The sequence below is a fragment of the Saccopteryx bilineata genome, chromosome 8 (genome assembly GCF_036850765.1).
Source record: "Saccopteryx bilineata isolate mSacBil1 chromosome 8, mSacBil1_pri_phased_curated, whole genome shotgun sequence".
Classification (NCBI taxonomy): domain Eukaryota; kingdom Metazoa; phylum Chordata; class Mammalia; order Chiroptera; family Emballonuridae; genus Saccopteryx; species Saccopteryx bilineata.
Genome location: NC_089497.1, coordinates 73,756,750 through 73,828,838, shown reverse-complemented (window position 1 = coordinate 73,828,838; position 72,089 = coordinate 73,756,750). Strand labels below are relative to the sequence as shown.

At 36.7% G+C, this 72,089-nt stretch overlaps 1 pseudogene; it reads right to left on the bottom strand.

The window, feature by feature from the left end:
- Nucleotides 1-14,503: 14,503 nt before the first annotated feature.
- LOC136311708 (sorbitol dehydrogenase-like) lies at nucleotides 14,504-24,092 on the bottom strand (annotated as a pseudogene).
- Nucleotides 24,093-72,089: the final 47,997 nt, after the last annotated feature.

The following is a 72,089-nucleotide window of genomic DNA, read 5'->3' as shown; positions in this document are numbered from 1 at the left end:
TGGAAAAATATTTCTTGTTCTTGGATAGGAAGAATAAATATAATTAAAATGGCCATATTACCCAAAGCAATATATAAATTTAATGCAATTCCCATCAAAATTCCTATGACATTTTTTAAAGAAATCGAACAAAAAGTCATCAGATTTATATGGAACTATAAAAAAACCCAAATAGCCAAAACAATCCTAAGGAAAAAGAATGAAGCTGGGGGCATTACAATACCTGACTTTAAACTATATTATAGAGCCACGATAATCAAAACAGCATGGTATTGGCAGAAAAATAGACACTCAGACCAATGGAACAGAATAGAAAGCCCAGAAATAAAACCACATATATATATGGTCAAATAATCTTTGATAAAGGGGCCAACAACACAAAATGGAGAAAAGAAAGCCTCTTCAACAAATGGTGTTGAGAAAACTGGAAAGCCACATGCAAAAGAATGAAACTGGACTACAGCCTGTCCCCGTGTACTAAAATTAATTCAAAATGGATCAAAGACCTAAATATAAGACCTGAAACAATAAAGTACATAGAAGAAGACATAGGTACTAAACTCATGGACCTGGGTTTTAAAGAACATTTTATGAACTTGACTCCAATGGCAAGAGAAGTGAAGGCAAAGATAAATGAATGGGACTACATCAGAATATAAAGTTTTTGCTCAGCAAGAGAAACTGATATCAAAATAAACAGACAGCCAACTAAATGGGAAATGATATTTTCAAACGACAGCTCAGATAAGTGCCTAATATCCAAAATTTACAAAGAACTCATAAAACTCAACAACAAACAAACAAACAATCCAATAAAAAAATGGGAAGAGGACATGAACAGACACTTCTCCCAGGAAGAAATACAAATGGCCAACAGATATATGAAAAGATGCTCAGCTTCATTAGTTATTAGAGAAATGCAAATCAAAACTGCAATGAGATACCACCTCACCCCTGTTAGATTAGCTATTATCAACAAGATGGGTAATAACAAATGTTGGAGAGGCTGCGGAGAAAAGGGAACTCTCATCCACTGTTGGTGGGACTGTAAAGTAGTACAAATACTATGGAGGAAAGTATGGTGGTTCCTCAAAAAACTGCAAATAGAACTACCTTATGACCCAGCAATCCCTCTACTGGGTATATACCCCCAAACCTCAGAAACATTGATACGTAAAGACACATGTAGCCCCATGTTCATTGCAGCACTGTTCACAGTGGCCAAGACATGGAAACAACCAAAAAGCCCTTCAATAGAAGACTGGATAAAGATGTGGCACATATACACTATGGAATACTACTCAGCCATAAGAAATGATGACATCAGATCATTTACAGCAAAATGGTGGGATCTTGATAACATTATACGGAGTGAAATAAGTAAATCAGAAAAAAACAAGAATTACATGATTCCATACATTGGTGGAACATAAAAACGAGACTAAGAGACATGGACAAGAGTGTGGTGGTTACCAGGAGTGGGGGGAGGGAGGACATAGGAGGGAGGGAGGGAGAGATTAGGGGGAGGGGGAGTGGCACAGAGAACTAGATAGAGGGTGATGGAGGACAATCTGACTATGGGCAAGGGGTATGCAACATAATTTAATGACAAGATAACCTAGACATGTTTTCTTTGAATATATGTACCCTGATTTATTAATGTCATCCCATTAATATTAATAAAAATTTATTAAAAAAATGATTTGTGCAAAGGTATCTGCTAATTCAAACTGAATTACCCAGGGCAGGCAGCAAGGATGCCCCTTTGCTTCGTACCCCACGTGGTTTCCCCCTTCTACTTGCTTAATTGCTTAAAGTAGAGTGCAATGAAGGAAACCACTGGCGGTACATTTCTTAAGAGCCACAGCTAGCTCAATAAATAAAGGTGATTTAAATAATAAAATGTTAATTCACATGTCAAAGATCTCTTTGTACACAACATTTCTTGTGTAGATCTTTCCATCATTTTTAAGCTCGCCTTGCAGAGGACCATCAATTATTTTTAATTTTACGTTTGTTCTTTCATGAACTCTTTTTTTCTTTTATTTGTTCATTTTAGAGAGGAGAGGGAGAGACAGAGAGAGAGAAGGGGAGAGGAGCTGGAAGCATCAACTCTCATATGTGCCTTGACCAGGGAAGCCCCGGGTTTCGAACCGGCAAGCTCAGCATTTCCAGGTCGACGCTTTATCCACTGCGCCACCACAGGTCAGGCTCATGAACTCTTGAACAGGCAACATAAAGTTGACCATGTCCAAATGCAGGCTCAGGTAAAAAAATGCCAACACACTTAAGCGTTTGGCCCTGAGACTTATTGATGGTCATAGCAAAGGCAAGTTTTACAGGAAATTGTCTACGTCTCAATTGAAACGGCAACCCTGTTTGAGATGGAGCCAAATCAATTCTTGGAATGACATGTATTTCACCTTTAGAGGAGCCAGTCAAAGACTTAGCTATTATGACATTATTTTTCAATTGGAGAACCTCTAGTCTTGTACCATTGCAAAGACCCCTTCTGGTGTTAAGATTTCTTAATAGAATAATAATTGCTCCAATCTTTAACCTCAATTTGTGAGGTGGCATGCCAGAAGGCGGGATTATTTGAATGCCGTGGCAACTTCACCCCATTGGCTAGTACAGTTATGCAAGCAACCAATAAGCTATCGGTGACAAACAGACACTTAAGCCGCATATATATAAGATATACAAAGAACTCATAAAATTCAACAACAAACGAACAAACAATCCAATAAAAAAAGGGAAAGGACATGAACAGACATTTCTCCCAGGAAGAAATACAACTGGCCAATAAATATATGAAAAGATGCTCATCTTCAGTAGCTATTAGAGAAATGCAAATCAAAACTACAATGAGATACCACCTCACCCCTCTTAGATTAGCTATTATCAACAAGATAGGTAATAACAAGTGTTGGAGAAGCTGTAGAGAAAAAGGAACCCTCATCCACTGTTGGTGGGAATGTAAGTAGTACAACCATTATGGAAGAAAGTATAGTGGTTCCTCAAAAAATTAAAAATAGAACTACCGTATGACCCAGCAATCCTTCTACTGGAAATATACCTCCATAACTCAAAAACACTAGTATGTAAAGACACATGCAGCCCCATGTTCATTGCATCATTGTTCACAGTGGCCAAGACATGGAAACAACCAAAAAGCCCTTCAAGAAATGATTGGATAAAGAAGATGTGATATATATATATTATAGAATACTACTTCGCCATAGGAAATTATGACATTGGATCATTTACAACAACATGGATGGACCTTGATAACATTATACTGAGTGAAATAAGTAAATCAGAAAAAACTAAGAACTATATGGTTCCGTACACAGGTGGGACATAAAAATAAGACTCAGAGACAGGGACAAGGGTGTGGTGGTTAGGGGGGGAGGGGAAGGGAGAGGTAGTGGGAGAGGAAGGGAACAAAGAAAACCAGATAGAGGTGACGGAAGACTATATGTCTTTGGGTGATGAGTATGCAACATAGTCAAATGTCAAAATAACCTGGAGATGTTTTCTCTAAACCTATGTACCCTGATTTATTAATGTCAGCCCATTATAATTAATTTTAAAAAAAGTAAAGCAACAAGCTGATGCTTCTTTCTCTCTCTTTCTCCCTCTCTCTGTCTCTCTCTCGCCTCTCAAATAAAAATTTTTAAGAACCCTTATAGCTCAATAATAAGAACTCAAAAAGAATAAATCCCAAAACTTCAATATAATTATAGGGAAAATATCAGATAAACCTTAATTGGGACCTCCTGACTCTTCAAAGTTGTCAAGGTCATCAAAAACAAGGAAAATCTGAGAAACTGCAAAAGCCAAATGTAGACATAACAACAAAATGTAAAGTGGTGTCATAGATGGTATCCTGGAACAGGAAAAGGATATTAAATAAAAATTAAGGAAATAGTAATCAAGTGTGAACTTTAGTTAATAATAATGTATTAATATCTTTTCATTAGCTATAACAAACGTATAATACTATTTATTGTAAGATGTTAAAAACAGAGAAAACTAACTGGGTGTGAAGTGTATTGGAAATTCCTTGTACTTATCTTTACAATTTTTCTGTATATCTAGAACTATTCTATAATGGAAAGGTTGTTTTTTAAAAGTTTGTATGGGAAAACAAAAATAATCAAGAAAACACACACACACACACATATCTATGAAGAGACTAGTCTTACCTAACATCAAAACATACTACAGGCCCTGGCTGGTTGGCTCAGTGGTAGAGCGTCGGCCTGGCGTGCAGGGGTCCGGGGTTCGATTCCCAGCCAGGGCACAAAAAAGAAGCGCCCATCTGCTTCTCCACCCCTCCCCCTCTCCTTACTCTCTGTCTCTCTCTTCCCCTCCCACAGCGAGGCTCCATTGGAGGAAAGATGGCCCCGGCGCTAGGGATGGCTCCTTGGCCTCTGCCCCAGGCGCTAGAGTGGCTCTGGTCGCGACAGAGCGACGCCCAGGAGGGGCAGAGCATCACCCCCTGGTGGGCAGAGCGTCGCCCCCTGGTGGGCGTGCCGGGTGGATCCCGGTCGGTCACATGCGGGAGTCTGTCTGACTGTCTCTTCCCGTTTCCAGCTACAGAAAATTACAAAAAAAAAAAAAACCACACACACACACACAAAAAAAAAAACCATACTACAGAGCCTTGATAATTAAAATAATGTAGTACTGGTGCGTAAGTAGACTAACAAAGCAACAGAATTGAATAAAAAGCCCAGAACTGGGTCCAAATACATGTAGAAATTTAGTATATGTTATAAATATCATCTGAAATCACTGCAGCAAGATTTAATAAATAGTACTAGGTCAACTGTATAAACATTTGGAAAAAAATAAAATTACACACAGACCTTATACCGTATACTAGTATTATATAAACCCCATGGATTATGAATTATAAATATTTTAATAAAATTTTTATTTTTTAACTATGGTTGACATACAATGTTTAATTATTTTTAGGTGTACAACATAGTAATTAGACATTTATATTCTTTTTTTATAAATTTTTATTAATGTTAATGGGATGACATTAATAATTCAGGGTACATATATTAAAAGAAAACATGTCTAGATTATCTTGTCATTAAATTATGTTGCTTATCGCTCGCCCAGAGTCAGATTGTCTTCCGTCACCCTCTATCTAGTTTTTTCTGTGCCCCTCCCTCTCCCCCTAAATCTCTCCCTCCCTCCCTCCTGCGTCCTCCCTCCCCCCACCCCTGGTAACCACCACACTCTTGTCCATGTCTCTTAGTCTCGTTTTTATGTTCCACCAATGTATGGAATCATGTAGTTCTTGTTTTTTTCTGATTTACTTATTTCACTCCGTATAATGTTATCAAGATCCCACCATTTTGCTATAAATGATCTAATGTCATCATTTCTTATGGCTGAGTAGTATTCCATAGTGTATATGTGCCACATCTTCTTTATCCAATCTTCTATTGAAGGGCTTTTTGGTTGTTTCCATGTCTTGGCCACTGTGAACAGTGCTGCAATGAACATGGGGCTACATGTGTCTTTACATATAAATGATTCTGAGGTTTTGGGGTATATACCCAGTAGAGGGATTGCTGGGTCATAAGGTAGTTCTATTTGCAGTTTTTTGAGGAATCACCATACTTTCCTCCATAGTGTTTGTACTACTTTACATTCCCACCAAAAGTGTATGAGGGTTCCTTTTTCTCCACAGCCTCTCCAACATTTGTTATTACCTGTCTTGTTGATAATAGCTAATCTAACAGGGGTGAGGTGGTATCTCATTGTAGTTTTGATTTGCATTTCTCTAATAACTAATGAAGCTGAGCATCTTTTCATATATCAGTTGGCCATTTGTATTTCTTCCTGGGAGAAATGTCTGTTCATGTCCTCTTCCCATTTTTTTATTGGATTGTTTCTTTGTTTGTTGTTGAGTTTTATGAGTTCTTTGTAAATTTTGGATATTAGGCCCTTATCTGAGCTGTTGTTTGAAAATATCATTTCCCATTTAGTTGGCTGTCTGTTTATTTTGATATCAGTTTCTCTTGCTGAGCAAAAACTTTTAATTCTTATGTAGTCCCATTCATTTATCTTTGCCTTCACTTCTCTTGCCATTGGAGTCAAGTTCATAAAATGTTCTTTAAAACCCAGATCCATGAGTTTAGTACCTATGTCTTCTTATATGTACTTTATTGTTTCAGATCTCATATTTAGGTCTTTGATCCATTTTGAATTAATTTTAGTACACGGGGACAGGCTGTAGTCCAGTTTCATTCTTTTGCATGTGGCTTTCCAGTTTTCCCAACACCATTTGTTGAAGAGGCTTTCTTTTCTCCATTTTGTGTTGTTGGCCCCTTTATTAAAGATTATTTGACCATATATATGTGGTTTTATTTCTGGGCTTTCTATTCTGTTCCATTGGTCTGAGTGTCTATTTTTCTGCCAATACCATGCAGTTTTGATTATTGTGGCCCTATAATATAGTTTAAAGTCAGGTATTGTAATGCCCCCAGCTTCATTCTTTTTCCTTAGGATTGTTTTGGCTATTCGGGGTTTTTTATAGTTCCATATAAATCTGATGATTTTTTGTTCCATTTCTTTAAAAAATGTCATAGGAATTTTGATGGGAATTGCATTAAATTTATATATTACTTTGGGTAATATGGCCATTTTAATTATATTTATTCTTCCTATCCAAGAACAAGGAATATTTTTCCATCTCATTATTTCTTTTTCTATTTCTTTTAGCAATGCCTTGTAGTTTTCTTTATATAGGTCCTTGACATTCTTTGTTATGTTTATTCCTAGGTATTTTTTTGTTGTTGTTGCAATCGTGAGGGGATTATTTTTTTGAGTTCGTTCTCTAATATTTCATTGTTGGCATATAGAAAGGCTATGGACTTCTGTATGTTAATTTTGTATCCTGCGACCTTACTGTATTGGTTTATTGTTTCTAGTAATCTTTTTGTGGAGTCCTTCCGGTTTTCGATGTATAGGATCATATCATCAGCAAAAAGTGATACCTTTACTTATTCTTTTCCGATACGGATGTATTTTATTTCTTTCTCTTGTCTGATTGCTCAGCCAGAACTTCTAGCACCACGTTAAATAAGAGTGGAGAGAGTGGACACCCCTGTCGTGTTCCTGATTTAAGGTGGAAAGTCCTCAGTTTTACGCCATTTAATATGATGTTGGCTGATGGTTTATCATATATGGCCTTTATTATGTTGAGATATTTTCCTTCTATACCCATTTTGTTGAGAGTCTTAAACATAAAATTGTGTGGTATTTTATCAAAAGCCTTTTCTGCGTCTATTGATAAGATCATGTGGTTTTTGTTCTTTGTTTTGTTGATATGGTGTATTACGTTAACCGTTTTACGTATGTTGAACCATCCTTGAGATTCTGGGATGAATCCCACTTGATCATGATGTATTATTTTTTTAATATGTTGTTGTATTCGATTTGCCAGTATTTTGTTTAGTATTTTAGTATCTGTATTCATTAGAGATATTGGTCTGTAGTTTTCTTTCTTTGTGCCATCCTTGCCAGGTTTTGGTATGAGGGTTATGTTGGCCTCATAAAATGTGTTTGGAAGTATTGCTTCTTCTTCAATTTTTTGGAAGACTTTGAGTAGAATAGGAACCAAGTCTTCTTTGAATGTTTGATAGAATTCACTAGTATAACCATCTGGACCTGGACTTTTATTTTTGGGGAGGTTTTTAATAGTTTTTTCTATTTCCTCCCTGCTGATTGGTCTGTTTAGGCTTTCTGCTTCTTCATGACTCAGTTTAGGAAGGTTGTATTGTTCTAGGAATTTATCCATTTCTTCTAGATTATTGTATTTGGAGGCATATAGTTTTTCATAGTATTCTACAATAATTCTTTGTATATCTATGATGTCTGTGGTGATCTCTCCTCTTTCATTTTGGATTTTATTTATTTGAATCCTGTGTCTTTTTTCCTTGGTGAGTCTTGCCAAGGGTTTGTCAATTTTGTTGATCTTTTCAAAGAACCAGCTCCTTGTTTTATTGATTTTTTCTATAGTTTTTCTGTTCTCTATTTCGTTTATTTCTGCTCTGATTTTTATTATCTCCTTTCTTCAGCTGGTTTTGGGTTGTCTTTGTTCTTCTTTTTCTAGTTCCTTAAGGTGTAAAGTTAAGTGGTTTACTTCGGCTCTCTCTTGTTTGTTCATATAGGCCTGAAGTGATATGAACTTTCCTCTTATTACTGCTTTTGCTGCATCCCAGAGATTCTGATATGTCGTATTTTCATTTTCATTTGTCTGTATATATCTTTTGATCTCTGCGCTTATTTCTTCTTTGACCCATTCATTTTTTAGAAGTATGTTGTTTAGTTTCCACAATTTTGTGGGTTTTCCCCCCTCTTTTTTGCAGTTGAATTCTAGTTTCAAGGCTTTATGATCAGAGAATATGCTTGGCACAATTTCAATTTTTTTAAATTTGCTGATATTGTCTTTGTGGCCCAACATATGGTCAATTCTTGAGAATGTTCCTTGTACACTAGAGAATAATGTATACTCTGTCGCTTTGGGATGAAATGTCCTGTAGATGTGTATCATATCCAGTTGTTCTAGTATTTCATTTAAGGCCACTATATCTTTATTGATTCTCTGTTTGGATGATCGATCTAGAGCCGTCAGCGGTGTATTGGGGTCTCCAAGTATGATTGTATATTTGTCAGTTTTTGTTTTAAGGTCAATAAGTAGCTGTCTTATATATTTTGGTGCTCCTTAGTTTGGTGCATATATATTAAGGATTGTTATGTCTTCTTGATTCAGTGTCCCCTTAGCCATTATGAAATGACCATTTTTGTCTCTGAGTACTTTTTCTGTCTTGTAGTCAGCATTATTAGATATGAGTATTGCTACACCTGCTTTTTTTGGGTGTTGTTTGCTTGGAGTATTGTTTTTCAGCCTTTCACTTTGAATTTTTTTTTTCCTTGTTGCTTAGGTGAGTTTCTTGTAGGCAGCATATAGTTGGATTTTCTTTTTTAATCCATTCTGCTACTCTGTGTCTTTTTATTGGTAAGTTTAATCCATTTACATTTAGTGTAATTATTGACACTTGTGGGTTCCCTATTGCCATTTTATAAATTGCTTTCTGTTAGTTTTGTATCTTGTTTGATTCTTCTCTTTTGTTTTTCTATTGTTTGTTTTTGTTTGTGTGTATTCCATACTTCTTTCCTCTGTTGCTACCTTTTTTAAGTCAAGTGTTTTTGTGGTGGTTTTTTCAAGGGTGGTTATCATTAAGTAATGAAAAGGGTACCTTCCATATTCATTGTAGTACCCTTTCTTGTGAGTATTTCTGCGCTTCATCGTCCTTTGCTACTGTTAATCTTCATCCTTTCTCCCCCCTTTTTTTTTCTTTTGTTGTCACAGTTTAAGTTTGGTTTTATTGTTTTCTTGGTGGAGCTGTTACTTGTGGTTATGTTTTCTTTTGTTCTTTGAATCTGGTTGGAAAACCCCCTTTAGTATTTCCTGGAGTGGGGGCTTTCTGTTGATAAATTCTTTCATCTTTTCTGTATTTGTGAATATTTTTATATCTCCTTCGTACTTGAAGGATAGCTTTGATGGGAATAGTATTCTTGGCTGAAAGTTCCTCTCTTTCAGGGCTTTAAATATTAGGGTCCACTCTCTTCTAGCTTGTAGAGTTTCTGCTGAGAAATCTGATGATAATCTAATAGGCCTTCCTTTATATGTTGTATTCTTCTTTTCCCTGGCTGCCTTGAGAATTTTTTCTTTGTCATTGGTTTGTGTCATCTTCATTATGATGTGCCTTTGAGTGGGTTTGTTGTGGTTAAGAACACTCGGTGTTCTGTTTGCTTCTTGAATTTGAGGCTTTAGTTCTTTCCACAGGCTTGGGAAGTTCTCATCTATTATTTGTTTGAGTATATTCTCCATTCCATTTTCTTTCTCTTCTCCCTCTGATATACCTATTATTCTTATGTTATTCTTTCTGATGGAGTCAGACAATTCATGTAGAGCTTTCTCATTTTTTATTATTTTTGAGTCTTTCTTCTTCTCTCTGTTGTGCCTCAAGTTGCTTGTCTTCTATTTCACTGATCCTGTCTTCTATCTGGGCTGTTCTTTAGCTAAGCTTATTACCTCGTTTTTCAGCTCTTTAATTGAGTTTTTCATTTCTGTTTGATTTGTTTTTATAGTTTCAATTTCCTTGGTAATATATTCTTTGTGATCGTTGAGTTGTTTTCTGATTTCCCTAAATTGCCTTTCTGTGTTTTCTTGTATATCTCTGAGTATTTTTAAGATTTCTATTTTAAATTCTCTGTCATTTAGCTCCAAGTCTTCCAATATGTTAAATCTTTTCTCCATAGATTTTTCCACATCTATTTGTGTTACTTCTCTGTCTTTTGTATCCATAATGTTCGATTTCCTTTTTCTTATTGGCATCTGAAGGTGGTCTTGATGATAGTGTTAATTAGAATTAATAAAAAATAAAAAGGAAAAGAAAAGAAAAAAGGAAAACACTCCACACAAAAAAAGTAATAATTTATTATTTCCCCCTTTTTTCTTTCTTCTCTTCCCCTCCTCTCACCTTCTTAGGGAAATATCATGATGACCTGTGAATTATATTATGCTAAATGGAACAAAAACTGCCTATAATGGAGGGCCTGATTTGGGGTGAAGAGTTCAAGGGGCAAAAAAGGGAATAGGGACCTACTAAATACAAAAAACAAAAAACAAAAAAAAGGGAGAAAATCTTAGACAAGCATAAAATGATTTGCTTTTAAGTGATGGTCGACTAAGAGATATAATGAGAGGGATGAGAGGGAAACAGAAAAAAGGAGAGAAAAAACAATAATTAAAGAAGAAAAAATAAAAATAAAAATAAAAAGTAAAAATCTGTTGTATTAAGTGGAGCGAAGACTAAATACAATGGAGACTTTGTTTTGGGAGGAATGCTACTGAGTTAAAAAGCAATGTAAAAAGTGCCCAAAATGCCACAAAAACAAACAAATAAAGGAAAACCAAGAACAAAAGCAGAAGAAGAAAAAAAAGAACAACAACAACAACAAAAAATAACCCACAAAAACTTGAGTCCCAAATTAAATAATTTGTTCGTGATTGAGGCTTAAATGGGAGGAAAAGTAAAAGGAGAAAAGAAGAAATGAATAGAAAGGAAAAAATAAGAGTAAGAGAGAAACAAAGGAAGAAAAAAAGGAAAGGAAAAAAAAAAACAAAAGGGGAGAGAGTGAGAGTTAAGGGTTTTGGAGTATAACCCTAAAGGAGAGTTAGGATGAAGAAAAGAAATAAAATGTAACACTCATGGGTAGTGTAGTTCAAGAAAAGGGTAGCATAAGGTGGGCAGAGAGTAAAAGGACTGAGGTGGAAGAAATAGAAATAATAATAAAGGCAATAAGATAGAAGAAAGAAACAACAACAACAAAGAATTAGTGGAACAAGTTATAAAGTCTGTGGATTTTTCTTGATTTTGAGAGGTTAACTTTTTCCTTTTTTCTTTTCTCTCCCTCTTCCTGGTCGGTGACTCTGTACCCCAGTTTCTGCCCCTGTGTCACTCTTAGGTAGGAATTTGCAGTTGTTGGGATTCTATGGCAATGTCATATAATTGGCTTTAGTCTCGCTGGTAGTCAAGGCTTGTTGGCGTTTGCAGAGTCCAACAATGAGAGAGTTTGCTTTCCTGGAGTCTCTTTCCTAGTCTCCCCTTCCTGAATTAGCAGCCTGGTGATCCAGCTATAAGGCTGCCACTGCTTCTGCCTGGGAAGTAAGAGGCTCAAAGAGCTGGGAAATCCCCACTCTATCCTCACTCAGCGCAAGGCTCTGGGTAAGGCTCTGGCAGTCAGAGCCTCCAGCATAATCAGGTGGGGCTGGGAGTCAATTGTTGTCAAGGTGACTGTTCAGCGCCTATCATTCAGTTGGACCACTCAACCCAGGCTTTCCACACTTGGTAGCCTGTTTTGGCTGAGAAGAAGAAGCACTGGTCGCTGTTTGCTTTATGGATCTTAATATCTGCCAAGTCCCTCTTGTTAGGTATATCCCTGAATATGAAGGCTCTGTCAATCAGAAGTTGCCCCCGCACCTTTAGCGAAAGGCACTGAAAAATATCACGCCTCTTGTCTTGGATCGCTTAACTGGGAGAGATCTTATCAATTAGAGCCCCGTGGGTGCATAGATTTCTTGGGTTAAGCTAATTTCAGTGATTGGATCCGCAGCTGTGCTCCAGAAAGTATTTCAGGCTGCCTGCGCGCCCCTCCCCCCAACGCTTGATTGTTAGCTTGAATGGCTGGGTGAGGTGCCCCGCCCACTGAGAGAATCTCCTGACTAGGAAAGACAGCCTTGGCGCCCCTCCCGGACCGCAGCTCAGGCGCGCGCGCGCGGTTTCTCAGGGTATGCTGGGGCGGCCGCCAGTGCCCAGGCTGCCATCCCCGAGTGTGGGCGGGCAGCTGCACGTGTGGGTTGACTCACCACAGGTGTACTCCCTCCTCAGCAACAGTCCTTTTGCTTTCAGTGTGTGTGTGGAACTCCGGAATGCTCCGAGGATAAATTTTTCTGTTTCTAGTTGATAAATTTGTTGAGATTTTGGGGAGATCTGTCGGACGCGCTGCTCACGGCGCCATTTCCGTGACGTCACTTCCTGACATTTATATTCTTATGGAGTGATTATACCACTAAATATAGTACCCATCTGACACCATGCATAATTATGACAATATTCTTTTTTTTTTTTAATTTTATTTATTCATTTTCAGAGAGGAGAGAGAGAGGGAGAGAGAGAAACAGAGAGAGAGAAGGGAGGAGGAGCTGGAAGCATCAACTCCCATATGTGCCTTGACCAGACAAGCCCAGGGTTTTGAACCGGCGACCTCAGCATTTCCAGGTCGACGCTTTATCCACTGCGCCACCACAGGTCAGGTGACAATATTCTTTACTATATTCCTCATGCTTTACATCTCCATGTCTATTTTGTACTTCCTAATCTCTTCCCTTTTTTCACTCATCCTCCAATCTGGCCACCATCAAAATGTTCTCTGTATCTATGAGTTTGTTTCTGCTTTATTTGTCCATTTATTTTGTTTTTTAGATTCCCCATGTAAATAAAACCACATGGTATTTGTCTTTCTCAGTCTGACTTAATTCACTTAGCATAATAAAAGCATGAGTGAATTTCTTCTTCAAATCTCATTGTTCAGAAAGTCCTTCTAACTATGACTCAAAATCCAGTGACAATTTAAAAAACTGATAAATTTGATTAAAATGTTTATTTTTATTATTTCCTTACTTACTTATTTTCAGGTACTTGTTTTATGGCAGAATTTATTACCCAAAGCAGTTTGAGAAATTCCAAGCATTTTTTAAAAGCCTCTCTCTACACCCAGTCTAAGTGAGGGTTAAAGGCTGCAGCCCAAGTTACATCACAGCTACTGTATCCTTACCCTTGACTAATAATCTTACAGTCACAAATGGACATAATGTGATTGGACCCAACTCTTCCACAGTAATTAAAATAATGTCACAATTTTAGAGATATCATTCAGACAGAAAGATACCAACAGTCCTAATGGCTCTGTGAAGGGGAAAAGTTTTCTGTTTATAGTTACCAGAATTACCTGTAATTGTATCATAATCATGTGTAAGTTTGAGCCCAGAAGGGGATGCTATTCCTGCGGTGTACTGGCCAAACCCTCCTAATCAAAATCATGAATTAAGGTCTTCCATGAAGACTCCTGGTGACTGTCCTTAGGTAGATGTCTCCTGGTTGCCTAATGACAAAGAAGCCTGCAATGGCTGCCCCTGAGTAGCAGAAAGAAGGTTGGGGATGAGGAGTGTTAACAAGGTAGTTATTTGCCTTGCAAAGTAAATTATACAGAATTCCCAGGGCTTGAAAAAAGGCAGTCTTCCAGCAGTTTGCAGAAGTTCCCTATTTCTAAATTTGGTGAATGCAAGCTGGTTTGACCTCGTGTGAGATTTTGGTTTTATTTGTTTGACTGGCTTTATAATTACCCTAGTCCCAGGAAGGTCAGTTCCTTACTCTCTTTTTGTCATCAAATCAAATAGCACCTATGGCTAAAAACACTGTTCTCCAAACTAAACTGCTGACAGTTCCTCATCCCAGACTTTGAGCTGCAGATTTTCATGAAAATCAGCTTCTGGGTCAGTTAAGTAGTGATAAAACTGTTTCTTCATTAACTCAGCCCCCATCCCCCACCTGGCCACAGTCACCATGGAACCAGGAACTCAGGGACATATTTCTTCTTTTACTCAACTCAGGCAGTCCAGGAAAAAGGGGAGTTCCCAGAACCTGCCTGCTCCACTTGCTGAACTTTGCTCAGCATAAACAAGCCATTCTGGCTCCAAGTTCCCCCAAACTATTTCTACTTTTGTTTTTAACGCACACCAACTCCTCTGTATAAAGCTCTCTGCTTAAAATAAATTATTTTAATTATTCTTACTATTTAAAGAAAAAACAAAACTGCTTAAAGCCCACCCTTGCCCAGCCATTTAGCCCAGAGATGCTGAAAGGGTGTGAATGAGGGCAGAGTCCAATGAAAAAAAGGGATTCTGATTATTGGAGTCACACTTGATCATGACTTTCAACCACAGTCCCTTTTTGGATGTTTCAAAGACCTCCAGAACTTTCTCTAGAGAAAACCTATGGGTCATTAAGGACTTTACATTCACAGACTTGGACGTAAGCATTGAGATCATCATCAGCCGTGTTGCAGTATGGAAACATACCCTTGATATCCACTTTCTGGGTGCACTAGGGATGCACTGGTCATCTGAGAACCCAGTCCCAGAAGTGCCAGGGTCCCACCAGAACAAGTAGCGTAGATGCTCCCCTGGATGGCTATCTCCGCCCCAGTGTACTCCATGGTGACTTCTGGCTTGTGTCCCAAAAGACCATCCACTTTACTCATGACTTCTTAAGGGCTCTCCTTGGACAAAGTCAGCCTCAACTTTATTAGCTTAAGACAATCAAGAGACAGATCAGTCACCACCCCTTGAACCTCACCCATTGCCTTGACCACCCCCAAAATGACCAATTCAATTGGCCCAGGTCCACATACAAAGATGTTGTTCCCACCTGACCTATGGTGGCCTTGTGGATAAAATGTCAACTTGGAATTCTGAGGTCGCCGGTTTGAAACCCTGGACTTGCCGGGTCAAGGCACATATGTGAAGCAACTACTACTAGTTCATGCTTCCTGCTCCCCCATTCCAATTTCAATTTCTCTTTCTCTCTTGAAAGAAAGAAAGAAAGAAAGAAAGAAAGAAAGAAAGAAAGAAAGAAAGAAAGAAAGAAAGAAAGAAAGAAAGAAAGAAAGAATCCAGATCTCCAGCAGGCATGGATCCCCATAAACGTTGGGTCAATCAAGGGCCCCTTCTTTGAAGGTGACATTGTCAGGAAGCTTGTAGCAGAAGTTGGCATTGTGCTTAGAGAACCTGTAGAAGTTCCCATCATTGGTGGGGAAGGGAGGGGTACAGAAGATGGGTGATGACAGGTTGTACAGCCTGTCTTAAACAATTTATCAGTTTCTTGGCTAGCACCAGGCTCTGTGGCAATGCAGTCATCTGGTTTTAGGTGACTTACCAATGATCCTACCTTTATGACTGTTCCTAAAGTTTTATGGCCTAGGAATCCCAAATTTGACTGGGCTGCCAGTAGTGGCCTTCTGAGCCAAAGATTCCAATGAAATGCATCCTCAGTAGCACCTCATTTGGGCCTGACTGAGGAATAGGAGGATAGTTCTCCAGAAGATTCCCAGGTCTGTGCACCACTAGAGAGCGATTCTTGGGCTTGACCAGCACTATGGCACTCTTCCTCCCCAGGTTGAAGCTGAAGTTTGCAGGACCCCTGGAGGTTGTGGTTGAGTAAACTTTTCTAAATTGAGTAAAATTTTTTTAATGAGCTTTTTTTTTTCATGACAAGAAACACCATTAACAATATCAAAAAACACCTGACAAATGGAATGAAAACATTTTCAAAATATTACAAGAGGGATAGATATCCCTAATCTAAAAATGAAATTTTTTAAATTAAGAAAAATATCCAAAACATGCAAGAACCTTTATAGCTTAAAAATAAGAAGGGAGACAACCTAATTTTAGAAAACACTTGAATAGCACTAAACCGAAAAAGATATACAAAGGACAAATAAGCACAGAGCCAGAAGATTTATATCATTAATCTCTAGGGAAATGTACATTGAATAAAATGGCTCCTATACAGAAGACCAACAATTTCAAGCCATGGCAAGAATGTGGAGCAAATGGAAATCTCAGACGTTATTGGTAAAAATACAAAATGACGCAGACCATTTGGAATATAGCTTAACAGTACCTATAAAGTTAAACACACTTATTATATAATCCAGCAATCTCATTCCTAAGTATTACCTAAGACAAATGAAAAACTATGGCCACACAAAGACCTATATGAAAATGTCTATTAAAACTTTTTCATAATAGCCAAAAACTAGAAACAACAAAAATGTCTATCAATTGGTAAATGGATAAACAAATTGTGATACATTCATACAATAGAATACTACTTACCAATAAAAAGGAAAAATCATGAATACATATAATATGTATAAATTTCAAAAGCATTATGTTTATTGAAAGAAGCCAGACACATAAAGCTACATACTCTGTGATTCCAATTATATGACATTCTAGAAAAGACAACAGTACAGGGAGAGAAATCAGGTCTGTAGAAGCTGGGGGTAAGGAGAAGGAATTATGCAAAAGGGCATGAGGAGGGCTAGAGTAACCATTGTGGGGTTGGAATGGAATTAGAATATAAACTTGCCATGGACCAGCGTGTCTAGTAATTGTTCAGGTCCTAAGTGAGAATGGTGCAGAATGAAGAAATAAACTCAGAGAGAAAAAGGATGGGATCAGAAAGTCTCTTTGCAACAACAATAGCTTGCAAGAGCTGAGCAAAGCCCCCAGTCTGCTTTATTATATAGTGCAGAACCATATGCAAATAAGGAAGTCTCCGATACAAAGTCACACATCTCCAAGGCAACCCAAGAATTCTCCCAAGTGCAGACAACCCTCTACCCTGCATAAGTGAAATCAACCAACATCAGAACAAACAAAGGGTGAGATGAAGGGCATGTAAATTGCCTCTAGCAACTTAATCAAGCAAGTGAGGTGGGGAGATGGGACGAGTACAAACACTCAGCTTCATGGTCAATATGGAGGTGTGGGAAAGAACCATTGGCTAAGCCTTAAACTGCAAGGACTTTGCCACCTTGCAGTCTCCCACATAAACTCATGTTTTTTTATTTGTAGATAGATACAGGTGTGTGTGTGTGTGTGTGTGTGTGTGTACATATAATTACAGGGGGTCCTCGGGTTTATGACACAGTTCCATTCCTACGACAGTGACATAACCTGAATTATGGTGTAAGCCAAAATACACCCTAATCTCTCACTTATTTATCCTTACATAGTTATAAAATTATAATTTAGTCTGATTTGTGGTGGTGCAGTGGATAAAGCATTGACCTGGACCACTGAGCTCACTGATTTGAAACCCTGGGCTTGCCTGGCCAAGGCACATATGGGAGTTAATGCTTCCTGCTCCTCTCCCACCCCTTTTTCTCTACCTCTTTCTCTCTCTCTCTCTCTATCCTTCCTCTCTAAAAATAAATAAATGAAATCTAAAAAAAGTATAATCTAGAACATAAAAACACAACTAAGCCACAGAAAAAGGAAAAGGACATAAATATACTGTACTGTCCACTGTACTGCGTGTTCTTCTGCTGTGCGCAACCAAACTACTATGCTCACAAAAATTAGGGAATAGTTTATGGCTTCATATTCATTTTGAAATATTCCCTAATTTTTGTGAGCAGTAGAGTTTGCCAACAGTTAGTAAATACAACGCTAACAGCTAAGCCAAACACTCACATCTCAATTTTTTTCAAGTTTTTATGGGAGTGAGCGTTGTAAACTTGAAACGTCATATTTTGAGGCTATTGTAACCCGAGGACCCCTTGTACTAGGCTTACTTGCTGTAAAGTTCCAGAGGCAATGACACCCCAGCACCAATGGGCATTGTCAACAAGTAAGGAAGAACCCAAAAACTGATGAGGACATGTCAAAAAGACAGAAATGCCAACTTGACAGAATGCCCAAAAGCTAAAGCTGTGAACAATTGAGTAATAAAGTAGTGACAATAATAAATTAAAACACTCCAAATAAAATGATTATCCGTGAGTCCATGCTGATGTCAATAATTTAATTAATAAATGGGAAGAAGGAAAATCTGTTTCTTATAGTAGCATTCTACTTAAAGGGCTAAAGGAAAATAGAAGTCGAAAATTACCATTTGGCAAATACCGCAGTAATAATTGTTTTAGGCAAGAATCATTAATGAATGCTAAAATTCATGGGCAAAATTAAAATAAAAATAGCTGATTTAAAAAAAAAAAAAAGCTGATTTATGTAGTCTCAAATATCCCCCCTCCCCAAAGAATCTTACATTTGCAGTAGAGAACACCTGGCAGACATCACCTTGACCAAGAGATCAGAGTTAGCCTTACTAGCCAGTGGGACAAAATGATATCAGTGTCTCCTGATATGATCCCCTAAAATGGACCAATGCTACTTTTGTGGTATTCTTATCAAAAGTGCATAAACTGAATTTAATAGTAAGGAAATATCAGACAAAACAAAAATGAAAAACTTTCTACAAAATAACGATCCTGTTTTTTTCCAAGTATCTAGGAATTTTCAACTTGTATCTTCTCATGGCACACATAAACTAATTACTAAATAATGCTACAGCATATCAAAAAATAAATTTTTTGCTGATCTGACAAAAAAGTAGGTATAATTTTGATTCATTCACACCAGATGGCTATTGTTGTGTTGGCTGTTGTCATGTTTTTATTTGACAATCTAAAAGAAAAAAGATCAGCTGACCTGACTAAATGGTCAGGTATACATGTCTCAAAAAATTCTTGTGGCACGCCAGTGTGCCTACTGCAGCACATTGTTTGAAAATTTCTGGTCTAGGACATGAAAAATTAGTAATGATGAATAGTCCCCGATTACAGGAGACAAAGGACTCATGACAACTGAATGCAACATGTGATTCTGTAGCAGAAAGAGGATATTAGTGGAACACTGGTGAAATTTGGAAAGGTTTTTGATAGTAGTATTGTTAAGATCTTGATTTTTAAAACTATACAGTAGTTGATGTTGAGATATAGTTCTCCATGACTTTTTTTCCCCCAACAGAGACAGAGAGAGGGACAAATAGGGACAGACAGACAGACAGAAAGGGAGAAAGATGAGAAGCATCAATTCTTTGTTGCGGCATCTTAGTTTTTCATTGATTGCTTTCTCATATGTGCCTTGACTGGGGGCTACAGCAGAGCGAGTGACCCCTTGCTCAAGCCAGTGATCTTGGGTTCAAGCCAGTGATCAAGAGGTCATGTCTATGATCCCACACTCAAGCCAGTGACCCTGCGCTCGAGCTGGTGAGCCCGCACTTAAGCTGGCAACTTCAGGGCTTAGAACCTGGGTCCTCTGAGTTCCAGTCTGATGCTTTATCCACTGTGCCAATACCTGGCCAGGCTCTCCATGACTTTTGAATAGGGCACTGACTGCCTTTGTTTTGAACTATTTTTTCAGGAATGTTATCTAACAAACCATCTTGGAAGATAGAGGTAATATCTTTCTTCAGAGCAAAGGGCAGGTGTACTTATTGTTTATTATAAAAGATCTAGATTCCCTAAATTTAGGGCTCCTTTACTGTAATGCAACCCACTGCATGGCATCAATCTGTCTAGCCCTCTTCACATTGCCCTGTGGGAAGTAGAGCACAGGAAACATTTCTGTGTAAATGTTGACAGTCTGGCTATTGTGATTACTGTGAGTAGTGAACTGTAATTTCTCACTCAGGAGACTTATATCTTTTACCAGCACAAGACTGTGGTCCGCTGTAAGAACTTTTTGGCAGCTTTGAGGAGGTGAGACATCCCCAGGCTCATTATGAGCAGAAAATGATGACTTCAAGCTTACAACCATAAGAAACCAAATTCTGTTAATAAATTAGCCTTAAGAGAACCCTGAGTTTCGAAAGGAACACTGCCCACCCAACACATTAATTGTAGTCCTATAAAACTCAGAGCATACTACCTAGCTAGGCCATGCTCAAACTTCTGAACCACAGAAACTGAGATAATAAATGAGGTTTTATTATTTGTGGTAATTTGTTGAGCAGCAATACACAATACAGCATAAAACTGAGCTCTACTCTGATATCAGTATCATTAAGAACCTAACAGTGTAGCATGATTGAAAAGAAGGAACACTTCCCTTCTGCACTTTAGCAGTTAAGGAGCCTCAGTTCTCTGCAATGTCTTAGAGGTAAAATTAAGTCTTTGAAAATATTCCATGAGTAATGAGGCTATATGCTCTCCATAATAAGTAACTTTCATAATTATACCTTCTCATCCACTACTCCACAGGAAAAGAACAATAACTTTCTTCTTTTTGTTTATTTGTGTGAGCATGTATTTAACACTACTTATTAAACACTACTTTTCAGTAGCTGGAATGAAAATTACATTAGAAAAAGAAACAAGGACCAACTCTAATGAGATGCTGCTTTGATAATCCACTTCTGTCTAACGCAAGCCTTTGATGGCTTCCACTTTTCATGGGAAGATGGCATTTTTAATGGGAAGAAGTTCTCTGAAAAATAAAATGGGGGAAGAAGAAGCAGAATTAAGAGTTTCTTGGGGAGGGGGCAAATGAGGGCAGGGAATGGGTCAGAAAAGAAGAGGTGCCTGGTGACCAGAACTGGGAGGAAATTCCCAGGAAAAGAGATCACTGTGGAGATTTTTCCAGAGAAATTCTGAGTTTTTGTGTCAGTAACCTCTTTTTGTGGCCTGACAAATCATCAGTAAAAAGGCAGATGTTTTGCTAGGGTTAGCACAACTGGATTTCTTGTGACTGCATCAAGTTTAAGCCCTGGCTAAGACAGAGTCAGTCTATGCTGATAAATAGTGTCAGTCATTATCTGGTTTTTGTTTCAAGGTTTCAGATTGAAAAAGATCAGTGCACAGCAGCTGAAGTTACCCTGGGATTATTATCAAACGTAACTCTAAAGATGATGATAACTCAAAAGAGACTTTTAATGTTTTTTTATATCAGCTTTATTTTATCAGAAAATAAAAGTAGAGAAACTTTTCTCAGTCTAGGCCAGAGGTCCCCAAACTACGGCCCGCGGGCCGCATGCGGACCCCTGAGGCCATTTATCTGGCCCCGCCGCACTTTCGGAAGGGGCACCTCTTTCATTGGTGGTCAGTGAGAGGAGCATAGTTCCCATTGAAATACTGGTCAGTTTGTTTATTTAAATTTACTTGTTCTTTATTTTAAATATTGTATTTGTTCCCATTTTGTTTTTCTACTTTAAAATAAGATATGTGCAGTGTGCATAGGAATTTGTTCATAGTTTTTTTATAGTCCGGCCCTCCAACGGTCTGAGGGACAGTGAACTGGCCCCCTGTGTAAAAAGTTTGGGGACCCCTGGTCTAGGCAATGCATATAGTTTTCTAATGTCTATTATGATAAAAAAAAAAGGAAGAATTAGAAGTAGGAGAAATTAAGAAGAGTGGTTCTACAGCAACTAGACAAAGTTTACATTCAACAAATTTTATTTTAAATTTTAGTTGTTTCTTTTTCTTCCCCATTCACTTCCTTTTTGGAAAACAAGTCCTTTCCATATCTGTTTTAACACCAAATCCTGAACACATAATTACTTTCTTCTGTTTTACAAAAATAATGGATAGTCTCTTTAATTCTCATTTTTCCTAGCTTCATTTATAAAAATAAATAAAACATAAAACTGTAATCTGGGCCCTGGCCGGTTGGCTCAGTGGTAGAGCATAGGCCTGTCATGCAGGATTCCCAGGTTTGATTCCCGGCCAGGGCACACAAGAGAAGCGCCCATCTGCTTCTCCCCGTCTCCTTCCTCTCTGTCTCTCTCTTCCCCTCCCACAGCCGAGGCTCCATTGGAGCAAAGATGGCCCCGGGCGCTGAGGATGGTTCTGTGGCCTCTGCCTCAGGTGCTAGAATGGCTCTGATTGTGGCAGAGTGACGCCCAAGACGGGCAGAGCATCGCCCCCTGGTGGGCATGCCGGGTGGATCCTGGTCGGGTGCATGTGGGAGTCTGTCCAACCTCTTCCCTGTTTCCAGCTTCGGAAAAATACAAAAAAAAACCCCAAAACTGTAATCTGTAACTTTAATTAGTAAACTTATAATTATTATTAAAACAACTGCTTTTAATACTCCAAAAGAAATATTTTTCTATTAAGTCTAGTCTTGTATAAAACAGCATTGTGTTGCAAAGCCCATGCATATTTTCTCTTGAACTATGTGTTGTACAATTTCCATTCTATCTATTTCTTCTCCCTTTTCTTTTGAGAGTGATGAAATCTATTTTTTTCTGATGTTTCAAATTGTCCAAAAATTTCTGTGGTTCCTTATATTCTCATCACTCTGAAACCCACTCCTCTCTATCCTTTTTTCTCCAAAACATGTGAAGCCACAACCACATGGCACCCTAGGAGTAATATGAGTACCACCACTGCCTTTCAAAGTCCCTATTTCTCTTTTTTTTAAATTAAGATTTATGTTACAGTTATAACCTACTATAACTGATTATATCAAAAAGCCATCTGAATTTAAAATGTAGTTTTAAATTAAAAAACTGAGACTTTCATTTAAGAGTAGCTATATTGTATTTCCCCATGTATAAGATGCACCCTTTTTCAAAAAATTTGGGATGTAAAACCTGGGTGTGTCTTATACAGTGGTTGTAGACATTTTACTTGCATTTCCCACTTGAGGAGTTGTATGAATTTTATGATGAATAAAACTTGAGTTCAATAACTTTATGTAATACATTTTTTTCAAATTTTTGGCCCCAAAATTAAGGTGCATCTTATACATGGGTGCAACTTATACATGGGGAAATCTAGTAAATATTCCAGTTTATGCAATCTTTATTTAGGGGTGGTGGTAAAGATTTTGGTTTATAAATGAAAAAATAAAAGATACAGAGTGACTAATGAACTTAATTAGGATTCATGCTTACAGTTTTGACTGTTTGTAAATTTTAGAACTTTAACTTTTTATAAACATTTACTAGTGTCTTCTGGTGACAACATGGATAAGAATAGTATGACACCTGCCTCTTATAATATTGCTTTTCCTCAAAAAATAGAAATTAAGACTATTTAAATAAATATGGAACAGCTTTCAGTTTTTTTGTCTTGGTCCCACTGATGAGTCAATGGGATTTTTTTCAATTTTTCTCTCAGATTTCTGAATATTGAATAATTAACTTGGAAGTGGTGCAGTGCTACCATGAATATCACCCTCCACAACGTCTACCTTCAGCTTTTGTTTCTTTTTTTATTCTATTTTCACCTTGTTATTTCATTCATGAGGAGATGAAAGGACGAGGTCATGGATGTCGCTCATTTATCACCCTTCTGTCTTTTATATTGCAGGACACCCACCTGATTCCAGGCTGCCTTCATTTGAGTCAATGGGGTCTTTGTAATGCACCCTGAGTCCACACTCTACAATCCAATCTAAGTTTTGTTTAACAACAACTATGAGAAAGGAAATGCCTCAGATTCACCACACAAGAGTGGTGACAATCACTCTGAGGGAACATGATAAAGGATCTTCATTTATTTGTATTTCTCTAATAAGCCTTTTTATTTTGGAATCTGAAGACCCCAGTAAGCAATTAGAAAGTCAATGAGAGAGAAAAAACTGTGCTGTTGTAATTTCATTGAAAAATATAATTTTATCCACCTACTCCAGTAAGCAACACAAGATCATAATATAGCACTTGGAACCTTGAGCAGAGGGAAAATTGAAGAACTGTGATAGCCATACGTAAGATATGCCTCTTCTGAAATGGAGTTGGTATCCATTTGTTCTCCGGCACCAACTAGTAGTATTCTACAAATAACCGGCCCACTGGTATAAGAGGAACATACCTTCTGCGTGCCAAGTGGGCCTGCCTATCTGCTGTCTGATTCATCTCCTGAACTTATCTCATGATTTGATCTTCCATAGAGTGAGTTAAGATAGAGTAGAAATGTGAGAGAATACTGGAAACATAAAATAATTGTTTTATTGTTTCAATTGTTTCAGCTTTATATTTGTTTAAAACCTACCGTGGACTTTCTTATTTTCAGAGGATCACTATGCAGTTTCTCATTGGGTTTTTTTGTTTGTTTGTTTTGTGACAGGGACAGAGATAGACAAAGAGAGGGACAGGTAGAGAGAGACAGACAAGAAGGGAGAGAGATGAGAAGCATCAATTCTTTGTTGCGGCATCTTAGTTGTTCATTGATTGCTTCCTCATATGTGCCTTGACTGGGGGGCTACAGTAGACAGAGTGATCCCGTGCTCAAGCCAGCAACCTTAGGCTCAAGCTGGTGAGTCTTGCTTAAACCAGATGAGCCTGCGCTCAAGCTAGCGACCTCGGGGTTTCAAACCTGGGTTCTCTGCCTCTAAGTCTGATGCTCTATCCACTGCACCACAGCCTGGTCAGAGTCTCATTGGGTTTTCATGGAACATTAGTACCATAAAATGCTCCATGAAATAAAGATTCTGCAGCCATATAAACTTGAGAGATTGCACAATTTTATTCACAATGCACAGTAGCAACTTAAAGGTTCAGCATAGTCATGTAGAAGAGAAAACAGTTTAATTTTGTTAACTCAGTGTCACCCAGATTATTTGACCACTGAACACTGTTTTTTCATAAAACACTTTTAGTATCAGGCTAGTGTTCAAAGAGCATACCTTAGCATATTGACTGAGAGGCTCATGGGGCAACAGGTTTTGTTTACTATTTCTGTACAATGTTACTTCTCTTTTAATGTGTGTACATGTGCATGTGCTTGTAAATTTATAAAAATAAACCTAGATGAGTAGTTCTAACTACCAGTGATTTGTTTCTCTTGGGACATTTAACAATGTTTGAAGATAATTTTGGTTGCCACAACTTGGGATTGCCATTAACATTCCTGGAAGAGGCCAAGAATGATGCTAAATATCCCACAATGGACAGGTCATGCCCCTACAACAAAAAATTATCTGGTCTATGTGCCAATAGTGCCAAGATTGTGAAATTCTGATCTAAATCATGGTTTACTCTGAGGAGTAGGATTGGAGGTGAGGGTGAGGAGAGAATTTCTTTTTTGATTTTCTACAACCACACTTGAATTGCTTTTGTAATTCAAAAGTAATTAAGCAAAGTAATTTATATATATATATATATATATATATATTATAGAAAAGTTTAAAAATACACCAAATATAAATTTTAAATTATTCAGACATAACCACTGTTGAAAGAATGATTGATGATATTAGAAATACCCTCACATCTCACCTCAGATTGCTAGAAATGGAAAAATAATATTACTAACTCCACAACAGTCTATAATGACAATAAAGGGTGGTTATGTTGGTCTAGAAAGCCAATAAAGTCTCCAAAATATTGGAAGCAGAGAAAGTTACTGAAGGAAAAAACACAGAGGTGCTTCAGGACAGAGGGAGCAGACATGACAAGCTGGAGGAAATCTGAAGAAAACCTGGTGATCATTTGGGAATCCACAGAAATTGCAGCCAAGTAGGTCTAAAGCCTACTACCCTGCACCTGTTTATCTATTGTAGAGCAACAGAGAGCTCCAGTCTCAAACAAAAGCAATGAGTGTGGAGCCCTTATGTCAGATACCAGGTTAAGATGCAGTGTTTGTTTTGTTTTGTTTTAATTTGTTTTATTTTTTAGAAGCCAGTGTTGATGCCAGCTTTCTGAGGCATGAAGAGCTCCCATACCTAGAATGCTGCACTGCATCTGTTTATTACCCATGCCACTTCTCCCCACAATTACTAGAGTCAGGTTCAAGTTAGAAAAAGAAATGCACAATGAGACAGAAGAGAATTTAGACCCCACAATGATAGAAGCCAAAGTAAACGTACTCTGAAGAGATAGATCTTCACCCACGCAATTGATAGTCTTCAAATTGACAAAATTAGCTGTCACTGGCAACATGAACTTTTAGATTTAATATAATATAGACATGACAGCTGCTGTGAAGACAATTTAGGATTACCTTAACACTTTATCTAGCCTATACATTTTTCTAAGTATCTACAAGAATGATCTATAATATAATCAATATTAAAAAAACCAAAGAAAAGTATTTCAATAAGTATTTTTAAACATCTAAGTTAAAAAATCATGTTTTACAATTTAATTGGGCAGCACTTTTGTTCTTTTGTAGTGATATATAAAATAATGGCATCTTAGATTCTATAGCATATAATAGATGCAAAATTCCTAAACTAAATGTTAGCATACTAAATCTATCACTATATTAAAAGGATAATTTATGTCTAAGTTCTATTCAAAAATGCAAGATTGTTTCAACTTAAGAAACAAATTAATGTGATTTACCATCTTAATAGATTAAAAGAAAAATAACATATGACCTTCTACCTCAACGCAGAAAGACTTTTGATAAAATTCAGCATCCAGTCATAATAAAACCCAAAAACTCATTACAAATTATGAATAGAATAAAATCTCTTTAATAAACCATATATTATATATATATTTTTGGTATTTTTTCTTTTTTTTTTTTTTTTTTGTTCAAGCAACTTGCAGCATTTTGTACACCTTCTTTTTTTGTTTGTTTGTTTTTGTTTTGTTTTTGTTTTTGTTTTTAAATAATTTTATTTTTTTAATGGGGTGACATCAATAAATCAGGATACATATATTCAAAGATAACAAGTCCAGGGTATCTTGTCGTTCAATCATGTTGCATACCCATCACCCAAAGTCAGATTGTCCTCCGTCACCCTCTATCTTGTACTCTCTGTGCCACTCCCCCTCCCCTTTCCCTCTCCCATTCCCCCCTACCCCGCGTAACCACCACACCCTTATCAATGTCCCTCAGTTTCACTTTTATGTCCCACCTACGTATGGAATAATGCAGTTCCTGTTTTTTTCTGATTTACTTATTTCGCTTCGTATCATGTTATCAAGATCCCACCATTTTGCTGTAAATGTTCCAATGTCATGATTTCTTATGGCTGAGTAGTATTCCATAGTGTATATGTGCCACATCTTCTTTATCCAGTCATCTATTGACGGGCTTTTTGGTTGTTTCCATGTCTTGGCCACTGTGAACAATGCTGCAATAAACATGGGGCTGCATGTGTCTTTACGTATCAATGTTTCTGAGTTTTGGGGGTATATACCCAGTAGAGGGATTGCTGGGTCATAAGGTAGTTCTATTTTCAGTTTTTTGAGGAACCACCATACTTTCTTCCATAATGGTTGTACTACTTTACATTCCCACCAACAGTGTATGAGGGTTCCTTTTTCTCCACAGCCTCTCCAACATTTGCTATTACCTGTCTTGCTAATAATAGCTAATCGAACAGGTGTGAGGTGGTATCTCATTGCCGTTTTGATTTGCATTTCTCTAATAGCTAAAGAAGCTGAGCATCTTTTCATATATCTGTTGGCCATTTGTATTTCTTCCTGGGAGAAGTGTCTGTTCATATCCTCTTCCCATTTTTTTATTGGATTGTTTGTTTGTTTGTTGTTGAGTTTTATGAGTTCTTTGTATATTTTGGATATTAGGCCCTTATCTGAGCTGTTGTTTGAAAATATCATTTCCCATTTAGTTGGCTTTCTGTTTATTTTGTTATCAGTTTCTCTTGCTGAGCAAAAACTTCTTAGTCTGATGTAGTCCCGTTCATTAATTTTTGCCTTCACTTCTCTTGCCTTTGGAGTCAAATTCATAAAATGCTCTTTAAAACCCAAGTCCATGAGTTGAGTACCTATATCTTCTTCTATGTACTTAATTGTTTCAGGTCTTATGTTTAGATCTTTGATCCATTTTGAGTTAATTTTTGTACAGGGGGAGAGACTGTAGTCCAGTTTCATTCTTTTGCATGTGGCTTTCCAGTTTTTCCAGCACCATTTATTGAAGAGGCTTTCTTTTCTCCATTGTGTGTTCTTGGCCCCTTTATCAAAAATTATTTGACTATATCTATGTGGTTTTATTTCTGGACTTTCTATTCTGTTGCATGGGTCTGAGTGTCTATTTTTCTGCCAATACCATGCTGTTTTGATTGTCGTGGCCCTATAATATAGTTTGAAGTCAGGTATTGTAATGCCCCCAGCTTCATTCTTTTTCTTTAGGATTGCTTTGGCTATTTGGGGTTTTTTATAGTTCCATATAAATCTGATGATTTTTTGCTCTATTTCTTTAAAAAACGTCATTGGAAGTTTGATGGGAATTGCATTAAATTTGTATATTGCTTTGGGTAATATAGCCATCTTGATTATATTTATTCTTCCTAGCCAAGAACAAGGTATATTCTTCCATCTCATTATATCTTTTTCAATTTCCCTTAAAAATGGTTTATAGTTTTCATTATATAAGTCCTTTACATTCTTTGTTATGTTTATTCCTAAGTATTTTATTTTTTTTGTTGCAATCGTGAAGGGGATTATTCTTTTGAGTTCGTTCTGAATTGTTTCATTGTTGGCATATAGAAAGGCTATGGACTTTTGTATGTTGATTTTGTATCCTGCGACCTTACTGTATTGGCTTATTGTTTCTAGTAGTCTTTTTGTGGATTCTTTGGGGTTTTCGATGTATAGGATCATATCATCTGCAAAAAGTAATACCTTTTCTTCTTCTTTTCCGATATGGATGCCTTTTATTTCTTTGTCTTGTCTGATTGCTCTGGCTAGAACCTCTAGTACCACATTAAATAAGAGTGGAGAGAGTGGACAACCCTGTCTTGTTCCTGATTTAAGGGGGAAAGCCTTCAGTTTAGTGCCATTTAATATGATGTTAGCTGATGGTTTATCATATATGGCCTTTATCATGTTGAGATATTTTCCTTCTATACCCATTTTGTTGAGAGTCTTAAACATAAAATTGTGTTGTATTTTATCGAAAGCCTTTTCTGCGTCTACTGATAAGATCATGTGGTTTTTGTTCTTTGTTTTGTTGATATGGTGTATTACGTTAACCGTTTTACGTATGTTGAACCATCCTTGAGATTCTGGGATGAATCCCACTTGATCATGATGTATTATTTTTTTAATATGTTTTTGTATTCGATTTGCCAGTATTTTGTTTAGTATTTTAGTATCTGTATTCATTAGAGATATTGGTCTGTAGTTTTCTTTTTTTGTGCCATCCTTGCCTGGTTTTGGTATGAGCGTTATGTTGGCCTCATAAAATGTGTTTGGAAGTATTGCTTCTTCTTCAGTTTTTTTGGAAGACTTTGAGTAGAATAGGAACCAAGTCTTCTTTGAATGTTTGATAAAATTTGCTGGTATAGCCGTCAGGGCCTGGACTTTTATTTTTGGGGAGGTTTTTAATGGTTTTTTCTATTTCTTCTCTACTGATAGGTCTGTTTAGGCTTTCTCCTTCTTCTTGACTCAGTCTAGGAAGGTTGTATTGTTCTAGGAATTTCTCCATTTCTTCTAGGTTGTTGAATTTAGTGGCATAAAGTTTTTCATAGTATTCTACAATAGTTCTTTGTATACCTACGGTGTCCGTGGTGATTTCCCCTCTTTCATTTTGGATTTTGTTTATGAGTTCTTTCTCTTTTTTCCATGGTAAGTCTTGCCAAGGGTTTGTCAATTTTGTTGATCTTTTCAAAGAACCAGCTCCTTGTTCTATTAATTTTTTCTATAGTTTTTCTGTTCTCTAATTCATTTATTTCTGCTCTGATTTTTATTATCTCCTTTCTTCAGCTAGTTTTGGGTTGTCTTTGTTCTTCTTTTTCTAGTTCCTTAAGGTGGGAAGTTAAGTGGTTCACTTGGGCTCTCTCTTGTTTGTTCATATATGCCTGAAGTGATATGAACTTCCCTCTTATCACTGCTTTTGCTGCATCCCATAGATTCTGATATGTCGTATTGTCATTTTCATTTGTCTGTATATATCTTTTGATCTCTGCACTTATTTCTTCTTTGACCCATTCATTTTTTAAAAGTATGTTGTTTAGTTTCCACATTTTTGTGGGATTTTTTTCCTCTTTTTTGCAGTTGAATTCTAGTTTCAAGGCTTTATGATCAGAAAATAAGCTTGGTACAACATCAATTTTTCTGAATTTGCTGATGTTGTTTTTGTGGCCCAACATATGGTCAATTCTTGAGAATGATCCATGTACACTGGAGAAAAATGTATACTCAGTCACTTTGGGATGAAATGTCCTGTAGATGTCTATCATATCCAGGTGCTCTAGTGTTTTGTTTAAGGCCACTATGTCTTTGTTGATTTTCTGTTTGGATGACCGATCTAGAGCCATCAGCGGTGCATTGAGGTCTCCAAGTATGATTGTATTTTTGTCAGTTTTTGTTTTAAGATCAATAAGTAGCTGTCTTATATATTTTGGTGCTCCTTGGTTTGGTGCATATATATTAAGAATTGTTATGTCTTCTTGATTCAGTGTCCCCTTAGCCATTATGAAGTGGACATTTTTATCTCTGAGTACTTTTCCTGTCTTGTAGTCAGCATTATCCGATATGAGTATTGCTACACCTGCTTTTTTTTGGATGTTATTTGCTTGGAGTATTGTTTTCCAGCCTTTCACTTTGAATTTGTTTTTATCCTTGTTACTTAGATGAGTTTCCTGTAGGCAGCATACAGTTGGATTTTCTTTTTTAATCCATTCTGCTACTCTGTGCCTTTTTATTGGTGAGTTTAATCCGTTTACATTTAGTGTAATTATTGATACTTGTGAGTTCCCTATTGCCATTTTATAGATTGCTTTCTGTTAGTTTTGTGTCTTGTTTGATCCTTCTCTTTCGTTTTTCTATCTTTTGTTTTTATTTGGTTGTATTCCATACATCTTTCCTCTGTTGCTATCTTTTTTATCTCATGTGCTTCTGTGGTGGTTTTTTCAATGGTGGTTACCTTTGAGTAATGAAAAGGGTCCCTACCCTGTTCATTGTAGCGAACTATTTTGTGAGTACTTTTGCACTCCATCTTCCTTTGCTACTGTTAATCTCCATCTTCTCCCCCTCTTTCTTTTTGTTGTTGTCACAGTTTAAATTTGGTTTTATTGTGTTCTTCTTGGAGCTTTTACTTGTGGCTCTGTTTTTTTTTTGTTCTTTGTATCTGATTGGAGAACCCCCTTTAGTAATTCCTGGAGTGGGGTTTTCTGGTGATAAATTCCCTCATCTTTTCTGTATCTGTGAATGTTTTTATTTCTCCTTCATATTTGAAGGATAGCTTTGATGGGTATAGTATTCGTGGCTGAAAGTTCTTCTCTTTCAGGACTTTAAATATTGGGGTCCACTCTCTTCTAGCTTGTAGAGTTTCTGCTGAGAAATCTGATGATAATCTAATGGGCCTTCCTTTATATGTTGTATTCTTCTTTTCCCTGGCTGCCTTGAGAATTTTTTCTTTGCTGTTGGTTTGTGTCAATTTCATTATGATATGCCTTGGAGTAGGTTTGTTGGGGTTAAGAAAACTCGGTGTTCTGTTTGCTTCTTGAATTTGGGGCTTTAGTTCTTTCCACAGGCTTGGGAAGTTCTCATCTATTATTTGTTTGAGTATGTTCTCCATTCCATTTTCTCTCTCTTCTCCCTCTGATATACCTATTATTCTTATGTTATTCTTTTTGATGGAGTCAGATAATTCTTGTAGGGCTATCTCATTTTTTTTTAATTTTTGAGTCTCTTTCTTCTTCTCTCTGTTGTGCCTCAAGTTGCTTGTCTTCTATTTCACTAATCCTCTCTTCTATCTGACCTGTTCTATTAGCTAAGCTTGTTACTTCGTTTTTCAGCTCATGAATTGAGTTTTTCATCTCTGTTTGATTTGTTTTTATAGTTTCAATTTATTTGGACATATATTCTTTGTGTTCTTTGAGTTGTTTTCTGAGCTCCCTAAATTGCCTTTCTGTGTTTTCTTGTATATCTTGGAGGATTTTTAGGATTTCTATCTTGAATTCTCTGTCATTTAGCTCCAAGGTTTCCAATATATTAAATTTTTTCTCCATAGATTTTTCCTCATCTAGATGTGTTACCTCTCTTTCTTTTGTATCCATGATATTCGATTTTCTCTTCCTTAATGGCATCTGAGGGTGGTTTTGTTGATAGTATTAATGAGATTTAATAAAGAATAAAAAGTTAAAAATAAAAAATCAAAAAGAGTTTTTTTTCTAAAAAAAAAATTAATAATGAAATAAAAATAAAATAAAATAATAATTTTTTAAAAAAGGAAATTATTTCCCCCCTCCTTTTTTCCTCTCCTCCCCCCTTTTTCTTGAGAAAATCTTGTGGTGAACTGTGAATTATAACAAACAATGCCTGTGATGGAGGGCCTGAATTGGGGAAAAGTAATAAAGGGGCAAAAAAAAAGGGGGGGTATGGACCCACAAAAAGCAAATAAGGAAAAAATTTGGGTCAAGAATAAAATGATTTACTTTTAGGTGTCGGTTGTCTAAGAGTTATGATGAGAGGAATAAGAGGAAAACAGAAAAATGGGGGGACAAATTAAAAAAACACTATTGTATTTAGTGGAACAAGAACTAGATAAAATGGAGAGCCAGGGATGGGAGCACTGCTAGTGAGTTAAAAAGGTGAAGTAAAAAACCCCCAAAATGCCACAAACATAAGTTTGAGTCCCAGATAAGATAATTTGTTTGTTATTGAGGTTTGAATGAGAGGAGATGTAAAGGAGAAAGGAAGAAACTAATATAGAGGGAGAAAAGAAAGAGAGAGAGAGAAAAAAAGAAGGAACCACTAAAAGAAGAAAAAAGAAAGGAGAGAGAGAGAGTTAAGGGTTTTGGAGTGCAACCCTCATAGAGAGAAAGGAAGAGGAGAAAAAAGATAATGGGAGATGTAACACTTATGGGTAGTGTAGTTCAAGGAGAGGAAAGAATAAGACCAGCAGAGAGTTAATCGGCCAAATTGGAGGAGGAAAAAAAGTATCAAGAATGAAGATAAGAGAAACAAACGAACAAATATAATAAAATGGGATAGGTTATAAAGTCAGCAGATTATTCTTGATTTTGAGTGGTTATCTTCTTGCTTTTTCTTTTCTCTCCCTCTTCCTGGTCGGTGACTCTGTACCCCAGGTTCTGCCCCTTTGGCACGCTCAGGTAGAGGTTTGCAGTTGATAAGTCTCTATGGCAATGTCATGTATTGTGCTTTAGTCTCGTTGGGAGTCGAGGCTCATTAGCATTTATAGGCTCCGACAGTGAGAGAGTCCGTGTTCCTGGAGCCTTTCTCCTAGTCTTTCCTTCCTCAATTAGTAGCCTGATAATCCAGCTATGGGGTTGCTGCTGCCTCTGCCTAGATAGTAAGAGGTTCAAAGAGCTGGAAAATCCCCACTCTAGTCCCACTCAGCACAGGGCTCTGGGTCAGGCTCAGTCAGTCAGAGCTGCTAGCATAATCAGGCGGGCTTTCCGCCCACTCAAAGACCTCTGGCTCTGCCACTCTGTCCGATAACACAGGCGGGCGCCCACTTCCGGGGCGCTTGGAGGAAACTCTCATTCACTATCTGTGCGCGCAGACCAGGATATCCGGCCAGCAGTCTCACGCTCTGAGTGAAACCCGCAACCGCATGGAAAAGTTGCAGTGTTGAAATTCGCTCTCGCTCCGTCCCCGTGCGCGGCTTTTGCAAGGCGCTGGGGCGGCCCGAGATTCCGCTTTTGCCCACACAAAGGCCCCTGACTCTGCCCCTCTGTGCGATAACATGGGCGCGCTCTGCCGAGGCACTCGGAGGAATCGCTCACTTCCTATCTGCGCGCGCACACCAGGATATGAGGCCGGCCACGTTTCCCTCTGAGTGAAACCCTCACCAGCACGGAAAATTTCCACCGTTGGAATTAGTTCTTGCTCACTCCCGTGCGCGGCTTTCCCAGGGCGCTGGGGCTGCCCAGAGATTCTGCTTTCGGCCCACAGAAAGGCCTCTGACCCTGCCTCTCTGTGGGGTAACACGGACACCCACTTCCGGGGCTTAGGAAGAGATCTCTCGCCCACTAACTGCGCACCAACCAGGAGAACGGGTAAAATGGCTGCCCCGCTTGTCTTTCTTTGTTTGGGTTTGGCACGACTGTTAGCTTGTATTGCCCGGCTTGCCACAGGATCAGTTTTTCCTCGGCTAGGATCTCTGTGCCACAGCCTGGTTCGGCCCTTTGTGCCGCAGCCTGGATGTATTCACCCCCTTTGCCCGCCTCAGTTTCTATATTCACAGTTACCAGAGAAAGCCGCCCTGTTTAGGTTAGTGAGGAAGGCGGAGCATTTCTTACTCCCTATTTCCTTCGGGGTTTGGTTATATATTTAGCCAATTTTTCACTCGACCATACCTTCGGGTGTATTGCGAAGCATCTGGAAGCTCCAAGTATAGGTTTTTCTGTTTCTGGTTGAAGATCTTGTTGAGTTTGGGGGGAGATTTATCGGTACCGCTTCCTACTCCGCCATTACTCTTGGTATTTTTTCTAAGTGAGAAGCGGGGAGGCAGACAGACAGACTCCCACATGCGCCCAACCTGATTCCACCCAACATGCCCACCAGGGGGCGATGCTCTGTCGATCTGGGCCATTGCTCTATTGCAACCAGAGCCATCTAGCATCTGAGGTGGAGGCCATGGAGCCATCCTCAGTGCCTGGGCCAACTTTGCTCCAAAGGAGCCTTGGCTGCAGGGGGGGAAGAGAGAGATAGAGGGGAGGGAGAAGGGGAAGGGTGGAGATGCAGATTGGTGCTTCTCCTGTGTGCCCTGACTGGGAATCAAACCCAGGACTTTCACACGCTGGGCTCTCTACTGCTAATCCAACCAGCAAGGACAATAAACTGTATTTCTAAACAAACAAACAAGCTATTGCAAACATTATGCATAACAAAAACCCTTAAAAACTTTTCCTTTGAGTTCAGGAACAGGGCAAATATGCCTACTATCACTACTTCAACTCAACATTGTAGGAGGATTTATATAATTTTTACTCTTAAAAATCTGTAGGAAAAAATAGAACACAAATATTTTTAAATGAGATAAGGTCTTCAACTTCACAAAAGGGAAAATCCAAACCAATATGAAATTCTACACACTGCTGAAGGGTATGTGAATTGTTTCTAAAATTGCAAAATGTATAACTCTGTATGAACTGAAATACCACTTTATAGACTCACATAATTTTCTCACAATTTTAGGAAAAAGATATATGTAGAGAGGCTTGAAGTAAGGAAGGCCTCTTAATTAAATATACATGATGTAAAACCATAAAAGAAAATCTTGATAAATAACAAAAGTATGGTTATATCAATATAGAAATCTTCTGCAACATTCTTGTAAAAACAACCGAAAATAAGTTAGAAGATAGGTCACAAATATCAACCAAAAAAGGATATGGTACTGGAAAACTTAAGAAATATGCAAGATTTGTATAAGAAAAACTTTAAAATGTCATTGTGGGACATGACAGGAAGCATGAACAAACATATGCATAAACCATATTCTTATATCATATATATAAGAATTAAACTTCAAAAAGATGGTTAATGTTCCCCAAAATAATCTTTAAATAAACTAGAATCCCAGTAAAGAACTAGCAGATTTTTTAAAGCTAAATAAGCTCAAATTCATTGGGAAAATAAAGAAGCAAGACTTGATGGGAATCTTTTCCTGAAAAAGAAGAGCAAGAAGACTGCTCCTACAAGATATGTACTATAAAAATAACTCTATTACACTTGCATATGAATAGTCAAGTAGCTCAATAGAATAGGAAAGGATGTCCAGAAATAGACCAACAAGCAAAAGTACATTAGTATGTGATTAAAGTGACATTTAATTATAAATGATTTAAAATGAGTTAGTGGGTCACCTGAGTACCTATGGAAGGAGAGGGTCAAGGCAGTTGGAGAAGGAAGTAAATTTTTTTTAGTTTTTACATTTTATTAACTTTAAAATTAACTTTAACAGGGTGACATTGATCAATAAGAGTACATAGGTTTCAGGTAAACATTTCAATAGTATTTGAACTGTTGATTATGTTGTATACCCATCACTCGAAGTCAAATCATTTTCCATTACCTTATATTAGTTCCATTTTACACCCTTCCCCCATTCTCTTTTTATCCTCCTCCCCGATGTGTCTTTCCCCCTGGTAACTATTTTACTTTTATCTATGTCCATGAGTTTCAGTTTTATATCCCACCTATGTGTGAAACCATACAGTTCTTAGCTTTTTCTGATTTACTTAGTTCACTCACTATAAGGTTCTCAAGGTTCATCCGTGTTGTTGTAAATGTCATTATGTCATAATTTCTTATGGCTGAGTAGTATTCCATAGTATATATGTACCACATCTTCTTTATCCAATCATCTATTATAGGACACTTTGGCTGTTTCAATGTCTTGGCCACTGTGAATAATGCTGCGATGAACATGGGCTGCATGTGTCTTTATGTACCAATGTTTTTGAATTTTTGAGGTTGATATCTGATAGAGGGATTGCTGGGCCATATGGTAATTCTATTCTTAATTTTTTGAGGAACCACCTTACTTTTTTCCATACTGGTTGTACTAATTGTAGTTTTGATTTGCATTTCTCAAATAACTAGTGAAGATGAGCACCTTTTCATATAACTGTTGGCCATTTGTATGTCCTCTTGGAAGAAGTATCTGTTCAAGTCATCTCCCGATTTTTTAATTGGATTGTTTGCTTGTTTGTTGCTGAGCTTTGTGAGTTCTTTATATATTTTGTATATTAACCCCTTATCAAAGCTGTTGTTTGCAAATATCATATCCCGTTTACTTGGCTGCTTATTTGTTCTGTTCTCAGTTTCTTTTGCTGTGCAAAAGCTTTTTAGTTTGATATAGTCCCATTAATTTATTTTTGCCTTTACTTCCCTTGCCTTTGGGGTCAAATTCATAAATTGCTCTCTATGACCAAGGTCCATGAGCTTAGTACCTTTTTTTTCTTCCATGTAATTTATTGTTTCAGATCTTATATTTAGGTCTTTGGTTTATTTTGAATTAATTTTTGTGCAGGGAGGACAAACTGTAGTCAAGTTTCATTCTTTTGCATGTGGTTTTTCAATTTTCCTGGGACCATTTATTGAAGAGGCTTTCTTTTTTCCATTTTGGCTCCTTTTGTCAAAGATGATTTGTCCATATATATGTGCTTTTATCTCTGGTTTCTCACTTGTTTCATTGGTCTGTGTGTCTGTTTTTCTATCAATACCATGCTATTTTGATTATCATAGATCTATAGTACAATTTGAAGTCAAGTAGTATGATACCTCTGGCTTCATTCATTTTCCTCAAAATTGCTTTGGCTATTCGGGTTTTTATGGTTCCATAAAATCCTGGTAATTTTTTGTTTTATTCTTTAAAAAATGCTATTTGGATTTTGATGGGGATTGCATTAAATGTGTACATTGCTTTGGGTAATACAGCCATTTAAACTATGTTGATTTTTCCAATCCGTGAACATGGAATATTTTTTCATTTCATTGTGTCTTTTCCAATTTTTTTCAATAATGTTTTGTAGTTTTCAGTATATAGTTTCTTTACATCCTTTGTTTATTCCTAGGTATTTTTTGTAGCTTTAAAATAAATTGCTTTTTGAGTTTATTTTTTATTGTTTCATCATTAGTGTATAGGAAAGCAGTGGACTTTTGTATATTGATTTTGTATCCTGCAATTTTACTATATTGGTTTATTGTTTCTAATAGTTTTTGGTTGAGTCTTTGGAGTTTTCTACATACAGGGTCATATCAACTGCAAAAAAGTGATGCCTTTATTTCTTTGTTACCAGTATGGATGCTTTTAATTTCTTTCTCTTGTCTGATAGCTCTGGCTATCACTTCCAGAACTATGTTGAATAAGAGTGGAGAGAGTGGACATCCATGTCTTATTCCTGATTTTAGATAGAAAGCTTTCAGCTTTTCACCATCTAGTATGATATTAGTTCATGGTTTGTCATATATGGCCTTTATTATGTTGAGGTACTTTCCTTCAATTCCAATTTTATTCAGTGTTTTAAACATAAAGGTATGTTGTAGCTTATCGAATCCTTTTCTGCATCTATTGATAAGATCATATGATTTTTTTCTTTTTTTGTTGATGTGGTGTATTACATTGATTGATTTGCATATGTTGAACCATCCTTGTGATCCTGAAATGAATCCTACTTGATTGTGATGCATTATTTTTTTAGTGTGTTGCATTTGATATGCTAGTATTTTGTTTAGGATTTTTGCATCTGTATTTATTAGAGATATTGGTCTGTAGTTTTTTTGTTTGTTTGTTTTGTTTTTTGTCATTTTCAGATTTTGCTATGAGAGTTATGTTGGTCTCATAAAATGTGTTGGGGAATATTGCTTCGTCTTCTATTTTTTGGAAGACTTTGAGAAGGATAGGTACCAAATCTTCTTTGAATGTCTGGTAGAACTCACCAGTGTAGCCATTTGGTCTTGGACTTTTGTTTTGAGGAAGGTTTTAATAGTTGTTTCTATTTCCTCCCGGCTTATAGGTTTATATAAGTTTTTCACTTCTTCATGACAGTCCAAGATTGTAGGATAGTTCTAGGAATTTATGTATTTCCTCCAGGTTGTTGAATTTGGTGGCATATAATCTTTCATAATATTCTTCTATGATCCTTTGTATGTCTATGATGTCTGTGGTAATTTCTCCTCTTTCATTTATATGAGTCCTTTCTCTTTTTTCCTTAGTAAGTCTAGCCAATAGTTTGTCAATTTTATTGATCTTTTCTAAGAACTAGCCTTTTGTTGTATGAATTTTTTCTATAGTTCTTTTTTGTTCTCTGTTTCATTTAGTTCTGCTCTAATTTTTATTGTTTCCTTTCTTCTGCCAACTTTGGGTTTCCTTTGTTCTTTTTCTAGTTCTTTAAGGTGTGATGTTAGGTTGTTTACTTGGGATCTCTCTTATTTCTTGATATGTCTGTAACGATATAAATTTTTCTCTTATTTCTGCTTTGTTGTATCCCAGAAATTTTGATATGTGGGGCTATAATTTTGATTTGTCTGTATATATCTTTTTATCTCTGCTTTTATTTCTTCATTGATCCAATCATTTTTAGAAGTATGTTGTTTAATTTCCACATTTTTGTGGGTTTCTTTACTTTCTTATTGCAGTTGAATTTTAACTTCAAAGACTTATGATCAGAAAATGGACTTGGTATAATTTCAATCTTCTTATATTTGTTGATGTTAATTTTATGACCCAATATATGGTCTATCTTTGAAAATGTTCTATGCACACTGGAGAAGAATGTATAATCTGACATTTTGGGATAAATGTCCTATAAATATCTATTATGTCCATTTGGTCCAGAGTGTTGTTTAAGGCCGATATTTCTTTATTGATTTTCTGTTTAGATCAGTGGTAGTCAACCTAGTCCCTACTGCCTACTAGTGGGCATTCCAGCTTTCATGGTGGGCAGTAGCAGAACAACCACAGTATAAATAAAAAGATAGATTTAACTATAGTAAGTTTTATAAAGATTTATTCTGCCAAACTTAGCAAAAATCCAACATAAAGTATTTAGTAAATAATTATTATTATATGCTTTAACTTGCTATAACTCTGCTTTATAAATTTTATAAAGTAAAGTTACTTCTCTACTTGATAAATCACCATTACTGTGGAACTGATGGGTGGTTAGAAAATTTTACTACTAACAGAGATACAAAAGTGGGCGGTAGGTATAAAAAGGTTGACTATCCCTGGTTTAGATGATCTATCTAAAGCCATCAATAGTGTGTTGAAATCTCCAAGTACTATCATGTTTCTTTCTGCTTCTGTTTTTAGATCAATTAGTAGATGTCTTAATATATTTTTGTTCTCCCTGGTTTGGTGCATATATATTAAGAAGTGTTATGTCTTCTTGATACTGTGTCCCCTTTATTATTATGAAATGTCCATCTTTATCTCTGGTTACTTTGTTGTCTTGAATCAGCATTGTCAGATATGAATATGGCTACACCTGCTTTTCTTTGTATATTATTTGCTTGGAGAATCATTTTCCAACCTTACTTTTTGAGTCTACTTTTGTCTTTGTAGTTTAGATGTGTCTCTTGAAGGCAGCATATGGTTGGGTATGCTTTTTGATCCAATCTGCTGCTCTGTGCCACTTTATTGGTGAGTTCAGTTCATTTACATTTAGGTTAATTACTGCAACTTGAGGATTTCCTATAGTCATTTTATGTTTTGTTTTCTGGTAGCTCTGTGTCTTGTTTGGTTATTTCCTTTTTTGTTTCGGTCAGTTATTTTTGTTTGATCATCTTCCATATTTCTTTCCCTCTCTCTTCTTTATTTAAGTTGTGTGTTTCAGTGGTGGCTTTTTTGTGGGTTGTTACCATTAGGTTATTAAGGGGGAAATGTTCATATGTACAAGAGTCCTTTGTCTTATGAGTGCTTCTGCACTTCATCCTCCTTTGCTACTGCAGATCTTTATCCTCACCTCTTTTATGTTATTGTTGTCACAGACTATCTTTGTTTTTCTTGTGACCTTGCTGGAGATTTTACTTGTAGTTTTGATTTGTTTTGTTCTTTATAGCTAGTCAAATAACCCTCTTTAGTATTTCTTGCTGTGGAGGTTTTCTGGTAGTAAATTTCCTCAGCTTCTATATATCTGTAAAAGTTTTTATTTCTTCTTTATATTTAAAGGATAACTTGGATGGATATATTATTCGTGGTTGGTAATTCCTCTTTCAGTACTTTAAATGTTTGGGTCCACTCTCTTTGTAGCTTATAGAATTTCTGCTGAGAAGTCTGATGATAACTTAATGGGATTTCCTTTATGTGTTATGTTCTTCTTTTCCCTAGCTACCTTACGATTCTTTTTTTGTCGTTGATTTTTGAAAATTTTATTACCATGTGCCTTGGAGTAGGCTTGTTTGGGTTATAGTAACTGGGTATTTTGTTTGCTTTTTTAACTCAAGGCTATAACTCTTTCCAAAGACGTGGGAAATTCTCATAAATTGTTTTAGAATGCACTCCATTTCCTTCTCTCTCTTCTTCTTCTTCTAATATACCCATTTTTCTTATATTGCTCTTTCTGATGGAGTCAGGCAATTCTTGTGAGCTCTTTCTGTTTTTTAATTTATGAGTCTCTCTCCTTTTCTCTCTTTAGCATCTTTTTTTGTGACAGAGACAGAGAGAAGGACAGATAGGAATAGACAGACAGGAAGGGCGAGAGATGAAAAGCATCAATTCTTCATTGCAGCACCTTAGTTGTTCATCAATTGCTTTCTCATATGTATTTTGACCAGGGGGCTAAAGAAGACCAAATGACCCCTTGCTCAAGCCAGCCACCTTGGATTCAAGTTGGTGAGCCTTGCTCAAACCAGATGAGCCCGTGCTCAGGCCAGTGACCTCAGGGTTTCATACCTGGTTCCTCCGAGTCCCATTTTAATGCCCTATCCACTGAGCCACCACCTGGTCAGGCCTCTCTGCAGCATCTCTAGTTGCTTGTCTTTGATGTCACTGATTCTTTCCTCTAGCTGGCTTGTTGTATTAGCTAAACTTGCTATCTCAGTCTTCAATTCATGTACTGAATTCATCATCTCTGTTTTTAAAGTTTCAATCTTCTTGATGTAGTATTTGTTTTATTCATTAATTTTTTTCCTGAGCTCATTAAGTTGCCTAATGGTGTCTTCTTACAACTTGTTGAGTATTTTCAGAACTTGAGTTTTGAATTCCCTATTATTTAACTTCAAGGTTTCCATGTGGTTAAGATTTTTTTCTGGACATTTTTGCATTTTTAACTCTGAACTATGTCTCTGTCTTGTGTAGCCATGGTATTTGATTTCTTCTTCTTTGATGACATTTGAGAGTGCTATTTTTAAGAACATTAACAAAAAAACAACTAAAAAATTTAATTAAAATTAAAATTACAATAAAAAATTTTAAAAATTATGAGAAGAGAAACTACAGATGAAAAGGTCAAAAGCAAACAAAAAAGTAAAAAACAGAACACCACAAAAAATAAAAATAAGAAGTGTAAAATTTAAAGAAGATGAAATTCAAAAGAGAAAAAGAGAAAGGAAGAACAAGAAGAAAAAAAAGAAAAAAAAAGAAAATAAATTTTGGTTTTGAAAGATTTATTCCAGCCTGACCTGTGGTGGCACAGTGGATAAAGCGTTGACTTTTAATGCTGAGGTCCCCGGTTCGAAACCCCGGGATTGCCTGGTCAAGGCACATATGGGAGTTGATGCTTCCTGCTCCTCCCCCTTCTCTCTCTCCTCTCTCTCTCTCCCCCTCTCTCTCCTTTCTAAAATGAATAAATTTAAAAAAAGAAAGATTTATTCTAGTAGATGTCATTGTATCACAACTTTTAGTTCTGTGAAGTTCCTGGGCTGTGTTACACTGAGATTTGCTGTCTCAAAGATATAGGTGGGGTCACAATCTTATTGGTGGATGTGGAGTGTTGTTACTGCTTCACGGTTTTGGCCTTATAGCTTTGGACTTACTGCTTCAGCTTTCTGGCTTTATGGCTCTAGCAATGGTGATCTTAGGCTTCCAGGCACTCTTTTCCACATCTCAACAGACCTGGGAACTGGAGGTGGGATACTTTCGTTCTTCAGGGGAAAGAGTGGCTCTGGAAAGCTGGTTGTGGGGTTTGTCTCTGCCACTCTCTCTACAGCAAGATGAGGGAGATGGGATATGGAAGGCTGGGGGCCCACACTTTGGGTAGTTTATTTATTCACTCTGGCCACTTTGGTTTTTCTCCTTCTCTGCCTCTCTGCCTCACCACTCTTCCAGGCAGAAGGAGACTCAGTCACTCTGAGTTTCCTTCTTTGTACCCCTCAGACAAAATCCAGAGAGCCTGAATTTCCCTCCTCCTCTTAGTCCAGCAGAGAAAAGAAAACCAGTCACTCCACGTTTGCCCCTCTCCTCTTCAAAGGCCACCATGAATGTGTTTTATCTTCTTCCCCCTTTTTCACCTCATCCCACCTTTAGTCCACTCAGTGTGTAAATCTTTCAGGTACACCTGCAAGCCTGGATGGGATTTCTTCACTCTCTTATAGTTGTTCAATTTGCTAAAATTTTAAGGGGAGAGACCAGCAGTATCTCTCATGCCATCATTACTTTGACATTCATAAATTATAATTTATTTCTTACATCTTACTTTAAAATAGTTTCCAGATGAATCAAAGATCTGCATGTAAAAAAAAATGAAGTCATAAATAATTTTAAGAAACCATAGAGGCCCTGGCCAGTTATAGAACATTGTCCAACATGTGGATATCCCCAGTTTGATTCCCAGTCAGGGTACACAGGAGAATAGACCATCTGCTTCTCCACCCTTCCCTCTCCCCTTTCTCTTTCTCTTTCCCTCCCACAGTCAGGGCCTGATTGGTTGGAGTGCATTGGCCCTGGGCGCTGAGAATGGCTACATGGAGTCTTTGCTTCAGATGTTAAAAATAGCTGGGTTGCAAGTATGACCCCAGATGGACAGAACATAAACCCCAGATGAGGGCTACAAGGTGGACCCCAGTTGGGGCTCATATGGGAGTATGTTTCTCTATCTCCCCTCCACTCATTTGGAAAAGAAGAAAAAACAAAAAAGAAACCATAAAATTTGTTTTCAGATTGCAGAGTAAGGAAGGGATTTTGAAACACAGAAGCCATCAAAGAAAAATTAATGAGTTTGACTACATGAAAATTTAAAAATCTATTCATGAGGAAAGAAAGCACAAGTAAAATTGAACATGAAATGACAAATGGGAAAAATTATTTTTAACTCATAACAATGCAAAGGAATAAATTTCAAAGCATAGATTTAGGTTCTAATCATTAATAAGAAAAAGAAAAAATAACAGTAGAAAAAATGGGTAAAAGATATAGTTTGCAGAAAAATAAATACAAATGGCACTAAAATATGTGAAAGACAGTGACGTCACGGAAATGGCGCCGTGAGCAGCGCGTCCGACAGATCTCCCGTAAATCACAACAAATTTATCAACTAGAAACAGAAAAATTTATCCTCGGAGCATTCAGGAGTTCCACACAAACTGAAAGCGAAAGGACTGTTATCACTTGAATCTGAGAGACGAGGGTGTGGAGGAAGCTACCGCAGGGACGTTCATTCAAGCCGCGAGGGAGTGCGCCTGTGGTGAGTCAGCCCACACTCGGGAGCCGCGAGCAGCCACCAGCATGTCCGGTCCGGTTGCAGAGCGAGCACCGCCCACACTCCGGAGCAGCGAGCAGCCGCTGCGCGCGCCCGGTCCAGTTGCAGAGCGAGCACCGCTAACGTTCCCAGCGGCCCGCGCACTGCGAGTGAGAATCGCCAGCCACCGGTGCCCGGAGCACCCCATTCGCGCGCGTACCCTGGACATTCCACACGCCCAGAGCGCCCTACTGGCCCGCACACCCAGGGTGCCCCATTATCCTGCGCCTGGTGCGATCCAGCCGCCAGCGGCAGGGCGAGAGGGAGAGGCACCAGGGTGGTCTTCTACTTGGGAGATTCTCTCCGTGGGCGGGGTACCTCACCCAGCCATTCAAGCTAACAATCAAGTGTTGGGGGAGGGGCGCGCGCAGGCAGCCTAAAATACCTTCGGGAGCACAGCTGCGACCCAATCACTGAAATTAGCTTAACCAATGAAATCTGCGCACCCTCGGTTCTAATTGATAAGATCTCTCTCAGTTCAGCGACCCAAGACAAGAGGCGTGATATTTTTTAGTGCCTCTCCCTAAAGGGGCGGGGGCAACTTCTGATTGATAGAGCCTCCATATTCAGGGATAAACACTAACAAGAAGGACTTGGCAGATAATAAGATCTATACTACACTAGTCGCAAGCAGAGACTAGTGCCTCTTCTTCCCAGCCAAAACAGGCTACAAAGTGTGGAAAGCCTGGGTTGAGAGGTCCAACTGAATGCTAGGTGCTGAACAGTCACCTTGACAACAATTGACTCCCACCCCCGCCTGATTACACTGGAGGCCCTGACTGCCAGAGCCTTTCCCAAAGCCTTGCACTGAGTGGGGATAGAGTGGGGATTTCCCAGCTCTTTGAGCCTCTTACTCCCCAGGCAGAAGCAGTTGCAGCCTTATAGCTGGATCACCAGGCTGCTATTTCAGAAAGGGGGGACTAGGAGAGAGAATCCAGGAAAGCAAACTCTCTCATCGTTGGACCCTGCAAACGCCAACAAGCCTTGACTACTAGCAAGACTAAAGCCAATTATATGACATTGCCATAGAATCCCATCAACTGCAAATCCCTACCTAAGTGTGACACAGGGGCAGAGCCTGGGGTACAGAGTCACCGACCAGGAAGAGGGAGAGAAAAGAAAAAGGAAGAAGTTAACCTCTCAAAATCAAGAAAAATCCACAGACTTTACAACTTGTTCCACTAATTTTTTTGTTGTTGTTGTTTGTTTCTTCTATTTTATTGCCTTTATTTCCTCCACCTCGGTCCTTCTATTCTCTGCCCATCTTATGCTTTCCTTTTCTTGAACTACACTACCCATGAGTGTTACATTTTATTTCTCTTCTTCATCCTCACCCTCCTTTAAGGTTATACTCCAAAACACTTAACTCTCACTCTCTCCTCTTTTGTTCTTTCTTTTGTTTTGCTTTATTTTGTTTTTTTCTCTTCCTTTTTTATTTCTTCCTTCGTTTTTCTCTTTTTCTTATTTTTTCCTTTCTATTCGTTTTTTCTTTTCTCGTTTTACTTTCCTCCCATTTAATCCTCAATCACGAACAAATTAGTTAATTTGGGACTCAAGGCTTTTTTTGGTTTTATTTTTCTTTTTTGCTTTTGTTTTTGTTTTTTTCTTGTTTGTTTATTTTTGTGGCATTTTGGGTCCTCCTAACCCAAGGTCTCCATTGTATTTAGTCTTCGCTCCACTTAATACAACAGATTTTTACTTATTATTTTTATTTTTTTCTTCTTTATTATTCTTTTTTTGGTCCTTTTTTCTGGTTCCCTCTTATCCCTCACATTATATCTCTTAGTTGACCATCAGTTACAAGCAAATCATCTTATGCTTGTCTAAAATTTTCTTCCTTTTTTTTTTTTTTTTTTTGCATTTAGTAGGTCCCTACTCCCATTTTTTGCCCCTTGAACTCTTCACCCCAAATCAGGCCCTCCATTATAGGCATGATATTTCCCTGAGGAGGAAAGAGGATGGAAAGAGAAGAAAGAAAAAAGGGGGACATAATAAATTATTACTGTTTTTTTTTTTGTGGGGTGTTTTACTTTTTTTTTTTTTTTTTTTACTTTTTACTCTTTATTAATTCTAATTAGTGCTATCAACAAGACCACCCTCAGATGCCAATAAGAAAGAGGAAATAGAATATTATGGATACAAAAGAAAGAGAGGTAACACAAATAGATGTGGAAAAATCTATGGAGAAAAGACTTAACATATTGGAAGCCTTGGAGCTAAATGACAGAGAATTTAAAATAGAAATCTTAAAAATACTCAGAGATATACAAGAAAACACAGAAAGGCAATATAGAGAGATCAGAAAACAACTCAATGAACACAAAAAATATATTACCAAGGAAATTGAAACTATTAAAACAAATCAAACAGAAATGAAAAACTCAATTCACGAGCTGAAAAACGAGGTAACAAGCTTAGCTAACAGAACAGCTCAGATTGAGGATAGGATTAGTGAAATAGAAGACAAACAACTTGAGGCACAACAGAGAGAAGAAGAAAGAGACTCAAAAATAATAAAAAACGAGAAAGCCCTACAGGAATTGTCTGACTCCATCAGAAAGAATAACATAAGAATAATAGGTATATCAGAGGGAGAAGAGAGAGAAAATGGAATGGAGAACATACTCAAACCAATAATAGATGAGAACTTCCCAAGCCTGTGGAAAGAACTAAAGCCTCAAATTCAAGAAGCAAACAGAACACCGAGTTTTCTTAACCCCAACAAACCCACTCCAAGGCACATCATAATGAAGATGACACAAACCAATGACAAAGAAAAAATTCTCAAGGCAGCCAGGGAAAAGAAGAGTACAACATATAAAGGAAGGCCTATTAGATTATCATCAGATTTCTCAGCAGAAACTTTACAAGCTAGAAGAGAGTGGACCCCAATATTTAAAGCCCTGAAAGAGAGGAACTTTCAGCCAAGAATACTATACCCATCAAAGCTATCCTTCAAGTATGAAGGAGATATAAAAACATTCACAAATACAGAAAAGATGAGAGAATTTATCACCAGAAAGCCCCCACTCCAGGAAATACTAAAGGGGGTTTTCCAACCAGATTCAAAGAACAAAAGAAAACATAACCACAAGTAACAGCTCCACCAAGAACACAATAAAACCAAACTTAAACTGTTACAACAAAGGAAAAAAAGGGGGGAGAGGATGGAGATTAACAGTAGCAAAGGACGATGAAGTGCAGAAATACTTATAAGATAGGGTACTACAATGAATATGGTAGGTACTCTTTTCATTACTTAATGGTAACCACCCTTGAAAAAACCACCACAAAAACACTTGACTTAAAAAAGGTAGCAACAGAGGAAAGAAGTATGGAACACAAACAAACAAAAACAAATGATAGAAAAACAAAAGAGAAGAATCAAACTAGATACAAAACTAACAGAAAGCAATTTATAAAATGGCAGTAGGGAACCCACAAGTGTCAATAATTACACTAAATGTAAATGGATTAAACTTACCAATAAAAAGACACAGAGTAGCAGAATGGATTAAAAAAGAAAATCCAACTATATGCTGCCTACAAGAAACACATCTAAGCAACAAGGATAAAAACAAATTCAAAGTGAAAGGCTGGAAAACAATACTCCAAGCAAACAACACCCAAAAAAAAGCAGGCATAGCAATACTCATATCTAATAATGCTGACTACAAGACAGAAAAAGTACTCAGAGACAAAAATGATCATTTCATAATGATTAAGGGGAAGTTGAATCAAGAAGACATAACAATCCTTAATATATATGCACCAAACCAAGGAGCACCAAAATATATAAGACAGCTACTTATTGACCTTAAAACAAAAACTAACAAAAATACAATCATACTTGGAGACCTCAATACACCGCTGACGGCTCTAGATTGGTCATCCAAACAGAGAATCAATAAAGATATAGTGGCCTTAAACGAAATACTACAACACCTGGATATGATAGACATCTACAGGACACTTCATCCCAAAGCGACAGAGTATACATTTTTCTCTAGTGTACATGGAACATTCTCAAGAATTGACCATATGTTGGGCCACAAAGACAATATCAGCAAATTTAGAAAAATTGATATTGTACCAAGCATATTCTCTGATCATAAAGCCTTGAAACTAGAATTCAACTGCAAAAAAGAGGGGGAAAACCCCACAAAAATGTGGAAACTAAACAACATACTTCTAAAAAATGAATGGGTCAAAGAAGAAATAAGCGCAGAGATAAAAAGATATATACAGACAAATGAAAATGACAATACGACATATCAGAATCTCTGGGATGCAGCAAAAGCAGTAATAAGAGGAAAGTTCATATCACTTCAGGCCTATATGAACAAACAAGAGAGAGCCGAAGTAAACCACTTAACTTTACACCTTAAGGAACTAGAAAAAGAAGAACAAAGACAACTCAAAACCAGCCGAAGAAAGGAGATCATAAAAATCAGAGCAGAAATAAATGAAATAGAGAACAGAAAAACTATAGAAAAAATCAATAAAACAAGGAGCTGGTTCTTTGAAAAGATCAACAAAATTGACAAACCCTTGGCAAGACTCACCAAGGAAAAAAGGCACAGGACTCAAATAAATAAAATCCAAAATGAAAGAGGAGAGATCACCACAGACATCATAGATATACAAAGAATTATTGTAGAATACTATGAAAAATTATATGCCACCAAATACAACAATCTAGAAGAAATGGATAAATTCCTAGAACAATACAACCTTCCAAGACTGAGTCATGAAGAAGCAGAAAACCTAAACAGACCAATCAGCAGGGAGGAAATAGAAAAAAACATTAAAAACCTCCCCAAAAATAAAAGTCCAGGCCCAGACGATTATACTAGTGAATTCTATCAAACATTCAAAGAAGACTTGGTTCCTATTCTACTCAAAGTCTTCCAAAAAATTGAAGAAGAAGCAATACTTCCAAACACATTTTATGAGGCCAACATAACCCTCATACCAAAACCTGGCAAGGATGGCAAAAAGAAAGAAAACTACAGACCAATATCTCTAATGAATACAGATGCTAAAATACTAAACAAAATACTGGCAAACCGAATACAACAACATATTAAAAAAATAATACATCATGATCAAGTGGGATTCATCCCAGAATCTCAAGGATGGTTCAACATACGCAAAACGGTTAATGTAATACACCATATCAACAAAACAAAGAACAAAAACCACATGATCTTATCAATAGATGCAGAAAAGGCTTTTGATAAAATACAACACAATTTTATTTTTAAGACTCTCAACAAAATGGGTATAGAAGGAAAATATCTCAACATAATAAAGGCCATATATGATAAACCATCAGCCAACATCATATTAAACGGCATAAAACTGAGGACTTTCTACCTTAAATCAGGAACAAGACAGGGTTGTCCACTCTCTCCACTCTTATTTAACGTGGTGCTAGAAGTTCTGGCCAGAGCAATCAGACAAGACAAAGAAATAAAAGGCATCCATATCGGAAAAGAAGAAGTAAAGGTATCACTTTTTGCTGATGATATGATCCTATACATCGAAAACCCGAAGGACTCTACAAAAAGATTATTACAAACAATAAACCAATACAGTAAGGTCGCAGGATAGAATATTAACATACAAAAGTCCATAGCCTTTCTATATGCCAACAATGAAATATTAGAAAACGAACTCAAAAAAATAATCCCCTTCACGATTGCAACAAAAAAAATAAAATACCTAGGAATAAACATAACAAAGAATGTAAAGGACCTATATAATGAAAATTACAAAGCATTGTTAAGGGAAATCGAAAAAGATACAATGAGATGGAAAAATATTCCTTGTTCTTGGATAGGAAGAATAAATATAATCAAAATGGCCATATTACCCAAAGCAATATAGAAATTTAATGCAATTCCCATCAAAATTCCTATGAGATTTTTTAAAGAAATGGAACAAAAAATCATCAGATTTATATGGAACTATAAAAAACCCCGAATAGCCAAAACAATCCTAAGGAAAAAGAATGAAGCTGGGGGCATTACAATACCTGACTTTAAACTATATTATAGGGCCACGATAATCAAAACAGCATGGTATTGGCAGAAAAATAGACACTTATACCAATGGAACAGAATAGAAAGCCCAGAAATAAAACCACATATATATGGTCAAATAATCTTTGATAAAGGGGCCAACAACATACAATGGAGAAAAGAAAGCCTCTTCAACAAATGGTGTTGGGAAAACTGGAAAGCCACATGCAAAAGAATGAAACTCGACTACAGCCTGTCCCCATGTACTAAAATTAATTCAAAATGGATCAAAGACCTAAATATAAGACCTGAAACAATAAAGTACATAGAAGAAGACATAGGTACTAAAATCATGGACCTGGGTTTTAAAGAACATTTTATGAACTTGACTCCAATGGCAAGAGAAGTGAAGGCAAAGATAAATGAATGGGACTACATCAGAATTAAAAGTTTTTGCTCAGCAAGAGAAACTGATATAAAAATAAACAGACAGCCAACTAAATGGGAAATGATATTTTCAAACAACAGCTCAGATAAGGGCCTAATATCCAAAATTTACAAAGAACTCATAAAACTCAACAACAAACAAACAAACAAACCAATAAAAAAATGGGAAGAGGACATGAACAGACACTTCTCCCAGGAAGAGATACAAATGGCCAACTGATATATGAAAAGATGCTCAGCTTCATTAGTTATTAGAGAAATGCAAATCAAAACTACAATGAGATACCACCTCACCCCTGTTAGATTAGCTATTATCAACAAGACGGGTAATAGCAAATGTTGGAGAGGCTGTGGAGAAAAAGGAACCCTCATTCACTGTTGGTGGGACTGTAAAGTAGTACAACCATTATGGAGGAAAGTATGGTGGTTCCTCAAAAAACTGAAAATAGAACTACCTTATGACCCAGCAATCCCTCTACTGGGTATATACCCCAAAACCTCAGAAACATTGATACGTAAAGACACATGTAGCCCCATGTTCATTGCAGCACTGTTCACAGTGGCCAAGACATGGAAACAACAAAAAAGCCCTTCAATAGAAGACTGGATAAAGAAGATGTGGCACATATACACTATGGAATACTACTCAGCCATAAGAAATGATGACATCAGATCATTTACAGCAAAATGGTGGGATCTTGATAACATTATAAGGAGTGAAATAAGTAAATCAGAAAAAAACAAGAACTACATGATTCCATACATTGGTGGAACATAAAAATGAGACTAAGAGACATGGACAAGAGTGTGGTGGTTACCAGGGGTGGGGGGAGGGAGGACATGGGAGGGAGGGAGGGAGAGAGTTAGGGGGAGGGGGAGTGGCACAGAGAACTAGATAGAGGGTGGCGGAGGACGATCTGACTTTGGGCGAGGGGTACGCAACATAATTTAATGACAAAATAACCTAGACATGTTTTCTTTGAATATATGTACCCTGATTTATTAATGTCATCCCATTACCATTAATAAAAATTTATTAAAAAATAAATAAATAAATACAGCACAATTAATAGTAAAAAAAATAAATAAAATAAAATAAAATATGTGAAAAGATGTTCATCCTCTCATAAGAGAAATAAATATTAAAATTATAATGAGAGGCAATATTTCACCTACTTGTGTGTCAATGGTTTAAAAAATTAACACATTATTGAAGACTCTATGGGGAAAAGTTACTCTCAGACATGCCTGTGGGAATGTAATATGGTACAGTCTAGTGAACACTGTGGAGGGCAATTTAACATCACTGTCAAAATCAATAATGCACATCTTTGATTTTAAAAATGTATCCTAGAGAAACATACTCCTAAAAGTGTAAAATGACATCTATATAGGTTGTTTATTGCACCGTCTTTTGTAATAGCAAATTACATATTGAAGACAACCTAAACATTTGGAATTATGACAGAGAAGAAGTATCCACTGAATGACTAGGCAAACTGAGGGAATGTGCTATAGCAGGAGACTAGAGAAGAAAGTTTTCAAAAGAATCAGAGTGATCAACAGTTTCAAATACTAATGTAAGGTCAAGTAAAATGAGAATAGAACATAGACAATAGATGTTGAGAAGATATATATCATTATTCTTCTGTATAAATAATAATAGAAAGACAAAATGGAGTGATGAGGTAAAAAATCTTTATTAGGCATGACCAGGTAGTGGCAAGTGGATAAAGCCTGGGACACTGAGAACCCAGATTCGAAACCCAGAGGTCGTCAGCTCGAGTGTGGGATCATAGACATGACCCCATGGTCACTGGCTTGAGCCCAAAAGTCACTGGCTTAAGTAAGGGGTCATTGGCTTAAGTAAGGGGTCACTGGCTCAGCTGGAGGCCCCTGGTCAATGCACATATGAGAAAGCAATCGATGAACAACTAAGGTGCTGCAACTATGAGTTGATGCTTCTTCTCTTTCTCCCTTCTCTGTCCCTGTCAGTCTATCTTTCTCTTTCTCACAAAAAAGAAAAACAAAACAAAACAAAAACCCACAACTTAATTGGTATAAATTAAGAAAACCAAGGGAATGAGGAAATGGAGGCAAGGATATAAATTGTAGCTGGAAATTTTTAGGATTTATAAAGACAAGTGATGGTATGAAAATGAAATAATACTGTAGAAAAGTGATAATTTCATAAGTACTTGGAAAAAAGAAGGAAGGAAGGCCTGACCTGTGGTGAAAAACATCAACCTAGAATGCTGTGGTTGCCAGTTCAAAACCCCAGGCTTGCCTGATCAAGGCACATATGGGAGTTGATGCTTTCTGCTCCTCACTCACTTCTCTGTTTCATTTCTTCTCTCTCTCTCTCTCTCTCTCTCTCTCTCTCTCTCTCTTCCTCTCTCGCTCCTCTCTCTCTCTCAAAATGAATAAATAAAAGAAACAAATTTAAAAAATAAAGAAGGAAGGAAGGAAAGTAGGGAGACAAAAGAGTTTATGATGGTATACCCTTTAAATTAGAATCCTTAATAACCCCTCAAAGGTTAAGATCTTTTAACTATTATCGAACTTAGATCAGTTGGATTTTTTTGATGGTCTCATATAATCAAAGATTATGCTAGTAATGAGTATTATTAGAACTGCATGTATTTCTGATTAGTAAATACAGAAATTCTTGCCACATAAATATCATTGTCATTTAGTTAATTTGTAGCCATTCCTCAGATCTCTCATGGGATATAGCTCCGGTTTCTATAATTCACAGGTTCATCACTATGCCAACATGGCCAATCCAACACTGCTATTTATCAGCAGTAAATGTAAATAGTACTTTTATTTAAGGTTTAGATTGGCCTGACTTGGCCTTATTTGGTCCAACTTGGTAACTTTCTTTCTTTTTTTCATTATTGTTGTTGTTCTGTAATATTATTTGCCCCTCTGAAAGTCATTACTCAGCTAGTTATTCAGTTATCACCTAACTAGTCAAATATTTACTCCATCTGAGTATAAGAATATCATGAGTTTGATGCAAGTGACATGCCTGAACTTCAGAAATCTTTTGTTCAAACATATCATGTAATGATAGGTATGGTTTAAATGATTTGATAACAGTAGTAGGAAATTCAAGCAAATTCAAGTATGCAACATTTGAACATTATTCTTTTCTGTAAACTGCCTTTTTTGCCTGAATGGTAAGGTCATTACAATTATATTCCACACTAATTTTATTTTTGAGAATAAGAAAAATCTTATATAAATTTAAAAAATTATATATATATATATATTAGATTTTTAAAGAAAAGAGAGAGAGGGAAGCAGAAATGGGAAACAACTCTTTGCTTCTTGTATGTGCCTTAACTGGGCAAGCCCAGGGTTTCAAATTGGTAACATTAACATTCCAGGTTGACACTTGATCTACTGCGCCATCACAGATCAAGCTATTTATTCATTTTTATGGAATTATTTCTAGCCCATTTATTTAATGTCTACATAGCATAAGGACTACAATATTTCCTGCCCTCAGAAGCCTTATCATCTAATGGAGTAGACAGACAATGAAACAATTACTATAAAGTAAGATAGATACTCTTTTAGGGAAGTTTTGAATGCAATAAGAGCACGTCACACCATTATCAGAGAGGGCCCCTGAATTAGGTCTCTTGTGTATTAATATTGCTGTCTCATTTGATATTATCATTAGTGGAGTTATAGGCAAACCTTTCCTGAAAGCCAGATGCAGAGAAACTAAACTAGGTAAAACCTCAAGAGTTTATAATTTTATTGCCCCTTGATCTGAGAGCATTCAATCCAAACTGCTTACATAGATGCAGAGAAGTGACAGGTCACATATTTAGTTTATTTATTCATTTTTTAATATTTTTATTGAATTTATTGGGATGACATTAGTTAATAAAATTATATAGGTTTCAGGTGTACAATTCTATAATGCGTCATCTATATATTGTATTTTGTGTTCACCAACACAAGTCAAGACTTATCCCATTAATTTATTTATTCTTTACAACTGAGTACAAATATGCTTATCAGATCCTGTCCTAAAAGCACATTTAGATGAAAAGGAAAAGAAAGCATCTTTAGGTCTAGGAACTATGAGGAGATACTGCCAAGAAAGAGAAAAGGGAACAAAAAATTAAGACAGAAGCTACTCTAGAAAAACACCACTATTAACAGGGCCTGAAACAGATTATAGTTGTATTGTTTGATTCATAAATACACACATGTGCTAGAACGAGCTCTGAAAAAGTCCCTCACTATTTCCTGTTTTCAACTGAACATGGGTTCTCTGTCCTGCTTGGTTGAGATATGCTTCCTTTGCTTCATTTTTACTCTAGATGGCAGCAGCAGAACAACGTACAGGAGAAAAATCTATTTTCAATGAAATTTCTTCTCTCTATTAGGTTAAAAAAAAGGGTCTTAGAATGTTATTTGAATATATACATTGCCCTTCAAATTTTTTCTTCTATTATAGAAATATACCAACAATATTTAATAATTAAAGTCAAGATATAGGTGTTTTCACAATTGTTCAACCTGTCAGACTCCTGATGATATATTTATAGAGGATTGTTTTATAATAAAATTACCCCCATGAAAACTCATTGCTTATATTGATAAGTTTACATCTGGAACCTGAGATATCAAAGTTGAACAACAAATATAGTTTAAAATTGATGGAATTTTATCCAATAAAGAGTCAGCTAATTAGATAAACAATAGAGAAAAATTCTCTGGCTGAATATATTAGAGAATTAAAACTCTACTATGTCTTTAGTACATTTGTGTTTTTAACATTTTTTCAAATACATGTTAAAGAAACTGTTTTATACATACAAGGGTGGGCAAAAGTAGGTTTACAGTTATAATACAAATAAATATTGCAATAATTGATAAATAATAATACAAGAATAAACTGTTTCCTGTGCTCAACTGTGAACTTATTTTTGCCACACCCGGTATATTAAAATTACAAATACTTTATAAATTTTAAAAGAAGTAATTTTATTGTAAAATAAAGATTTTCACCATTACTCTGTAAACTCAGAGGATTTACATTCCCAGAACATGATTTGTGAGACTGCAAAAATACCAAAAAAAAAATTATAAAATTAAAGAAACCTTAACAGGAACCAAGTGATTAAAAGTAGAATGAAATTTGTAATTATTTTCAAAAAAAGGTTTCCAGTAAACATTGTCTATTGTCTATTTAGATTGACATTATATTCTCACAAAATTTTTTACTGGATTAAATGGAAGATTCTCGAGGGTTTGAAAAATACAATTGTTCAGGTTGTGTGTCTCATGGTTCTAAAGGATACAACTCACATATCTATATTCATAAGTTTATGCATTGATTAAGTTAATTTTCTAACAAAAGTTATTAAAATATCTTGGAGAAGGATCTTTTTTATTTTCTTTTTAATTCACACAGAAGTATTATTAGGACTAACAGTAGCCCTGTTACCCTGAGTCAGAAACTTCATTAAATGAAAGCTTTAGCAAACCAACACTTTTTTTCTGTGTTAAAATTATTGGCTTAAGAGATCAGAATTCATTAAACATTGTTCAATCATTTTTTAATTACATCAATGGAGAAGCCACATAGAATCGTGTCAAATACCTGGGCTTTGGAGTGGAGGTTTTAGTTGAATTTGTATCTTTGTTATTTGCATGTATTGGAAAGTAGTCTGGCACCATGTAATTTAAAACTTTATATATTTTTTAATTTCTTTTGAGCTAATCAAAAAACCTAATATCAGGGGAAAAAATCAGGAGGGAGCCTAAAGCTTTATGTACAAAGAAGTTCATCATTATATGATTTGCAATAGTGAATAAACTGTACATAAGTACAACAGAGGAAGAGTTAAGTAAAATACAAAATATACTAAGATTCAGCCCTGTCAGGATAACTCAGTTGGTTAGTATTTTCCTGAAGTGCAGAGGTCGCTGGTTTGATTCCCAGTCAGGGCACATAAAAAAGGACTAGATTGGTGTTCTTGTCTCCTTCTCTTTCTCCCTCCCTCTCTCACTAAGATCAATAAGTAAACATTAGAGAAATATATACTAAGATTCAGCAATTGAATAAATATTAATGAAGGGTTTACTAGCATGACATGTATCCTAGGCACTGGAAATTCAGCAGTGAGCATGATAAATATGAAACTTAACTTTCTTTTTTTTTAAGACTTTTTAAGATTTACTTACTGATTTTACAGAGAGAGGAGAGGAAGGGGGCAGGGAAAGAGAAGCATCAACTCATAGTTGCTTCAGTTTAGTTGTTCATTGTTTGCTTCTCATATGTGCCTTGACCCAGCAAGCCCAGGGTTTCAAACCGACGACATCAGCATTCTAGGTCAACACTTTATCCTCTGAGCCACCACAGGCCAGGCTGGAACTTGACATTCTTGTAGTAACAATTTAATATCAAATTTTTAAAAGAAAAAACAAGTAGAAAACCGTTATAATATCATAATAATTTACATTGCTATAAACACTTATTAGTCTATCCACTATATAATTTATATACATAAATGGAGAAAAGTATTGAAATAAAATACATCAAAATGTTTACACTTATCTCCAGGTGGTGGTAATACAATGATTTTTCAACATTTTCTGCATTGTCTACATTTAATATGTGTTAAAATTTTTCAATTATGCAAAATGGCATTATACCAAAGGTGGGCTGAAATAAAAAGAGAATCATATCTAATAATATACTCAAAAGCCAGGATCAGTTCTGGGAAGGAAAATCCCTTAATCTATAAGGACAAATCACATTGTCTAGTTTTGTGTTTTGATTTCCATCACAATGTTTTTTGCAAAGCCTGCTTCCTCCTCAGAGCTGGGGAAGTCTGTTCCTGGGCAGAGAAGGAAAGCAGGCAGCTCATTCCCCCTGGGTAACACAAGGGGGTGCACAGGCCCTGCTTCCAAAGGCTTCCCTTTGTCTTACAGGGGAAAAAATCCCTGACATTTCATTTGATTTGGTGGCCAGTTAAAATGTTTTACCAGGCTTATATGTACAGTCTACAATGCGTTTCTAACCTGAGAGATATTTGAGGGTATGATCGCCTGTACAAACCACCTCTCTTTCCCCACATTTATGTCATAAGAAAAATATTGCCGGAGAAAGAGAGCTGTTAAAGCACAGTTAGTAGAACTGGAGACAGACTCTAAATGGCATAGAATAAGAGGTTGTTCGGTAAGTTATGGTACATCATAAACAAATTAGAAAATAACCATTAAAAATGATATTGACATGGAAGAACATTAAGAAGCAATTTTTACCCTCTTCTACCTCCACCATCCCCTAAAGGGGAGATAAATGGTGATGGAAGGTGATTTGACAGGGTGGTGAACACACGATGCAATATTCAGATGATGTATTATAAACTGAACACCTGAAACCTATATAATTTTATTAACAAATGATACTTCAATAAATTCAATAAAAATTTTTAAGAAAACAATTTTTAAAAAGCCCAGGGTTTCAAACCGGCGACATCAGCATTCTAGGTCAACACTTTATCCTCTGAGCCACCACAGGCCAGGCTGGAACTTGACATTCTTGTAGTAACAATTTAATATCAAATTTTTAAAAGAAAAAACAAGTAGAAAACATTTATACAATAATATGTACACTATGGCCTAAGTTTAATTTAAATATGTTGCATGCATAAATTAAAAATCTTGAAAACTATAACTCAAAATATTAAGTCATATCTGTAAGGTATTTTTCCCCACCGAGAAGGAAGGAACAGGTCTCGGAGCCACCAAGTGTGGTAAGTTCAAAAGGCTTTATTCAGTACAAGGCGTTCCCCGGACGAGACTCACTAGCATGCAAGATGGAGGTCAGGAAAAAATCGCACACATGGAGAGACCCCGCGGGTATATTTAAAAGAGAGTCCCTCTAGGGAAGTCGAGCTAATATGACGTAGAGAAATCTTACTGGTTGACAGTCAGTCGCTTTTGTTTCCAAGGAGTCCTAGGAAGTTTCTTTTTGGCGCGCTTGACTGTGGGCGGTCCTAGCCAAAGTTCCCGGGCCTAGGTTTCCCACATGACCATCCCTCTATCCACCGACCTTACAATATCGGTAAAAGGTGAACGACAGGTGATTTTTATATTGCCTTCTTTCTACATATCTACATTTTATGATTTTTGCCTACAGCAAATGAAGACTTGTTTTTAAGAAGAATAAGTGTGTACTTCCAAGTAAAAATAAATTCCAGTTCTTACAATGTTTGTTAGTTAAATCTGTATGTAAATCACTACAAATCACCCAAAAATACGGTAACAACACTGCCATATTTATTGAAGACAGTTTCATTTTATGACTTTTCTCTGGGATAACTATTAATAGTGCTCCTTTTACTTTAAAAAGTTTGAATAAGTCACTATACAGGTATATTCTAAAAATTTTCCCAGGACATTAGTAAGCCTTGCAGCTTTTCCTCTTAAATCAGCAGAATGCTTCTAATCCAAAGAATCCTAATCCTTGTCTCTACCAATGTGCTAAAATATTAATACAAGGCTGGCTGAGAAATTCTGAGCATTCTTGGGTTGCATTAGGGATTGAAGGGTCAGGGTACACTCCAAGACCCATCTGGTCACAATCAAGACAAAAAAATTTTGAGACCTAGCTTGACTCCTTGCCCGAAGTACCCTTAAGATTGATTTACCATTATACATGGAACACCAGGAACCCTCCATGGAAGAGTGACGTAACACCTTACCATCACAACACCTCTGACATGTTTTTTGGAACAGAATCCTGGTGCTACTAGGATAGACAGTATTTTCAAAGCACTGCCATACATGTAAAACCAACAACCCTACTTTCTGTTGAAAATTATTTGGATTAGAAGTAACAAACACCACCTGAACTGCAGTAGCACAGTGGATAAAGCATCAACCTGGAACACTGAGGTGGACAGTTCGAAACCTGGGGCTTGCCCAGTCAAGGCACATATGGGAGTTGATGCTTCCTGCTCCTCCCCTTTCTCTCTTTCTCTCTCGCTCTCAAATGAATTTATATATATATATATATATATATATATATATATATATTAAAAAAAAGAAGTAACAAACACCATTCAAACAACAACTAAAACTGGAAAGTGTCTTAAATTAATCTAAAGGTACTTCTAGTACTCAGAGCATAGGGTCCAGCCAAGCCCCTCATAGGACCAGAGCCAAAAGTGGAAAGCACAGATAACTTCCTCTCTCTCTCTTCTGTATTTTTCCTTCTTTTCCTCTTCCTCTTTCATTCTACAGGATTGCAAGTCTGTCTCTTTGAGCTCAGAGTGTCATTTTTCTCACTCTGTAGAAGTCCTTATTCTGCTCCTTCATACACACCACAGATGACCACCCTGAGTGCTCATACATGTCTTCTCAAGTCAAGCAGCAATTAATTAGTGTGAGCGCTTCTGAGTTCAAGTTCCAGATTTCCAAGAGGCAGACTCTGATTGATTTATATAAATTAATGGAGTCCGATGGCCACTCTGGCTCAGTCAATTATGGGTAAACTAACAGTACCAAAATGGTCCATCCATGTGAATTAGGGAAAAGAAATGTAGTCTGGGTAGATCTCCTACCATGAGCATCTATTAATACATGCTTTCCCTCCTTCAGAGAACATGACAAATTTCTCCACTTCAATGACTCAAATCCACACATCACAGGCATTGTGATGTAACTTCCAGTGACACTGTCAACCATAGTCTTCCCCCATAGCTGCCTCAAATTTTCCTAATTCTATTGCCAACTTTCAAAGAAACTAGGAACATAGTCCTTTCCCACTTTCTCCCATACCTTAATCTATGATGAACAATCAGGAGGAGTCATGGGTCACCATTTGAAGAAAAAAATCTTTATTCTTTTGCTTATTCATCCATTCATTCATGTAACAAACAGTTATTGCATTGCTACTATATGTCAGGACCTGTGCTTAGTGCTGCAGGAAGAGATAAGACATAGTCCTTATTCATAAGCATTCACACTGTACTGAGAGAGTCAAACAGATAAAAGAATAATTATGTTACAATGTGATATGACCTACAACCTATATACAAAATGTGCTGAGTACAGAGAGAAAGGGTCTAAATTATCCTTGGGGAAATCAAGAAAGGCATCAAAAAATTATATTTTATTTCAGTGCTGACAGAATAAGACTTGTCCTGATGGGGAAGGAGAGAAAAATTCCAAGCTAAAATAACAACAATAATAAATAGCTACTACATACTTAGCATTTACTGCATGTAGGTACTCTACCACATGCCAGACATAGATTATCTTTTTTAAACCTTGCAACCCAGCTGGTCTGCCTGTCACTCCACTATGCATATATATATCTCAGAATTGGTCACTTAGAACACAAGAGCCTCAAAACAGTAGAACTATGAGCAAATAGGAACTTTAATAAATGCCAGTTGATGGACTGAAAATATTCCTTGTTACTGTGCGCAAAGAAACAAGGACTCTTACACTGTTGATGAAAGTACAACTTCCTGAAGGATAGTTTGTCAACATACATTAAAAATGGACTCCTACAGGGAGCAGAGGGACAGCTGTCAGAGAGAAGGAAGATGAGGAGATGGGATTAGAGAAGGTGAAGGGATTAGTGAAATTACATATACATAACACAGAGATACAGATAACAGGACAGCAAATCCCAGAGGAAAAAGGGGGAGAGACCTAGGGGGAGGGGGGCAAAGGGCGTGTAATGGGGGCACATTATTGGGGGGGGTGAAGGTGTTATATTGAGTGGGACACTTGAATTCATGTTAACATAATAAATTAAAATTAATAAAATAAATTCAATCCTAGAAATTTGCCTTAAGGAAATAATTGAGAATTTAGGCAAAGTTAAAACTATAAGGATGTTCCCTACCATATTGTTCATAACGACAATCTATAATGTTCAACATGTTGCTATAAAAAGTGATGTTATGAACAACAGTGTTGGGGTTACAGGGTGGGGGGAGGAGAGGGAGGGGGTTGGGGGAGGGGAGGGGCACAAAGATCATGGCTTTTCAGCATTGGCCATATTCCCCCCTTAATCTATAGACAGACAGCAAATATTTACATATGGTGTTCCCACTATAAAGACTGCTGTCTTAGGGACAAATGCTGACAAACTATTTCAGCAGTTCCTCCTTCTTCAAAGACTTATATGTAAACATAGAGCTCCATGTTACATAGAACATACTCAAGCTCACTCCATGCTTCCTGGTGCTTTAGCACAAGGGAATGCCCCCCCCCTTTTTTTTTTTGTATTTTTTCTTTTATTTATTTATTTTTTGTATATTTCTGAGGATGGGGATGGGGAGGCAAGCAGACGGACTCCTGCATGCGCCTGACTGGGATCCACCTGGCATGCCTACCGGGGGGAATGCTCTGCCCATCTGGGATGTTGCTCTGTTACAACCAGAGTCATTCTGGCAACTGGGGCGGAGGCCATGGGGCCATCCTTAGTGCCCAGGGTGGATTTGCTCCGGTGGAGCCTTGGCTGTGGACGGGAGGAGAGGGACCGGGAGGGGGTAGAGGGGGAGGGGTGGAGAGGTAGATGGGCGCTTCTCCTGTGTGCTCTGGCCGGGAATCGAACCCGGGAATCCTGCACACCAGGCCAATGACTCCGACGGGTCTACCATATCATGCTTTTTACTTAAAAAAAAAAATTTACATTTCTTTTGAAAGCTGATGAACAGGAGACACCAAATCTAACTTCTTTATTAGATCTAGCTAATAACACTGTTCTGTCTTTTTTCCAAATAGCTCCAGATATATGGAAAAGATTTATATAGGCGGATGGGGATCCTCAAACCCCTCAGCGAGATCTTCTGAGAATGGCTTTTAAGATACCTAGAGGCAGAAAAAGCCCAATAGAGATCAGGGGGAACTACCAGCTTTTAGGATACACCCTTAAAGGCTCCATCACCCCAAAGGGGTCTCATAGGATGCCATCTGGGTCCTGCTTCAATAGTGGAAAGGAAGGTCATTGAGCTAAAGCCTGCCAGGCTTACACACCTCTGCTGTGAGGAAACAGGGACACTGGAAGGTGGGCTTCCCCCTCGCTCCTCTAAGGGAGGGTTCAGTCTCTTCCAGCCCTGCTCCAGCCACCTATGACCTAACCTTGCCCAGAATGCTGGGGTTTGCCACTGAAGGCTGAAGGTGCCCAGGGCCGTCGACCCCATCTATGACACTGTGGACGAGCCTAGGGTATTTCTTCCAAGAAGCAGGTAAACTGATCTCATTTGCACAAGGGCCACTTAACTATGTTTTGCCTGAATAGTCAGGTTCTTTATTCTTCCCTCAAAGATCTCTGTTGTGGGTGTTGATAGTCCTATTTTCTGCTGCTTTGCTTAATATATAGTGTTTCCTTTATTCCTCCTACCTCAATGCCCCACTCATATTCCAGGCTGGGACCTACTCTTAATTTAGAGCTCTCTTTCCTCCTTTTGCCAACTTGTATTATGAATTTACCTTTGCCACCCAGCTTAGTGTATCCCAAGGTTCTCTTTACCAGGCCACAGTCACAGAGCTCCAGGGAAAAGCAACCTGGTCTCAACTCTCCAGGCAGAGGAGAACAGAAGCTCCATATCCACGCATGCTGCAAATGGCTTTTTCCAGTCTACCTGAATCATTACCAGCTAGAAGCAGCGGTCATTGGGACTTGGACATGAGCTGCAAAGTATAGAATGGTGACAACAATTCCAGTGCCATACGGACTTTTCCTGTGGGGAACTTTCCTGGACTCCTGCTCCCTGTGACAGCTCCTAACAGACTGAACTGTGGTTGGGTTGCATTTTTCAGGGATTTGGCATGGTGAGGGGGCCAACTTGGACTTGGGGAACATGTTAAGGACACTACTCATTTATGGATTCTTGCTGTATTGGCCAAGAGTTTGCTTAAAGGCTTTTAATCACTGTAAAAAAAATAGAGGACTAGATGAAGAAGATGGGGCACATATACACCATGGTATATTATTCAGCTAGGAGAAATGGTGACATTGGATCACTTATAGCGGAATGGTGGAGTCTTGGTAGCATTGTGCGGAGTGAAATAAGCGAATCAGAAAAAAACAGGAACTGCAGGATTCCATACATTAGTGGGACATAAAAGCGAGACTGAGAGGCATGAACAGGAGTGTGGTGGCTATGGGGGGTGGGGGGAGGGAAGGAGGGAGAGGGGGAGGGGAGAGGGAGGGGTACAGAGAGAACTGGATGGAGGGTGGCAGAGGACGATCTCTCTTTGGGTGATGGGTATGCAACATAACTAAATGACAAGATAACCTGGAAATGTTTTCTTTGAATGTATGTACCCTGATTTATTGATGCCACCCCATTAAAATAAAAATTTATTTATATATAAAAAAAAAAAAAAGTGATGTTATCGGTATATATTTATTTAATGGAAAGATGTCCAGGACAAGTTTTCAAAAATCAGTACAAAGCAAAATATACAGTCACAATCATTTTATGTATGTATACATTCATATATAGTATTTACATGAATATATAAATAAAAATATGTATATATTTTAATGTGCCTACGTACATGATGTGGCAAAAGTAGATTTACAGTTGTAAGTACAGAAAACAGAAAGTTTATTCTTATATTATTATTTATTTATTATTGTAGTATTTTTTATATAAACAACTGTAAACCTACTTTTGCTCCACCCTGTATATCTATAGATGTGTGTTTTTATTTTATTTAAGTATATATTTTATTTATATATATAGCTATATGAAACACAAGAAAGATATACACTAAAATTTATGAGTGATTTCTGTAGCTAAGAATCTGAGGGTTGGATAATGTGTCTTTTGGTTTATCTCTCTTATTGAATTGTTCTACAATAAATTCATATTATTTGTATAAGCAAAACAAAAATGAAAGCTTAAAATGCCCCTTATTATGATAATTAATAAGTTAATCATTTGTTTAAATTTATAAGCCAAGAACAAGATCTCAAGGTGTGACCTACTTTCAACATAAAACTATTTTGTATTTATATAACTGTGGTATCTCTGAAAAATGAAAATTTTTCCATCTTTGGATAATATTTTCATAGAAATTATTTACATTCAAATTATCTCCTATTTCAATGATGCTGAACAATCTAAGAAAAGGAAAATTCCATGTCTGCCACTTACCAATAATTTGAGCTCTATTAAGTCACTTAGCTCTCTGAGCCTCAGCTTGACTATAAAAAAGAAAATAATAACCACCACTCTTACTAGTTTGTACAAGAACTGAATAAATGTACCTGTGTGTACTTTATGAAACTTTCTACTAATATTCAGGCAAAATTTAACAAATATCAGATATTAGTCCTTAAGTTTTACTTTTGGAAATCTAATTTTTAGAACGTTCAACATCTTTATAGACCATAAAGTTATGTGCAGTAAACTCTTCATTATTCAATCATATGCAATCCATGAGGCATTGCCAACCCAAGAAAACTGTGTTGTTCTCATTAATAATAACAGGTTTGGCCACTGCTCTTCCAGCTTTGGAGATCTACCATAATGAAGGAATTGATCTTGCTAGCTGAAAACTGTGAAACTGATATAAGCTTCTTAATGCACTTAACTGCCCCTATATAGCAATATGTTAAGCCTGACAAAATAGCCAATAATAATGTTCACACTAATTTTAACTCTCTGATCTTTTTGTAACCATATGCCAAAGGATCCAAAACTAAAGTCACTCTTTTCCCTATTATGGTCAAAAAGTCAGTTATTTATGTCATTGGAATCCCTGTTTCATTCTAGCTCCTTGTTCTCCCCCTAATCTAAGAAACCCATTTTAAACATGCTGACCATGAGATTTGATTTAACCCCGATTTCATCTGTTGAGTTCTATCTCTGTCTCATATGGCTTCATCAGACACCTGTTTCTTGTACATTATTGGAAGCCACAATGTAATATGACATTAGAGTCTCTAGTGATACCAAATTATTTTCTTGTCACAAGCAGAGTCCCTCCCTCAGGTCAGTTTTTGAGAAATACTCATAAAATCATATTGGCAATGCTAGTAAGCATGTTCACTTAGGGAAACCAAGGAGATCCTAATTTTTAAATCTTGGAATCTTTTTGTCTTTTCTAAATTTGAAAGACTATCTGGGTGATGAGCTTATAACAATGTGTTCTAATCTTTTTTGGGTCTATGACACAACTATGAATGTGCTAGGACATATCTGAAGCATGTTTCCCCTCCCTACCCTGCCTGTCATCCACCAGCCCAGCCAATTGTCGTGATATACTATTTTCTACCCTTACACTTACCAGGAAAACGGAAAAGCACCTGGAAAGGGAAGCTAACTCAAAATGTTCTTTATCCATTAAACTCTACTTTAATAGTCATAGCATCAAGTGCCATATATATATATATATATATATATATATATATATATATATATATATATATATATATGTAATTGCTTAATTTATTGTATTTGCTTCTCTTTTATACCATAAATTCTGGTGTTGTTTACCCACTATTTAACAGTGCTTGTTTCAAAGTAATAACATTCGACTCTAGCAAGTTGAAAAGAGATATACAGCATAGAACTTTAAAATTTGTGCCCTATTATCATAGCATACCACCTGTAGTGTATTACAGATTTATGAATTAATACATTTTTATAAATTTTGTAATCATCTTATAAATGATACAATTATATTTTTGGTATTTACAGTATCAGATGTCTTTGAAATATACCATGAATTTTGTAGCCCTGTTTTGTAATTTATTTCTGTTTTAATATTCTGGAAGCTTCACAAACTAGAAATAACTTGTCTTTCTCAGCCTCTGAGAGACTCCACTTAGCCGTCACTTAGTACCTCTCCCGCTTGTTACTATTGCCAGGAAAGCCTTGCTCATTCTCGCCTATTGGTCTTTCACTCTCCTTCTATTTTCTCTACACCAGGTCACATTCATCACCTACCTGCTCTAGGAAGTCTTCCCAAATAAACTTCAGGCTTATTAATCACTCTATAATTAATTACATGTATAATTCATGCTAGTGTAAGAAAAATTCTCTTTCCACTTTCTACACCATATTTCTCAGCCTCTTTTATACTAAGTGTGCTTTTATGAAAAGTTCTCTCCAATGTCCTATAGGTCAGTCTAAGGAATTCAGAATCTAAAGTATAGTCGGGTGTTGCTAAAGTATTAGCAGCAGGTGGGTGAAATGATTACACTTTTACTGGAAGTGTCCCTCTGGCTCTTCTGTAGAAAATGGATCAAAAGAGCCAAAAATGGGGTGAGAAGACAAGACAGGAAGTCCAAATATTCATCCAGATTTGAGGATTTTGCCTTAAACTGGAATGGTTACAATGGAGACTGAGAAGGAAAAAAAAAGAAATACTTGATAATGGGTTAAAAATGAGGAGTGAGTCAGGAAGGAGCATTCAGTAATGACTAGCAGATACAAAATAATAGTCAACCTCATCCATAATAAGGTAAATACAAATGAGTTTCTATAGTGAGATAATTTTTTTCACTTCTTCGGGGGGAAATTCAAAATTTTGATCTCTTCCTCTGTTGGTAAGACTTAGGAAACAAACACTCCCATTTAATGCCGGTGGGAATGCCAAATGGCAGCTCTTCTTTGGAGGAAAATTTAGCAACATAAGCATTTATCTTTTTAAAAATTTTTTAAAAGATTTTATTTATTCACTTTAGAGAGAGGAGACAGAGAAAGAGAGAAGGGAGGGAGCAAGAAGCATCAACTTGTAGTAGTTGCTTCTCATCTGTGCCTTGGCTGGGCAAGCCTGGCGTTTCAAACCAGCAACCTCAGCATTCCAGGTTGACGCTCTATTCACTGCACCACAGGTCAGGCAGCATTTATTCTTTGACTCACTAATCTCACTTCTAAAATCCTATCCCAAAGATACACTGGCAAATTTTTAAACCTGACTCATGTTCAAAGTCATTCATCACAGCAACATTTATTACAACAATCAGTGAATAAGTACACTGGAGCAGGTTTGTATTGCTTACAAAAATTGATTGTTAAACTTACAATTAAATAAATTATAACTAAGAACAAATGTAAAAAGTACTCAAAATTTAGCACTTATTAGTTATTTTATCATACTTTAGTATTATCTATGTTCTTGAAGGTATTTACATGTATTATATCTGAATGGCAGAAATACTATATAACAGTATGCTATTTACATCACTTCCCAACTTCATATCCAGTGACATGTTAGTAGCTTAGAATCAGCCACTGTGAGAGTATTTATCCACAAAGAAATTTGCAAATAGACCAAATCAGAGCTTTTTTCCACCTAGAGAAAGCTGATTGTTAAACATTAATCAACACACAAGTAGAGGAAAAATCAAACATCCATCAAAAGGATTTTGATTGACTAAACCATGGTATAACTATTTAATAAAGAACAACACAACTATAAAAGGAAATAGGGCCATTTTTGCCTGACCAGGCGGTGGCGCAGAAGATAAAGCATTGGACTGGGATGCAGAGGACCCAGGTTTGAAACTCTGAGGTCGCTGGCTTCAGCACTGGCTCACCTGGTTTGAACAAGGCTCACCAGCTTGAGCCCAAGGTTGCTGGCTTGAGCAAGGGGTCACTTGGTCTGCTGTAGCCCCCAGTCAAGGCACATATAAGAAAGCAATCAATGAACAACTAAGGTGCTGCAAAAAAAGAATTGATGCTTCTCATCTTTCTCCCTTCCTGTCCCTCTCTGTTTCTCTCTGTCTCTGTCACAAAAAGAAAAATAAGGAGGAAATAGGGCCATGTTAACTGCTATAAAAGTGATCTTTAGAGTATATGGACAAGTGAAAAAAGCAAGTTGAATAAAGTATTTATAAAATGCTACCTTTTATTTTTAAAAGAAAGAGAGAGACAATGATATATATTTCTATTCATTAAGAAATTAAGCTAACGTTAAAAATGTTTTTAAATGGCTACATATAAAAAGAAGGAAGAAATTGTATGAAAGACAGAACATATGATAGACTTCCTTGAATATACTTTGTTTAGTAGATTCCTTTGGAACCACTTAAATGTCTAACATAATTAAAAATTATAATCTTATTTAAAACGAGTCCCTAAAAATCTTAAGCAAAATCAAACAAATCAATTTGTGCAATGAGTTGCTGGCATAATCACATAGAGGAGAATTACTTTGAATGAACTGAAAAACACAATAATTTCATTTGCCTAATAGGATATACCCTGAAGACCAAAATAAGTAAATGAAATGTAAAAAATATCTTGAACAATTTCCCATAATCATATTGTTAGTGACAACATTGGTTATGTTATTCTGAAACTATTTTATACAATCTAGAATAAAGAAAATAATTAACTATACATATGTTTATACCATTAAGACACAATATTTTTACAATAATAAAAATAGCATAAATATAAAATCAAAGAAGTAAAAATATTTTAATCTTAAATTTAAAATATTGTGAACTCATTGTCTTTTTTTAATTTTTCTTTTATTAATTTTTAGAGAGGAGAGAGAAAGAGAGAGAGAGAGAGAGAGAGAGAGAGAAGGGGGAGGGAGGAGCAGGAAGCATCAACTCCCATATGTGCCTTGACCAGGAAAGCCCAGGGTTTTGAACCGGTGACCTCAGCATTCCAGGTCAACGCTTTATCCACTGTGCCACCACAGGTCAGGCTCATTGTCTTTTGTAAATATATGAAATACACTGCCAGGTAACCGAACATTGTGAAAGAGATTTTCTGTTGGGGGGTGGCAGAGTGAGTGGTAGTATAAATGAAAACAGGTTAGCTATGCTAATTAAAAATTGAAGGCAGGGATTCTCTTTATTTTTATTGATGTTATAAATTTCCATATTAAAAGGTTAAATTTTTAAAAATATGGCTATCCAGTTTCTGTTTGAACTCGGGGTATAAAGATGCTATTTGCTGACATTACAGGATGGGGCAAAAGTATATTTACAATTGTGAGTATATAAAAACAGAGTTTATTTTTGTATTATTATTTATTAATTATTGTATTATTTTCCATTCAAGAAAGGAAATGGCCAATAGCATTGAATGGTGCTGAAAGCTCAAGGAAAGTACATGCTGAAATTAATTTGTCACTAGTAGCAAGCTCAACTCATGACTCACATTTCTGTATATTTCAGTATACTTTCTGTAGAATGATTCATGGTGTGATTCTAACTTGATAAATAATAGAGATATTTGCTTCAACTATTATACATATAAATATAAAGCTTCACCTATAACAAACCTTGCCTTAAAATACATGAAATATGCAAATCTACACACTCAAAATGTAATTTAGAGAGGACTTTTCTGTGGTTAACAGTAGAATTTCTTGCTGAAATGATTCATCTTATGATTATTTTATATGGAGATTTCTCCAAATATATTTAAAATGATTAAATTTTAAATCTATCAGACATGACATTTTACAGACACATTTTCTGTATGCCAATACTATGCTTTTAATGTTTTAATGTTTGCTAAAGATTAGGGAGAATTTAAGATTTCAGGAAGAATAAAGCTTATAAGGTGTTAAATAAAAATGATTAGCTTTTTCTACCACTCAAAGATAATCTTCCTTAAATTTTCAAATCTTATTTTTAGTATCCATGAATAAATTGTTTGCCTTTATATTCTTTGATTCTTAGGAAAAATCTTCACATTCTCAATAAATTTATTTGTGACATGGATAATAGTAAAGGACTCCATTTGCATCAGCATATATGCATTTCTTAAGGAATTTTCAAGTACTAAGTACATTGCACATAATGGAAAATGAGTTAGAGATCTTTCTCTGAAATAATCTATTTGCAACCATCAGTGTAATATTGATATTAGCCTATATTTCCACTTTGATGAAAGAAAGATATGCCACGCAAAGTGTTTTTTGTTTTTTCACTAAAAAATTTTAAACCTTACTAACAATATTAGAAAATGGGAAGGGCTTACTTTCTCATCTATGTTTGGTTGATTTTAAATGTGGCCTAGAGATCAAGAGGCAATTATTAATAATCTGGTTCTAATCTGAAAAAAATAAATAGTGAAAGAATAGAAGAAAATGACATATTATTTGACAGGAACTGCATAATCTAAGGAAGCATATGAAAGTGAATATACTACTTCTCTTTCTAGCATCTAAAGTGAAAGAAAAGGAAGTAATAGATATGTTAGAGCTGCCAACCACAGGACCAGAGAGATTTATCCGCTAGCACAGTGACAGTTACACAGTGGGTGTTCAGTAAATCAGTATAGAACAAACAAATGAGTAAATAAATGAATAACAAATGAAGCTTGTATTTGCACCAGTACTGAGAAGCAGGAGGCAGTGTGTTAAATAATAATAGCCAACATGTCTGCGTGGTTTTCATGTGCCCAGCACTGCAAATAATTTCAATAGCCAAGATTTATTACTATGTATGTCCCATGTGCTCTACTTATTACCAGCCTATTACTAATTGAAGCCTCAATAGGTAACATTATTATCATCATCATCTCTCATTATTTCATCACACAAATGAGTACAATAAAGCACAGACAGGTTAAGTAGCTTGCCCCAAATTACAAAACTGGTCAGTGGTAATTTTGGGTTTGAACCGTTTGCATTCAAAGCTGGCTCTTTTAACCTCCCAGTCATGTTGTCTACATTCTGTATCATTAAAAGCTCTCTATTCATTGCATTTGCTAAAATCTTTCCAATTTCCCTTCTTTGTGTACATATTAGTACTGAACTCTTTCAACGCTGTCTATGAGACCTATTTCTACTACCAGCAGCCTCACCTGCCACTATCAGAACCACTGACTTTTAGAACTGAGTAGCAGCACACAGATCAGTATAAGGTAGAAGCCAAGTACATGGGCTTTGGTCTCCAGCTACATACAAATCTAGGATCTTAGCCTTGACCCTACACCAGGAATTTCTTAAAGTTTTGTTATAATCCCACCTTAGAAAAAGAGGCATGATTAGTGAGAAGAAAATAGTGTGTACTGCTAACCAGCTACTGATTACATTAGTTCAAGTTCCTATTGTTAACTACACTCTGACTCAGCCAGTGAGACAGGGCAATCTAGTCACTAATAAATGGGTTCTTGTTCCTAATGAGGGAGTCTCATTGCCAATAATTCCTTGCTTCTGATGAGGCAATTTCATGGGAAATGAAGCAGTGACAAGCTGGCCCATTCTTCCAACAACAGAAAGAAGAAGGGGGAAAGTCAAGACCATAATAACACTGAACTTAGTCCAGCAGTTCTCTAAATGCAATCTGCATATTCCTGGGGTCTCCAAGATCCTTTCCGGGATCTGCAATGCCAAAGCTATTTATATGATAAAACTAAGATACTATTGTTTTTCTTCAC